The following is a 72,089-nucleotide window of genomic DNA, read 5'->3' on the forward strand; positions in this document are numbered from 1 at the left end:
CAGCGCTGTGATAAATAGTGATAATCATGTTTTATATGAATGTCAATTTAAAAGTTTTATGTACAGTTTTCTCTTTCATTTTGTTTAATTTTTCAAACTTACATTATTTACATGTGTAGATTTTATGTATGGTAAACACATAGCTCGATGAAAAAGAGGAATATATGTACTGAATATATTCAAACGCGCTTACATATTTTTTCAATCAAGGTTTTGACGTACTGTCTCTGATCATAGGAATACATGATGACTAACAAAATAAGGATACCTTGATATCGTGGGTTTGTGTTTTGTTAACGCAATTAACGCCAATTGACAGTCATTTAAAACAGTATGGCAGACAATAATGAAAAGGCGATCAGAACTCATACGCCAAGATGGGTCACTTTTTGTCTGAATCCGTCCGATCCAAATCATTTTTTCTGAAAGAGGCAGTATAAATTTACCATAAAGCTGACACGTTTAAGTCTGAAAAGTCGTATCTTAAAACGTTTAAATTCAAAATTAGTTGTATTTATAATGCCAATGCTTGATTACTGTCTAGTTTATATATAGTTATTGATTGATTAATAGATAAACATCTAAATATAGAAAAACGAATATATACACATGGAAAAAAGTATTGCAACACCAAATTGAACTTGAAATTAAAAAAACACGTTTGATTTTTTTGTGATATAATTTGATAAAATAGAACTACTTAAACATTATTTAAGTATCACCTCAGTTTAATCAATAAATATCGACTCGGTAAGTTTTTATCTGCACATGCAGCTACTGTACCCGTAAACAGCAAAACAGATGTTTGCATCCTTATTGTTTTCAACACTTTAAAATAACCAAGTTTTTAAAGTTATGTGATTGAAACCTTGTAATGGGTCCTCGACAACTCTAAACTGCAGCAATGTGACAGATTATCAGCATGGAAAGCAGGGATGTCGCTGTAACAACTGCACGTATTGTTGGTCATCACCATTCCACTATAAGTCGTTTTGAGAGAGAAAATAAATGGCACTAAACGATGTTAAAGACCTTCCGAGATAAAGAAGACCCCTATACCATTTGCTAGGGAAAATCAAGCATAATAAAGGTTGGTCAGAAGGAAACCCATTGCATACAATACAATCCCAAAAAGAGAGTGGTGGGCATACGTGAGACTTTTAACAAGAACTGTTCAGGATCGACTTATCGCTACTGTTTATCGTGCGATAAGACCATTTCGGAGACCTTTGCTTACGAACAGACACAGTTTTCCGTATCCAATGTAGTGCAGAGCTCGCTAAAGTTAGAAATTAGCATCGTGAAGGAAGATTCATTGTTCCAATGGAATTCGGGTCATCTTCCTTGGACGGATCGTAGCCCAGATTTGAACCATATCGAGCATATATGGGACACTATTGGACGGAAAGTGCGCGAAAGGACACCCCAGTTCAAACACATGAAATAAACAATGCCCTTCATCAGAAATGGTTGCTGCTACCTTAGCAACAATAAAGTCGATTTTTGGCAGGAATTAGAAGACTTTAAGATGCGGTTATCCGTTTGAATGGAGGCTGCGCACAAGGTACTAATTATTTTGCGTATAAAGATCAACCATGATGTGAACAGTCATCTGAAGATTAATTTTGAAATGTCTGACATTCTAAAGTTCGACTATAGTCAAAGTTGTAAAATGCATTTTTTTTTGTACGAAAAACACTTCATTTTGTTATTAAAATTGTGGTTATATAAATCTTTTTTTTTCAAAAATTTTTTGTTCATTTCAATGCAAATGTTATCATAAACTAATAAACTATGTTCTAATAATTTTATACAAATATCTTATTATATATCATCCAAAAAAAGAGGCTGATTTTTAAAGTTTGGAAAAATCAAGGTGTTGCAATATTTTTTCCATGTGTACATTTGTATATATCAATCCAAATCTGTTTATGCGTAGTATCATTACAATTAAGTACTTTGATGACAAGTTTTACTGCGATAATACCTTTGGTTACAAAATACCTCAATGAAAAAGTGTGATAAATGTTAATAAACTAACCTCTGTGTCTTGAAACTGCAACGAAAACTTACAGCGGGAACAAATGTTACTAATATAACATAACAAATGTATTTTCTCATCATCGCGATAACTTAGCTACAAAAATAAAACAAAATAAGGAAATAATTGAAAATTTTATCACTTTTTCCTTGTTTTGGTTTCAGAAAATTATGATATTGTACTCTTAACTTTAATTCCATTCGTTTATTTTGTGGAAATGAAATGTGTATGATGATTTTTTTAAATATTTTCCTGATCATAAACTAATACTTTAATATGTACATATTGTTATTAATTAATGAATTTTAGAATGAAATTTAAGGATAACTCTCAACCACATACTATTGATTCATGATTATTTTTAACAGCGTTACGTGGGCATTTAACGTTAATGTCTTGCATTCAGTAGTGTGTGTTGAATCTCGATCGTCATAATAGGTCCTTTGTAAACAAATCTTCAGGCATGTCAATCCTAGTAAAAATGCACATGTATCATTTATAAGTTATTTCAAATATTGTCCATAAATATGTGCAAAACGTTTGGTGGTGGATTTCACTGGTCAATTTTCAAAGAGTAATATACGGTTAAATCTAGGTTACTGATAATCAAAATGTAGTTTTAGAAATACTGTATTTTCAAACTTCGCCTTTTTTTAATGAATGACTTGTCCTTATAACTATTAATGAATTCATTTATCATGTTTTCTCATAAGTGCTTAATATGTTTTCACTATTTTAAAATGAGAAAAAGTAAAAATCCCAAAAATACTGAACAACGAGGAAAATTCAAAAATGAGAGTCCCTAATCAAATGGCAAAATTAATGATACCAAACTCAAACTATTCCTGACTTGGTACAGACATTTTTAAAATGAATTAAATTGTTGACTGAACCTGGTTTTATAGCGCTTAACATATCACGTGTATGACCGTCACATAAAATTCCATTGCATTTACAACGATGCGTGAGCAAAACAGACATAAAAGGTAAAATAGTCAAAATAACGGTACCACAGTCACATGTCACACAATCTCAATCAGAACATAAACAAACAAATATTAAACAAAGAAGCACAAAGTTCTTTCGTAAAGAAGTTTTCAAATTGTTATACGATGATGACTGATGTACCCATACTTTGACTATTTTATTTAATGTGTCTGTTTTTTAACGCATCAATGTAAATATAACGGAATTTGATGAGATAGTCATTAAAGTGAGAGGGTTAGCGCTTTAGAACCAGGTTTAATCAACCATTTTTTTCTATATTTGAAAATGCCTGTACCAAGTCAGGAATATGACAGTTATTGTCCATTCGTTTGTGATGCGTTTTGTTATTTGATTTTGCCATGTGATTATGGACTTTCCGAATTGATTTTCCTATAAGTTCAATATTTTTGTGATTTTACTTTCTTCATAATCCCAGAGATTTTCTAACATAATTCTGTCGTCTTTACTTGGCTGATTTTGATATGACCATAACTTTTTCGGAATGCATACAAATTACATTCAGAATTATCTCTTTGATTAATTTGCCACTCGTCTATTTTTTATAGTTTAAGGTGGCTCGTGGGTACAAAAATTTTAGCAAAAAATTAAACCTTTATTTTTTCGTTACAAATTTTATTTATTACACTATTAGTTGTTACTTTATGATATGGTACAAAAAACAACCCAAAAACATGATTTGGTTTGGCCCCAGATGACTTTAAAAATTGAAAAAGCTCCAAATTATCTCCCTTTGGTGCAAAAATGCCATTTTTTTGCCTTCAATTTGAAATATCTTTTTTAACTCATCGGTGACCTATATTTTTTATTATTGTTTTCAAATAAGCTGTACATAAACTAAATAATTGTAAAATTTATGCGATTTCTTATATTAGGTTATTTTTTTATTTCGATATGTCCTCTTTTTCTTCTATTAGTTCAACAGAAAAAAAGGACATTACCAAAAATATATGCTTCTTCCAGAGGCAGATTTTAGCTTAAATGAACGGTGACCCTATTTTTTTATTTCATTTTTCTTTTAAGTATATGATAAAGTTTATTTATGAAAAAATATAGCGAAATCCTATATTAGAAAAAAAAAATCATTTATACCCAGGAGCCCCCTTAAGTAAGAAAAAGAGGCGAAAGATACCAAAAGGCCACTGAGATACCCTAAGCAAAATGAAAAAAGACATAAAGACAAACAATAGTACACAAAACATAAATTCAAAATTCAAAATTCAAAACACGAAACACGAACCTCAGAAAGTTTATCTCTTGTGATCTTGGCAAGTAGCAGATCGGTCTCCTCATGTGTTACCCCTGAAAGATATATGTCAATCAGTACATTGAGACATCAAGCCAACGGGAAGAGTTAAATCAAATACGAAGTTGAAGAGAACATTATAAACAACAGCTACGGCTACTGTATGAAATTGGAGATTGGTTGAAACCTTTAGGTTCATTCTAATGTTTATATTCCATAAAAATAATTTTAAACTCAGTCTGCTACATTTTTATTTCGTGGTCTTTTGTAGCTGTCATTTTCAATAGCAATAATGTTTTAGTGGTGTCTGTGATTTCTGTCGCAGACAGAAAAACATAGGGATAGGGATCCGACAGTTGGCATCTTCGTCATTAAACACGTCTTATATATGCCTTATGCAATGAAGTTGCGTCTATCATATGTCCATTGATTGTTCTTGACCACATTTTCATGGTTCATACACTAAAATGTTTCAATTTGTTTGTTGTCAATTAATGTTTATTTCTCTCTTATAATGAGTTATAGGATACCTCTATATAGTATGTACATACCTTACCGGGTTCTCATACCTGTCAGACAGTTTTAATCTGATTTTGACTTCATTTCATTTTTCAGTGAACAATGTAAGGCTTCGTGATTTATTCCATATATAAAATACCCTAACTAATAGGTCTACCTTATGTGGAATGATTGTAAAATGGACATATCCAACTAGCAGGTGTCATCGACCGTTTTCGACCTCATTTTCATGGTTCAGTGGGTAAAGTTAAGTTATTGTGTTTTGATCATTTTTATAAAACTATATCCAATAGGTAAAGTATACTTTGTGTACGGAATTATTTTAAAATTCACATGTCAATCTGGAAGGTTTGATTTGGCCTTGACCTGATATTCATGGTTTTTTAAGATACTATAAGAAATACGCCAAGTACTAGTATAATTAATGCATTGTGGTTGACTGTAAGATGTACATTTCGGTTTAGCAAAATTGTAATGACCTTATATTTAATTTAGCATATTTATCTTAAAGCTAACATGTTAGAAATCAGTTTCCCTTTCCATGTCCATGACCAAAAATCAACAAAGGCAAAAGTAGTATACCGCTGTTCAAAACTCATAAATCCATACACAAAAAACAAAATCGGGGCAACAAACTAAAACTGAGGGAAACGCATTAATCACAATAGGAGAACAACGACACAACACCAAAATGTAACACACACAGAAACAGACCATGCATTAGACAAAATCTTATGAGTATAACAAACACCACATCAACACCAAATAGATGAATTTGGGATAGACAAGTACCGTGACACGTCTTATAGTAATGTGAATTCACACTCAAAAATAAGAGAAAACAAACGACGCAACATAATCACAACGTTAAAATTTAACACACAGAAACGAACTATAATATAACAATGGCCATGTTCCTGACTTGGTACAGGACAGTTAAGAGGGACAAAAAAATGGGTTGAACCTGGTTTTGTGGCATACCAAACCTCCCTCTTACATATCTTATATGGCCATGTGACATATAACATTAAAATGACAACACAACATTACAGGACTACAATATAAATAAATAAGAGATCACCATTGACAAAGAAACACATGAATAATAGTTAAAAAAAAAGGCAACAAGTTCAAAATTTTAATACGTCAGAAGTGTATTTTGTTCACACAAGACTATTGACGCCCAGATACAAAAGTTTGAAAGCCGAAACAAGTACAAAGTTGAACAGCATTGAGGACCAAAAATTCAAAAAAGTTGTGCCAAAAACGGCCAGGGTTTGCTGTTAGGTACCAGAACATCCCTATTATTTAGAATAATTTATACTTTTGCAAACTGTAAATTTTATAAAATGACTATACAAACGATATATGAAAAAACTGAAGTATTATAAAATGAATATACAAAAGGTATATGATAAAACTGAAGTATTATAAAATGACTATACAAAAGATATATGATAAAACTGAAGTATTATAAAATGACTATACAAAAGATATATGAAAAAATTGAAGTATTATAAAATGACTATACAATTGATATATGGTAAAACTGAAGTATTATAAAATGACTATTCAAAAGATGTCCATACCTTAAGTTGTAGAAAATAGTCCATTTCCCCGGGTCTGATGTCAACCGTGGTTCATCAATTGGTTCCATATGCATTTTTCCTATTTTACTACTCAACTTAATAATTCAATGGATTAATATGTTTAATGCATCTATCCTATAGCACTTAAGATAATGGATACAACAGATACTTTAAAGTCTCCCTCATATCTGACTAATACGACTAACATATAGAAATGAAAATGAAAGTCGGTTGACAAAAACTGTGCGACAAAAGAGATGATTCAGGTCCCCAATTGTGAACTTGTAGTAATAATATTTCGGAGATAATAGTTAAAGAAACAAAAAAGAGGATGTCTAACTATTTGACTAAAATATAGATTGGGCTCTTTTAATTTTAAAATTAAATTAAATGTTGAAAAAAAAAAAATTATTTGACCTTTATACCAAAAAATAATATAAAAACTCTATTGAATTGAACAAAACAATTTACAGGAAAAATCATTGACATTGATTCATTATACATGTGTTATACATATCAGGGGCATTACTTAAACAAGTAACTTTTAAAATTACCTATATAAGTAATGTTGAAAACGAGGCTATTCTAAAAATTACTTATATAAGTAACTTTTCTAAATATTATTTTTATAGGTGACCAATTAAACAATTTTACTAGTTTTAACAAATTTTAACAGACATCTAGTTATTTTCCCCATGAAATATAAAATCTAATCCTTCTGAAACACTAATTGCCTTTCTGACGCACTTATCTTTGATATCGAGGCTTCTTGGTCAAGAATTGGTCTCTTGGGACTATAAAAATATCGTATTCCTTCAAAATCTTGAAGGTAGCCAGATACAAATAGATAGAAACTTATGAATTAATTAAGACTTGACGTTATTTATAATTTGTAACCCAAAACAATTACATATGTTCCTAAAATAAGTGTTATTACTAATTCTTTCAAAGATGTACAATAGAACTTATTCAAGTAACTTTTTTGTCATTATTTTTAAAGTAATTCTTTATGTCTATTCTCCTCTCAAATCTTACAAATTTTTAAATTTATGACATAAATGATGTAAAAATTCATGAAAACTACAGTTAGGCCTTGCTTTTATTGAAATGTAAAATAACTCTATTGAGTAATTTTTTATTTAAAAAAAAAAAAAAAAATACCTATATAAATAACGAAAAAAAGTTACTTGTTAAAAGTAACTCCCCTGACTGTTATATATACATAAGTTCTCATCTTATTTTTAAATAGATTATACAGGTCCGTTATCTGTCTTTGCGTAGCAATTGGTTCAGTTTTTTCGAAAGTTTGTATCTACTAGTATTCAACTTTTCCACTGATTTCTACTCTTATAATGGACGGATTCTATGGTAAGCTACTTCCTACACATTTTCGTATGTCCTAGCCATAAGGTTCTTCTCTACATTTCGAAAATGCTGCAGACTGATTTTCTTTTGACTCTTTTGATAATTAGGCATACCACTGTCTTTTCTGCTGTTATCTGGTGCTATTGTAAGATACTCTGATACTTCCATTGGCGATATTTCAGATTGGATCATTGTCTGATACGAATTAAGATAATCTTGTGTTGAATTGTTGATAAATTCATCAGAGGAGGAAGTACTATCAACACAGTTATCTGGAGCTAATGTAAGATACTCTGATACTTCCGGTAGCGAAATTTCAGATTGGACTATTGTCTGATACGGATTTAGGTAATCTTGTGTTGAATCCTGTTGAAATTCATCGGAGGGGGAAGTACAATCTCTACTGATCAAGGAAAGACAATCTACTTCCGAATCGTTTTCGATTATGTGCGTCTGCGCAGTTGATATAATCTGGAAAGGGTTTTCATGGTTATCATTTTTTTTCATTTCACCACTTTCTCTTATATATGAATCGTCAATAACATCAAGATAAACAGGCGACATTTCCATTTGCTGTACATGTTGGCCCTCTAACATGTGTGACTCATCAATGATGTCATATACATCATTATCCATTTCAATATTTTGGCCATTTTGAGGTATTGCATGATCTTGTGATTGATTAATAGTTGTTTTTTTCTGTTTTGTCAATGTCTTGTTTTTGAATAAAACAATGCAAAATCCTATCCCGAAACCCATAACAAACAATGATAATATAAAGTAAACAATCATATCTTTTGACAACAGCCCTGAAATGATAATATAAATCGCAGTTAAATTAAACGACTATCGTTGAGGAATATTTTAAAATATGTAGAAAAGAGAAAAATAGGTCCATTGATATTTTTGATTTTTACTGGCAACCGTTAAACTTTATCTTAGAAAATAACGAACTTATTCGTTCAAATGTATAAATATCGAATAGATCATATTAGAAATAAATGGCTAGAATGCCAAAGTTGCAGAAAAGGGTAAAAAATAGCAACAACTATACTAGTAACCTCGCCTAGTTTGGTTAATATAACGAAACTATTGTCATTCCAGTAGAAAGTTGAACTAGATGTCTGTACCAAGACAGGAATTTGACAGCTGTGTTTCATTGTTCCGTTGGTTGATAACGATTGATTTTGTGAGATTGTATGGATTTTACCTTTTTGAATTTACCTCGTAGTTCGGTAATAATGTTATACCTTTTTGAGCTTTTGCTTTAAAGTATGCTCCTTAATCGGAAACTATCAAACATTGATAAATGCATGATACATTGAAACGATTACTTGTATTCAACCTCTCTTTTACAAGTGTTATTAATATTCGTCGCTAATGGTCCTATTTGCAGAATCTTTCTTTATATGTTTTAGCCTGGTTTAGTAGAGGCATACTAGTAACTCAATGATTGATGAAAATTACCTAAAAAAGTTTGAAATATCACAAGTTCATTGTAAAAAGTGATCTAATCAATAACATATACCTTGTCCACTGTTAATGATATCCTCAACGTTTGAAGTTGTGCCAAGGTTATAACCAGGTGACGTCGTTGCATCTGCAAAATAACAAATTGTATTTAAGGAGCTGTAAATTAATATAGCATTGCAGTATAAATTCAAATGCAATAATGCATGAGCGTAATGCAGCATAAATGATTTACGTATATTTTTCAGGAATATGTAAATTACTAGATTCCAGCGATGACTACTAATTTCATTTCAACAAAAGTACTGTAAAGCTGATGTTCTATTCAAATGGATTTCGTCAGACCTTAGTAAATATTTTAAATACAATCATAAGAAGATGAAATATGATTGTAAATAAAACAATTTCAGGCAGAAACTAAGTTGAAATTAACAAGAAAATAAAACTCTTTGTTAGAGAAGGTAAATAAGGCGAAGTTTGTTCATTTAAGTTGTTATCATCGGTTTCTTTTGGCCTGTAATAAAGGTGCATAATTTTGTATTGTATGTATCGTATAAACGTCTGTTTACTTAAATTATAGTATTAAGCTTCGAGATATTCGTAAACTTTTTAATTAAAGATTGTAGTAGATGCAAATACGATTGGACCTTGTTTGTGCATTAGCATACATTCCACCCAAAAAGAATCTACAGAAGGAAAAAGATTGATCTTTTTAAATCATTTATTTGTATCTCTGCCTCCCGTATTTGTTGGGGGGGATTGAAAAACCTGTCATCGAAAATAGAAATTCCAGTTCACCTTTTATGTTCAAGGTTGCTTGAGTTGAATATTATGACTTGAAAACATAAAAAGCAAAGATATTTGATAAATCATTTTTCTTCAGATTCTTTTTTTGTATAGGCTACATGCTAATCTAATAACATTAATCATTCAAATTACTAAAAAAATTTAAAAATATGGGTCAAGTGAAATACCTTTCTAAAGAGTCATAAGACGGGTGTGTATGTTCGAATAACAAATATCTACTAAAAGAACTTGACTTCATACTTTACGAAAGGATCTTAAAAATGCACATCTTTGAAATGTGTTATCTCGGTTTATTAGTCGTTTACCTCCTCCAATATTAAGTCTGCCGCTCAACAAAATATTTAATAAGATTTTTTTTCAATGTTTTTAAATTTACAAAAAAATCTACCTGGCAACCGTTCAGCCAATAGTTTTCAGTTCACATACATATTGAAAAGTAAATTAAATGTAGCCGAAAAGCTAAGAGATACATTTTTTCTTATAAAATACAACGGGCATAAAAGGCACTTTACAATTGATTCCATATTTACAATCATGGTAAAAATTAGCTGGCTAAATGGGAAAATCATTTTGACGAAAAAGGAACCAGAAGCCAAATGATTTCGATGTAAATAAATACAACAAGTCACTGCACGATATTCAAATATTTCCTCTCTGCAGATTATGTCAGTTATTATTATTTCTATTGATTTTTTATAATGAAATTAAAAGCTCTTCGTGCATACAATGGATGACATTTTTCTTGATTAGGTAGTTATGGAATATATATCTATACATATAGATATTTTACATGTTTTTAATTGACAAATATTATAATATGTTGATGTCCAATGGAACACGTCTTCTATATCCAAATCTAATGATTCATTTTCAGTCTTCCCATGTTGCGATTGTCTAATATTAAAATGTAAAAGAAAATATAAAAAAAAACCAGGAAGCTAAAATCCATCGAAACCTCCTTTCTACGAACGCACGTTAAAGCTAGTAGACACCTCAAAACAGAAATATTATCGACCTTGATATAAACACAACAAATTTTGATAGCTTTAAATGAAAAGTACAAAAAAAACTGTCTTTTCATTCTCAGGTCAGCTTTTACTGCCTTTCTTCCCGGTCGACCTTTTTTCTTTTTTTTTTTTAACTTAAATGATATATTGTTTATTCATAATTCATCAAATATGTACAACTGAAGAAATAAAGAAAAAAACATTTATGAAAATTCATGAATGATAACTATTTATAAGTCAGCAAGGAGAAAACATCAAAACACTAGTATGTATGCATACTGATTGATACATTTGTAACTATAATGAAGCACGTTTTATATATATATATAGTAAGATGTGGTGCGAGTGTCAATGAGACACCTCTCCAACCAAAAAAAAACAATTTATAAAAGTAAACCATTATAGGTCAATGTACGGCCTTCAACACGGAGCTTTGGCGAACAACAAGCTATAAAGGGCCCAAAAATTACTAGTGTAAAACCATTCAAACGGGAAAACATGATTAACCACATAGTTTTGACATAGTTTTGTAATATACAACCAGAAACCATTATACACATTTTGTGGGAATGTGAAGAAATACAAATTTTGTTAGAATATTTTGAAACATGGACTTCATCTACAGCACACATAACATTTAACTATAATTTTAAGACTTTTTTATTTGGTATTTTTTATGTTAGAAACTGTATTGTACAAAATAAGATATTACTCTGTATAAATATTCTTTTTATCCAAGTCGATGTTTGAAAAAAGTTCTATCACTTCTTGGACTCAAAAATAAGTTAAATAATCTGTATTGAACTGAAACAAAACTGTAGATATTTATAAACAAAACCAAAACCAGTTTAAGAGAGAATGGAATAGCTAGCACTATCCGTGTTTATACTGAGAACAATCATACAAATACACCAGACTTTTGGTTTTTTTTTAAATTTGCTTATTTAACCTATAAATATGGCTCTTTACTTTCCATCTTTCCTGAATCAGATACCATACAATGGCAGTAATATAAAGAGCAACCCGCGGATAACCAGTTCGTCTTTTTTTTTCTAAAATTTCAAACTTGTTAATTATTAAATTTTTGATTTTTTTTTTGACAAATTTTTGATTTTTTTCTTTTCTTTTCTCTATCAATTTTCTTTTCTTCTACAAAAGTTTACTTTAGAAATAAAACAAAACATAGACAAATAAGTTTGCAGCTGAAAACTCAAACTGTTCTTAAGAATTAGTTATTGTAAGAAGTATTAAAATTAACTTATTTATAATTATCTGACATTGTAGTATCTGCATTGTTAAGAATAATTTATTTACCTTTGTATATTGACATGATAATGCATTATGTGTTTTGATAAAATAAAATAAATATTAAAAAAAGAACGGTTTGTAATCACTTTTAGAAAGTCATCTACATATACCTTGAACACTATTGTTTGTGCTTTCTCCGTTAGTACTTGCATCGAGGACCTGAGGCATTGTTGTTTTATCTGAAAGAATCAAATTTTATTGGAGAGTTATAAAGAATGGAAATAGTAGTATACCGCTGTTCGAAAGTCACAAATCAATTGAGGGAAAACAAATCCGAGTTACAAACTTAAACCGAGGGTATATACTGACAGGCTGTATTTTACATCCCCTTTCCTCCGCGTCATCATAAGAAACAAAGAATTGCAGCAGATAAGACCCAAGATGTATATATAATCAATGTTGCATTGAGATGTGAGAATAATCCATATTCATTTATACAAAGAAACGTTCAACAATGGTTTAATCGCATGATGGATCATGACATTTTTATTTGTTGTTTACCAGCTTTTACAAAACAATAATTTCAAAATCATAAAGTGTTTTTGTATACTGTGAAAGTACTTTAATTCGCGGGTATCAATTTTCGTGGTTTGAGCAAAATTTACATGCTCGTGGGTTTTTAAAGTCGTGCATTTTAGTTTTCTAAAAAACAAAATGAAAAATAGAAGCCATTAGAAACGAAGGTTACAAATTGTCTGGATTGAAGTAAATTGTAAAGTAAATATTGACCTGAGAAAATCATAGTGATCACAATAATTAACTAGAGATTAAAGACCATCAAAGGTATAAATTAGGCCATGCACATGTCTACTAAAGAAACGAGTTACATATAAAAATGCTATAAAACGTATCTTGCATGTAAAAAAGCATACCCAGCATGAAACTATTATTTCCCATACCTGAGAATATAAAATGAACACTTTATCATAGCATATCAATACCGGAAATCTGACTATCATCAATCACTAATATTTGTTTATGGGAATTAACAGATCAAAAGTTGTACAGTTCAGGTTCATAAAGATTAAATAGGTCTAATCCTATTTGCAGTTGTAGTTCATACTGCGTTTGCCCTGTGATTACTTAATAGTATACTCAGATTTGGCGATATTCAATACATTCTGTAGATCATATCAGTAGTAAAACCTACATGGTGATCTTTCCATGTCTTGATTTCCACAACAGTTGTTAAATTTCGTTTGACACTTAAATTCGTGGAGAAAAATCCTCCATGAAAACCCGGAAAATTGGTTCCCCACGAATAAAAGTACTTTCACAGTATTTCGTAAAAATATTAAACAAAAAAATTTCTTGCAGCTTTGAAACAAACGGATCTTGATATTTCACCCCGAAAATCATACTGAAACTGTATTTCCAGATTAGAAAGGCATAACGATAGAAACTTACTCCTTATAAATAATTTTACTTCAATCATTATCGACGAGTGTGTACTGTCTACACATGTGTATGTTGTCAGGTGATCAGTTCTGTCTGGAATAAACACATAGCTCACAGATTGTTTATCACCAATTGCTTTGACTGATCCGTTTGTTTTAATCATTAAAGCAGTATTGTACTGTGCTGTTTGAGAAGTACAATTCACTTCCATTTCGTCGCCTTCTTGTCCAACTATTGTTGAAAGGTCTGTTTGGTTAGTAAACCATAAATCTGCAATGAGAAGTTGGACTGTCTTAGTACTAACTATAGTGTTGTTTCTAACTTCTAATAACTAAATTTAAGTCGTTCTTACTTCTTTTTACCATGTTTGTAATATTTTCCCTTCTATTTCCCTTATTATGTTGTGTTAAGTTCTACTTATAATGTTTATGTTGTTTGGACATCTACTACGTGTGTAGTTGTCTAATTGTTGTCATTTAACATGTTTTCCCAGCTCTAACATTTTCGTTCTGTTCTGATGTTGTCTTCCCATCTACGTACTATGTATATGCTGTCCTGAATTATAGTACACTGTATATGTTGTCCTTATATTAATTTACTTACCATGGTTATTTTGTCATTATTTCTACTGACTATGTTTTCCACCATCTACTTATTATGTTGATGTTGTCGACACATTTCTCACAATGTAAATGTTGTAGAAATAATTACTTACAATTGTGATGGCGTCCTAACATCAAAATTGCATGTTTCTGTTTATCTTACAGTTTCTTTTTTGCTCTCTAGTAGTGACTTTTACATCATACTTTGCTCTCTTAATATCTATCAACAATGTTTATTTCGCTATTTTGTGCATTTTCCCTTTGATCTTTTCTTGTGATAATTTTTCATATCATGCTACTCGCATAAGATGGAAAATTATCGCTAGAAACCAAGGACTAGTGGAATTGACATGCAATTGACAACGTCGTCATAGGTAAACAGATTAACATTGCTCATTTCAACCGTAACGGCTCACGCGAGAAAATCAATCTCGTTGAAATGATCAACGATAATCTATAAATATATACTTACTGTATTAATGGTTTCCTAACATCGAATCAAATTCAGCTGTACTTACTTTGTTTATGTTTCCTACACTTCACTTTCATTGAGTTTTTTTATTTTGTATATTGCAAGTAAATGTTTGAATTGCTGTTCCGTTATAAATATATCATGTTATTTAGGCCAACAGCGCATGCATACATTATCGTAATGAAAGGTTTTATCTTATATTATGACAAATAAGAACAAATAAGCTACACAAAAGTTTACATTATTCTTAGAAATGAGTGTGACAATTTCATTATTGTCACATTTGACTGCATTGGGGATGATGCATGCACATCAGGGGACGCTTAATCAGCGAAAGCACAATTTCTTTTTATTTTTGCAACTTACTTTATTCTTTAAAAAAACACGTTATGCAAAATACGATATCTTCTCACTACATAATTTCCAATTTCTTCTTTATACAATAACATGTGAACCAGTATCTACTTACCCGTCCTGAGCACATGAGATCATCCCCAATTTTTGATGGGGTTTGTGTTGGTTCGTTTTAGTTTGATATGTTGTGTCTTGTGTTTTCTTATTTGTCTGTTTGTCATTTTTTTTTAGCCATTGCGTTGTCAGTTTATTTTTTATCTATGAGTTTTACTGTTCCTTCGGTATCCTTAGTTCCTCTTTTATATGTTTCTATTAGTTAAACATTCTGTAGTTTTTTTCCTCCACTATGTTTTGTTGGAATGGTTGTCTCCGAAGAAAATGAGTTGGTATTTATTTCTGCCATGTTGATACATGATCAGAGATGGTTACAATAACCGAGTATTTTAATGAGTTTCTCGCTACATTAAAGGCCCATTGGTGGCCTTAGGCTGTTGTCTACTCTATGATCGGATTGTTGTCGCTTTTTCTTTGTCAATTTTATTAAACTGTTAAAAAAAAAGACGTTGTATATATTTTCCAATGAGACAATCTTAACAACTGTTCAAATGATGCAGAAATTAACAACTATATGTCACAACACAGCCTCCGACAGTGCGCAAAGACCATACAGCATATTCAGTATAACAGGTCCCGATTTGCCAAATGTGTTTCAATTTAAACAAGAAAACTAACGGACTAATTAATGTGTTAGAAAAAAAAATAACATAGCAATTAACGACAACCATTGATTAGTTTATAAAAATTAATTCCATTATTTTTTTTATTGCTGTTAAGAACATATTTCAAAATATCAAAAACAGCACAAAGTTAAGTTAAATACAATTATGTTGCGTAGAAATTCAGAACTTAACGAAAACAAAAGTTTAGCATTTTTTTCAAAATAAGATGATTACTTGAGCTGCAGTTTAAATTTACATATGTTTTGCTTATTCTATAATGTAAGTATCTCATAAACTAACAAATGAGAAAAAAAGGATGGGGGTTGAACTAAATACTAGTATTATTACTTTGTTATAGATTAAAATCCTATATGGTAATAGTTGAAACTTCAGCTAAGACAGATACTTACTTGCTACTTTCAGCTTTACCCAAACAAACTCTTTCATAAAATATCTATAAATGCCTTCATCAATCCACCTAACATTGAAAATATGGAGATCTAATTTCTTTGTGAAATTTCGAAATATGAGTTTGTTTCTGGAATATGGGCCTTGTTTAAACGTGCTATAATAAATGAATCCTTCGATACTAAATTTTAGTATTATTGATGATCCCTTAATGGCACAGACATAATCAATTGAATGAGGTGGACATCTCATATCTACAATTAAAAATACAGGTGTTTGTACAATATATTTGTAAGTGCTATAAGCACACAAAGTGTGTTGTTTTGATATAATCAGGCTAAGAAATGCATGCATTTTTGTGCGTGTCCCAAGTCAGGAGCCTCTGGCCTTTGTTAGTCTTGTATTATTTTAATTTTAGTTTCTTGTGTACAATTTGGAAATTAGTATGGCGTTCATTATCACTGAACTAGTATATATTTGTTGAGGGGCCAGCTGAAGGTCGCCTCCGGGTGCGGGAATTTCTCGCTACATTGTAGACCTGTTGGTGACCTTCTGCTGTTGTTTTTTTATTTGGTCGGGTTGTTGTCTCTTTGACACATTCCCCATTTCCATTCTCAATTTTATTAAAATAAATACACGTTGGGCGGTAAAATATGTATCTAACTATGGAGGTAATTTCAGAATGATAGTTAACAGTCAGCTTGATAAAATATTTCCATAATAGCATTTGATAGAATTATTAAAAAATAAAGGATTCAACTTGATATTGCCCTCTGATGTACCAGTTTGATTTCGAGAACAGTTCGTGTGATAATGATAATCGCTAAAGTCAGGTGCTTCTAATCTGTGACATTGTCATCGAAATGCAGGTGTTATTGTCGTAACAAATCAGTGTATCTAACTTTTTATTGTTAACTAACATTTGTTGCGAAAATTCGATAGTATATCGCCAAACCACGACGAAAAACGACTAAGAATTATCAATGTTATGAAAATGTAAAGAAGAATTTTAAGAATACAATTTCTTTTGAATCTGACATTGCTTTAAACAATTATTTTGGCTTCACCTGTCAGAATTTGCCCTTGAAAATAAGTATTATATAGTAAAAACAGGAAAGTGCGAGGTATCTTCGTAACGTTGACCGGTGACGACCGGAGCAAAAACCTGTAACTGACGCTAAAAGAAATTAATCAAGAACAAGTTAAAAATATATATTACTCGTGACTTAAGGTTATAGATATCAATCAACGCACTAAGATTATCACATATACACAAAAAGTTAGCTCACGAAAATGATACGACTAGATAGAATTTTATAGTAGAGCATAGAGAAAGCTGACAGAGAAAAGTTTTTGTGTTTCCACATTTTCTAAGCGTGGAACTCTTTATACAACAGGGTTGAATATTTTGTTAGAACCTAATTTTACTTCCTAATATTTTATATATTTGCAAAGGAACGAAAAAAATCACAAATAATACATTTATTTTGTGTGGAAAATCCTCAATGTTAACACGCTCAATCCATGTATCGTTTTCATCTAAGGATAATTCAGATTATGCATTTACAAATGTTTTTTTTAAATTATAACACAGAATAGTCCGAATATTAACACTTTCACTTTGTACAAATGTACATGCATACTATTATTGTCAGGAATGTAGGTGAATTGTACCTGTATATAAAAGGATTTTATTTTATACATATAATAAACATAGAATTAATTTGTTATAAATGCCAATACATCTTCTCACGCACTTCCATTTTCATAACATGGATAGTTTCAATATTCCTTAAAAATAAAAAAGACGGTTACAATTTGTGAGTAATGATACCACGACATAAATTGTGTATCTATTTTTTTCTTATTGACATTTTTCCTTGATTTTTTTTTATTTAAATGTGTTATGTGATCTTAATTCCATATGTAATCATCCGTTACGAACAAATTCATTCAGCGAGGTCGTTCATTGTGTACATGCAGAATGTTTCTATATTAAGGTAGCACAATACAATCTCCAATCTCCAATCAGACATCTTTAAACTGATGTAATTCCACGCATCCTTCTTTAAATTTTATAAATGAGGTACCAAAAGAAAGAAGAATGATTAATCTTTCAACTTGTGATAATTTCATTATGAAATGATTATTACAAAACTAATTGTTATGTGATTAGTTGCTATATTGTGGTGTCCATACTTGAATGAATTTAGCTTCTTTGTTATTCATAGCATCCCAAAATATTTTATAGATTCTTGCACAACACAGCTTGACCTCCAAAAGAGGGACGAAAGACACCAAAGGGACAGTCAAACTCGTAAATCTAAAACAAACTGACAACGCCATGGCTAAAAATGAAAAAGACAAACAGAAAAACAATAGTACACATGACACAACATAGAAAACTAAAGAATAAACAACACGAACCCCACCAAAAACTAGGGGTGATCTCAGGTGCTCCGGAAGGGTAAGCAGATCCTGCTCCACATGCGGCACCCGTCGTGTTGCTTATGTGATTACAAATCCGGTAAATAGTATAATTCGGTAGGTCAAATTCATGAAAGAGAAGGGGATTGTAGTTACGACGTAAGGAACATATCCGATATCATTTGTGAAACGGTTATTCCATAACGGTCAACCAACTCGTGATGGCGTCCGTAAAATTTACGAAGGGATGATTTCAACTTCACCATTTGGAACTCTTGGTTTAATAGCTTCCTTGTGAGCAGTAACCCTCTATCAAGAAAATCATGATAGGAAATGCAAGCACGGGAATATCGTATCAATTGGGAGATATATACCCCGTATGCAGGTGCTGCTGGAATGTTGCTACTTAGAAATGGAAAGTTCACAATTGGAAAGCTGAAATCATCTCTTTTGTCGTAAAGTTTTGTCTTCAACCGACCCTCATTGTCAATTTCTAGATGTAAGTCAAGATATGAAGCCGACTTAACTGTATCTGTAGTATCCTTTATCTCCAATTCGATGGGATAGATGCGATCCACATAGTCACCAAATTTTGAATTGTTTAGTGAAAGAACGTCATCTATATAGCAGAAAGTAGAGTTAAAGGATATTACTAACTTCTTATCTTTCTTCCTAAGAAGTTCCTGCATGAAGTCAGCCTCAAAATAATAAAGAAACAAGTCAGCAAGTAGAGGGGCACAGTTTGTTCCCATTGGGATGCCGACAGTCTGTTGAAAAACACGTCCTCCGAACGTAACAAATATGTTGTCAATCAAGAAATCAAGCATCTTGATAATATCGGTTTCAGAGAATTTTTTGTTTGAATCAGAATGGTTCTTTACAAAGTATGATTTATCCCTCCCTAAGACAAGATACTTGTATCTACGTTGGCCATTCTTTTTTATGAAGCAAAGTAATACCAACTCTTTTAATTTGTCTTTTAGTTTTTACTGTGTTTCAGATTTTTCCTATTGTATTTAATACTCTCATAAATCTTCAATGAAGTTTGCAACATCAATTCATAAGAGATCACTAAAATCAATTGGGTTTAAAATTTGTTCTATTGATGTTTTTGGAAATCTGAGACATAGCTTTGAAGGTCAAGCTGTGTTGTACAAGAATCTATGAAATATTTTTGGATGCTATGAAGAACAAAGACGCTAAATTCATTCAAGTGTGGACATCACAATATAGTAACTAATTACATAACAATTGATTATGTAATAATTATGTCATAATGAAATTATCACAATATGAAAGATTAATCTTTCTTCTTTCTTTTGGTACCTCATTTATGAAAAATAAAGAAGGATGAAATGAATTACATCAGTTTAAAGTTGTCTGATTGGGAGTGAACAAATCTTAGTATTGTGCTACCTTAAAAAAATATATTCGGGCTTCAACGCTTTGGTGTCGCTTATAAATATCTTCTCAACCATAAATAGATAATGACTTATTTACATCAACAAATACAATAAGGTACGTAAGTAAGTATATGTACATGTATGTATATATTGTGAATTCCTAGTATAAATCACTTTGCAATGTAATGCATTACGTTACAATTACTTAGATAACACCAGCATTATATTACCGTTCAATTTTGGAATAATTAGTTATCAAAGGTACGCCAGACACGCGTTGTTTCGTCTACATAAGACTTATTGGTGACGCTCAGATCAAAATATTTCAAAAGCCAAACAAGTTTAGAGTTGGAGAGCATTGAGGACCCAAACTTCCAAAACTTTGTGCCAAATACGACTAAGATATCATTGTATAATAAAGGTTGACGAGACTTTTCATCGAAAATCGAAAAGATGTGGCGCGAGTGCTAAAGAGACAACAAGACACTTACTGACTCATCAAAGATGATTTGAAAAATACGTAATTTTTAAGCTGATGGTGCTTAAGAATGTTGATTGGATCAATGCGCACCGGAATATCTATTTATCAAACGCAATATTGAAAATTTTGAATATCTAGCAATCCCGCTCCCATAATTGGAATTTTCTAGAGTGAAGGTTGCATATTTGTGACTTGCAAATCTCTTCACTTCTCTTACTGATCAATTATCAACAGTTAAACAACTGTAATCAGTTTCCTGAGGCTGAGATGACAAACGAGGCCGGCTTGGAATTTAAAATTTTGGGTTTGAAATTTCTATTAAGTTCCTAAAGTAGTGACATTTAACTGATGCATATGGCAGAAATCACTACTAGCAATATCCTCTGAAAGTATATCTGCTGTTTTTTGTGTTTTGCTTTGGGTCATTTTGTTCTTAAAATATTCAACGTTATAAAAATAGTAGTTTAAAAGAAACATAATAGGAAACTACACTTTATGGTCATTCACCAGTTGCACAGCTAAAGTTTTGGTCTTTCTTATAACAAATGATATCATTTATTATTTTATTTTGACAGATACTGTCTTTCATTCTCAGGACATGCAGATACATCTATCAACCACATTTATCTGCTCCCTAGGTAATTACTTTTTTTCAATCTACAAATAAGGATAATGAGACAACTATCCAACAATGTTCAAACGAAGCAAATATAAGTAATCATATGCAATTTTCGACATGAAGCAAAACCGCTATCGTACAGTCGGCTTTAAAAGCCCCTTATAGGAGATATAGGAAACAACTTATGAAAACCAAATGCAACAGAAATGAACCGAATACAATCATTAAACTGCAGGCTCCTTACTTGGATAGACACACAATGAATATGGCAAGGTGAAACCTGTACGACGTTGCCAAACATTCACCAGTAGTAGGTACAGAGGTGTGACAGTACACCATGTATGCGATCAAAGTATATAATTCAGTTAACTTCTCACATTGATACAAGGAAGACAAGACATTTATCGTAAACACAGACGTGTAGGGTTTTATACATCCCTTAACACAAACAATACGATAAGTCCTGATCTGAGAGTACGCGTAGTTACTGATAGCTGGTTGAACAGCCAATAACATAATTATGTATCGAAGACTAAAATATTAATCATTACACATCCAATCAATGTATTGTGAAAACGTCACAGTCAGATGTTAAGAAAATTATTAACTGACACCTCAAGCCTCTCAGATACTTTTTTTAACAGGTATGTACGTAATGATATACTTACTATTTATTTTAAGCTTTAGTTCAGGTATCATTTTAGTCTTTTCAAACCAATAAAATCCTGTGTCCCTTTCTGTCGTATTTAATATCTGAAAATCTGAACAACTTGAAACAATGTGGTATTTTTCAACGTTATAAGGATTTGCACATAACAATGGCGGGTTATGACAAAGAGTTCCATCTAGACCAAAGTGTTTAGATGTCATGGTTATTGTGGACCCTTCCATAGTGTAAACGCTGTATTTATCTGTGACTATAGATATTGAAGCTGTGAGTAATATTTGGTCTGAAATGATTTGAAAAAAAATTAACTTTAAACATGATATTAAAAGACATTAGAATTTAAATCATGGAACAAAACTGTTGTCCTTTTTAATAAAAAAATATAGGAAACATTTAAACATACGTGTTACAGTGAATTTGTAGAATCAGTGATATGTAGAATCACTGAAATTGTCAGGGATTATGTAGAATCACTGGTCAGTTTAGGGATTATATATAATTACCAAAATTTTCAGGGATTATGTATAATCACTGGAAAAATGTAAGGGATTATGCATAATACTTGAAATGATGAATTAGGTTTATTTATATAGAAAGTGAATGAAAGTTAAATAATTCATTCTCTAAAATCATATCAAAACATCAATTTGAACATAAATTGTAAATATTTAAAAGTAAAATATATTAAAATGATAACCTTACAATGTAATACATTAAAATTTGAGCACATCATATTAAAATGTTAGGAACAATATACTTAAACATTAAACACAATATATTAAAATGTTTAGCCCAATAGTTTAAATTCAATCAACAATTTTACGGGCTAAATTTGGATGAGATGGACTATTGCACATCTTCCCTGCTTTTCAAATTCGATTCAAATTTTCCTACACGTCTTACAGAAATAACGTTTTAGTACAAACATCTGAGGTACCAAAACTAGAGGCTCTCAAGATCCTTTGTCGCTTATCTGATCAAAACAGATACTGCCAATCATTCGTACTGCCTGTTTTGCTGTACATTCAGTTTATTCAGGTCTCTCAGTTTGAATTTCTTGTTCATTCGATGTTCCATAACATTTTTCACCATTTGTTTTAACTTACTACAAAGAACATGGATGTACTGTCGATTTACACTTAGCACATTTTTGTCATTTGATCGTGGTAAACTATGGTGGACTTAAAACTAAGGAGATTGTATTTCAACTAAAAATTATAATCTACGTGAATCAAATTCTTTGCCTACAATAGGTTAAATAACAAGTCCCAAACCTGATTAAAACAATAGTTTACTAATTAGACGTCAATTATGGAAATATTGTGTATATGACACAAAGTACTTTATTTCTGTATATCTAGTTTTTATTACTTTCGCTATTCACAAAATTTATGTTTTCGTCTTTTATTTAAAGTCATAATAAACGAGTGACCGGTGAAAAATAATGTTTTTCCAATTCTTGAACCAATACAAACATTATATACTAATCTTCTGTGCACGATTTTATATTTTTTTTTTCGCATAAATTTCGTATAATCGTCAATTTGTTTTTCAATCGGTCAGTGTTGTTATGAAAATATGGCAGGTAATTAAAGTTCGTGTTTTGAAGCCGAAGTTTAAGGATTGTCACCTGTTTGTCAACAAACTACAAAAAAGCATGGATATCGAGCACGTGTTTAACATGTACAATCAGATAATAGTTTATTTTAAGGACATCAATGCGTATTGCGATCACCTGATTTTTACGAGATGGGTCACACTGATGTCACGTTGCATACGGAAAATATGTCGGTGAATTGCTTCCTGGAAGGACGCAATTAAAATAAAATAAACTTCTTCTAAATATGAACAAATTAAAGAATTTTCTTCAGAAAAAAGTATATGTACATAAGTTTTATAATGAAAACTATCCATTTAGTTATAAAAAACATATGCATTATTTTTTTCAATTTGAGGTTTCTTATGACGTTAAGATTTATTACTTTTCTAGATCCATGTCCACCAGCCCTTATCCTATGTTAATGTATATCGATGTAAAGAGTGAAACTATATGAAATTTAAGAGATGGCAGGGTCATTTAAACCATTTAAATCTTACTGTTTACGTAAACTTTCAAGGAGTAAGAAAAAAGGAGGAGCTTAGACTCTTGAATGATATTGTAACAAGCCAATATTTGAAATAAATATTTATTTATGTTGTTAAAAAAAAAAAAAGAAAAAAAATATATATTTATTTTTTATCAAACAAAGGATCTTTTAATTACTGATAATCCCGAAAGTCATATCAGGAAATTTGTAGAATAATTATTAAAATGTTCAGTGATTATGGAAAATCACTGATCATTTTCATGGATAATGTAGAATTACTAACGATTTTAGTGATTCTACATATTCTCTGAAAAATCAGGGATTATACAAATTCACTGTAACACATAACTATTGTTATAATAATAGATCAAGCATGTTTCATAGTTTTGGTCAAGCACTATAGTTAACCTACCAAATGATCTACCAATGAAAAGTAAGTTCAAGACAGTGCGGATATGATTTGGTCTGATGAATAAGTCGGCAATTCCTGCAGACTGTATTATGTTTATGGTAGAACGTTGGAATCAACTCATATGTTTTTCAATCAATTATTGTGATAAAATGGCCCAACAACGACATATAATATTGTATTAGATATTTTTTAGATTATGCCGCAAGTTTTGGTTATGATGGAATTACTAAATTTTTAACAATGAGTTTCTGTTTGGAATTGTCGATATTGTTAGTATTACGAATGTGGTTTTATACTAAATAAAAATCTGTTTGTAACAAATATTTTACGCATTTTTAAAAAAAAGAAAGAAAATGAATTTGAAGTCACAGGTTTCAACTGGATTCTTGTTACAACTTAGCAAATTATCGATTGTACACTTTGTTTTTTCGAATACTCAACGTCATGCTCCAGTTGCGAGCTACGCGTTATCACTAGTAAACAAAACACTACTGCGATTCCAGTTCAGTGTTTTATACCAAGCTTACATCTGCTGTGTGATTTTGATTCTGTTAACAAGTTTCTCAATGAATGCTAGTTAAATTAACGTATGTACTTATTTATAAATATCAAATTGGCCATTTACATTTTGTTCATTAACTTACAATGCTGAAATCTTCGCAAGCGTATAAGCGCCACACAACGTCTTTTCTCATATTTTGACTCATGTTTGCCTTATTACGCAAAACTTTTGCGTTAAACGCAAATATTTGTGAAATAACGCAAGTCGTTGCGCTTTAATGCAAACATGTCCGATCTAACGCAAACATCTTAATTTCAAGTATTCACTAAGTGGTGTATACATGTACGTCTGTCATTAATTTCGGTTGTGATTTACAAGTAGATAAGAAAAGAACCATAAATAAGAGGCCAAATCATTATAATAAATATACATAGGAACACGGATAATTGAAGTGCAATAGATTAAGAACGATTTGTACATCAGAAAAGTATATTATTTTACAAGAAAATAGATATGGTATGGGTATATTTTAATTGAAAGGGCAACAATAATGTCATATCAATGAGACAAAATAATGTTTCTGCTTTAAAATGAACTATTAATAAAGATACGTTCTTAAAAATGTTGATGCATAAATCGTTTTTGTAAATATCAGATATGATGAAAATTCTTTGATAGAAAGTGATGGAATTTTCATTTAAATCCAGTGAAGTAATTTGAAGGTATTGGGTAACAATTTGAATGGAGAGAACATAATTTCAATAATAAAATATCTTCATTATATTGAAAAAATGAAGCTTGTTTTAATCTAACTTTCATTACAAAATCCTCAAACGAGAGCTAAATTGGAAGCATATCTATGTTTGGTTATACTTCAGCAAGGTCTATTTTTTTTTATATTCTTCGATATAACTTCAATTTACTTAATTTTGTTTGTACTTATTTGTATATATTTTCGGGGCTCTTAATAGCTTGCTCGGTGTGAGCCAAGGCTTCGTGTTGACGACCGATCTTTGAACTATTATTGTTTACTTTTAGAAATTGTGACTTGGATAGAGAGTTGTCTAATTGACATGCATACAACATCTTCTTATATATATTAGCCTACTCATTTTTAGTCAATGATATGTTCTAGATATTCAAGCATTTTACTTTACAATGAGTACAAAGGGGAACATTTTAACATATGCAGCTTCCTCAATTTATAACTGCTGTTTTCTTTGAATCTTAAATAAAAAATAAGATAAAACAAGTGTTTGCGTTATAACGCAAAGGTTTGCGTGAAAGTGGAAATGTTTGCGTGATTTTGGAAATGTTTGCGTGATTTTGGAAATGTTTGCGTGATTTTGGAATTGTTTGCGTAATAACGCAAAGATTTGCGTTATATTGCAAAAGTTTGTGTTCTTATTCAAAGGTTTGCGTTATATAGCAAACATAGGTAGAAATATTAAAACATAGAGCTGTGTGACGCTCTTACGCTTCCGTAGAAATCGGTCTTCATTTAACTACATTTCAACAAAGCTTTAGCCTACTGTATACTGTACATTCTTAAATCGCACATTTCTTGCCACAGCTTCTGCTTAAACGTTTGAATAAATGAAATCACATCGAGTTTTTTAGTGGGTTTGTGTAGCTTATATGTTACTTTTAAAAGTAGTCGTCTGTGAAAGTGTTTGCGTTTTCGTCGTCACTTGTGTATAGTCATGACGTTCTCAATTATTTCTTATCACGTATGAGTGTTAATGTCCCATTGATATCATTTACCTCTTTTATATTTCTATACTTGTAATTAAGTCTTTGTCAATATCTGAAACAGCATCTTACCTTGCAAAAATAACCAAAGCAGACTGAGTTTAATCAAAACCTACAATGAAATGCATTGCTGTTAAAATAAACAAATATATAAAAATGGACGCCGGACGGTTATGATGAAAAATAATATTGACAATAATGCAATCAACTCGCGTTTACACAAGCTTGATCAGCCTTAACCCCCAATGAGTCTTATATAAAGGGATACAACTAATATATGAAGACCAACTTATGTTTCATCTACATGATTATCAACATTTACAATGTCCGTTCTATCATTCAGAAATCTGCTTTTATTTATATGTATTCCCTATATGTGAACAGCATGATCTGCTTACTCTTTAAGAGAAACTGAGATCATTCTCAATTTTCAACGAAGTGGGATCTCAGTACTTAGTTTTTATATTCTTATATGTGTCCGATTGTTTGACTGCTTGTCTTTTTTTTTTATTTTCTTGAGCAGTTGCTTTGTCACTTAATTTTCCTTTTTCTACTTACGAGCAGTTTGAGTGTTCTATTCGTATTTTTGTGTGAATTATTCTGTTTCTATATAGACTTTACGGGTTAAAGCTTGACATATTGCAAAGACACATGCTTGCCATTTAAGACAAACTATTTTCCTATTGATATCTGTTTGGTTGGATTTCTTTTCTCATGAAATAATTGCCATTTATTTGAACTTCTTAAGACACAGTAGCCAATAATGCTTGAAATTGCTGAATTTAGCATAGAGAGCAAAGGGGCTATGAATTAATGGTTTTATACCGTGATTAACTCAGGTTTTGTTGGGTTTCGTGTCGCTAAGTTTTTAGTTTTCTATGTTGTTTGTCTTTTCGTCGGTTTTCTTTTTTCACTATGGCTCTGTCGGTTTTTTTTCTCGACCTTTCAGTTAAATTGGTCGTTTGGTGTCTTTTGTGTCTCTTTTAAAATTTTACTCCTCGTTGCAAAAGCACAGACACGTACTGTATATGGATGAATTTGTGTACAGTTTAAATAGGTAATACCAACAATTTTCTGTGGAAGCAAGTTTATAAGAGTTACGCTAGGTTCACACTGCCGATCATATCAACTCGATCAAGCCCGATCAAGATAAACGACGTGATCGGGAGACTGGCCTGATTCAATCGACAAGGATGTTCGGGATAGTCTACCTTACTAGTCATCGATCTGACTTTCTACCCGAGAGTTTTTGACATGTCAAAAACAATCGAGTAAAAACCGAAAAGCAAGCCACTCGAGAAGAGATCGAGAATTCGTCGAGTAGCGTTCGAATTGATCGTGAAAGGATCGTGTAGAGATCGCCTTCGGTCGGAATACAAAAAATACCGATCAGTACTTGATCATTTCAACCTTTGCGCGACTAAAGTTCGATCATTTCCAGATTAACTCGACCAGATCACTACGACTTTCATATTTAGTTATCCTAGCCCAACTCGACCAATATCCGATCCCTTCGCAAACACATTCGACCACTCTTCGATCTCTTCTCGCCCATACACGAGAACACATGACTGCTACACGATTCTCTAAAAGTGTGTGCAGATCTGATTAACTCTCATAACTCTGTCTCCGCAAAAATATATTGGAAACATCATATTTAACTGTACAAAAATTCCTATATACAGTACGTGTCTTTACTTTTACAAGTAGAGGTAACATTTTAAAAGAGAGGCAAAAGACACCAAAGGAACAATCCAACTCAAAGGTCGAAAACAAAGCGACTCCGCCATAGCAAAAAAAGAAAACCGACGAGAAGACAAACAGCAGGCCACATAACATATAGAATTAAAAACGTAACAACACACAACCCAACAAAAACCCGGGATGAAGTCAGGTGTTCCGTAAGGGAAGAGTATCCTGCAATTTTGGCACCGGCTGATTTTTTAAATACAAAAGTAATTGAGCAATACCATTCTTTATTAGACTGCTGACGACTAAGTAATCTTTCGATGGTGGTTTTTAAGAGCATCGATCAAGATTATATTTACCTGTTTTATGGGATATTTTCTGTTTTGTCTGTCCGTATATTTTCTTTTGTCCAGAAATGTTTGTACCAGTATATAAAAAAAGATGTAGCACAATTGCCAACGAGACTGTTCTTTACAGAACACCAAATGACACAGAAATGATTAATAACAACTATAGGTCACATTACTGTTTCATTCGAACTTTTTTACGTAATTTCACACAAAAAGGAGACGAAAGACAATTTGTGTTTATTTGGAGCGAATTTCGTTCTTTCACTAACGATACAAATAGTTCAGCGTGCACATGTTTTGATCATTTGTTTCTAACATACTTTTGCAAAGTTTGCATAAACCCATTTCCCCGCATAATAAGTACAAATAACAACAAACTGTGCATGCGTTTTTGACAGTTCAAACAGGGTCAGCAAACTCCGATTAAACGATGCATTTGTTTCTACTAATGTAACGTTAAACAAACTATAACAAAAGGCACTCAACGTTTACTAAATTTGGGTTAGAAATTGCACTCTTGATCTCTTGATAGATATATGTAAAGTTGTAAACAGTTTCAGAAAAGGTATCACTCCAGGGGATTGAAATTCTACTTTGGGTAAAATTTTGGGGTAGTAAGTGACATCTTTTCCCTCTTTTTGCAATATGTTTAAGCAAATACATGCAGGTTGTTGCCATACAGAAAAAAAGAAAATAAGTATATTTAACAATTCAACTACTAGATATCAAATCTATGAAAAATACTGATTACATACTTATGCACATATATTACACAAACAGTATGCTTTATTTGTAAGAAAGCAAGGAAAAGGGGATGGTAAAGTTTATATATATTGCTATCTAACATACATGGAAGGACTAATCCAGTGACAAATCTCATTTGTGGTGTCATTTCCAAAAAAAAGAGCAATACAACTATCATAACATATCAGTGTCCACTACGAGGAAGTTTTTATAAGCATTGGGTTCCTCTCTGTTAAGTTAGTGCAAATCTCTCATACTGCCCAAATGTGGTCGGCATGTCAGCCGCTGCCTCACCTAGATTTCTCGGCGCCCGTTGCTGTCTTCACCTGCTTGTTCTTTTTCTTTTCATTCTCCAAAATCGTGAATGGATCGGAATTATCGAATAAGTATTCATTTTGTTGTCGGGATGGAGTCCTGATGGGGTCGTGAATTGTCGAGCAAAGGTGGTGTACAGTCGGATGGCGGTCGGGAAGAAGTCGTAAACAGGCTCGATCAAAATTTTGGTTGAGCTGGGTCGTGGAAATTTGGACAATCGGGTTAATCGAGTTGATCTGATCGGCAGTGTGAACATATCTTTAAACAGATCTGCACACACATTTAGAGAATCCTGTAGCACTCATGTGTACTCGTGTATGGCCGAGTAAAGATCGAAGAATGGTCGAATGTGGTCGCGAAGAGCTCGGGTATTGGTCGGGTTGGTCTGGTTTGGTCTGTTAAATATATGTAATTCGACCAAACTCGATCTCTACACAATTTGGCTTCTCGATCCTTACTCAAATATTTGTAACATGTCAAAAACTCCCAGGTAGAAAGTCAGATCAATGACGCCCAAAGTAGTTCGCCCCGATCTGTCTTGATCGAGTTGCTCTGATCAGCATTGTTAACCTAGCTTTACAAATGCAGAATTTACAGAATTTAATGTTTTGTGAAATTATACGGGTTTTCCGGTACAAGCTTAAACAAAAATATACCGTCATTTTAACAGAAGAAAACCAACAGACTGAGTACGATATAGATTTGTGTAAAATGGTAGCATGTTTTTAAATAGAGTGTAAAATATAAAGAACTAATAAATAAGACAAGAACAAAAATCAGCCTAACATTCCTAATGCCATTGTTTATGTATAATGGGTCGTTTTCCTTGTTTATTCTATTCTGACAACATGATAGGTCACAATCGTTTCATATGTCCTTTATTTTAAATGCGGGTTTTTGTTTCGTGGTCGTTCATATTAATAGGAAATCAAATTATACACTTGACAAACAACTTCAGGACCACTTTAATTTAAAATAATAAAAGGACAATTATACCTGAAATATGTACTGACCACTTCAGTTTGAAATAATGTATGGACCACTTCAATTCAAAATAATGTTTTTTTCAAAATATTCACCATTACAAAAATAAAGATGAAATGGATGTAAGCAATTACAGGCAACCTTACGGTCTTCAACAATGACGCAAAATTATAGTGTTTATACGGCTATAGAAGACACCTAAATAAAAACTATGAAACAAATTAATTGAGAAATCAAACGGTCAAATCTTTAAAAAGAATATTGACCAAAAAAAATATATATGACAGACTTCAACAAACGACAACAACTGAACTACATGCTCCTGACTTTGGACTTGAACCGAATGAACGTGGATGAGTTAAACAAGTTTGAAGACACCAGCGAATCCCCAAACAGTTAACTTTTTTGAAATTTTGTGTTCAAAATCCATTTTTTAAACACTTCATAACTTTTTTTCAAGAAAAAATTGATGCAAGCTATACTTTATAGTAGTTTTAATACGGGTAGGCATTATATTCGTGATTATTTTACCCGAGCGATAGTGAGGGCTAAACTAACACGAATATAATGCCTCCCATCATAAAACTACAATAAAGTATTGCTTGCATCAATTATTTCGATTCTGATTAGGACAATTAAGGTAATTGCTATGTCCGATCTGTATAAGTTAAGGTCGTTTGTGTAGGCCCTTCCATGAACCTTTCTTTTTGTTTCTTAACAAGCAAATATCTGCCAATGTGTTTTTTTTTCAGATGGAGGAGTTTTGAACAGCCAGCATGAACGGTTGTTAAATATGTCAATTTCGAACTGCAACACATTACAGTCATAATAAATGAATTAGTATTAACATTTGCATCATTTAAAAGTTTTGAAGTGTTTTAATTTAATGAAATATTTTAAATTCATGCCAATTTGATAAAATTCTTTCTTCTGCAGTACTATTGTCAATATACGCATTTGCAAACAAATTTTATTGGATTTAGAGCATGGGTTTATTCACAAAGCGAAAGAAACAATTTTCATTAGAATGTAAAATTACGCATGGCTACAATGATTTGCCGATGAACCATTATAAAGGTCATAATAATATTCGAATCAAGGGAAAAACACTTGAAAACAATAATAATTGAAAATAGTTCCTGTTAACATCATGAACATTAGCATAAAAAAGGATTTGATTCGTTAACATTTTTCGTTAACTTCCTTCGTATTTAAGTTTAGGGGAAACATAAAAAGGAAATGTAAACTCTTTGATCATGATTTTTTAATATATTGTTTATATTCACAAATATGAAAAGTATCTCCTTAGTTCAAATTAGACATACGAGATTAACTTTCAATAGCTTTTATTAAAAAAATATTCAAATTGAAACCAAATCAACGAGGTATTTTTTCTTGTCATTGTACAGCATAAACTTTAAAGTATTTACAGAATAACTATTCAAAGAATTTAAATAGAGAAATATATGTAACAAGTGCCCGAACAACACATTAATTCACGAATGAGCGTATTATGAATATTTTTCGATATTTGAATTCTTTAATTAGTTATTCTTTTTATATCATTGGTTAAGGGATTCTTTTTTACAGAAATGAAGGTAAAACATGTAAGGACCTATATCTTTTTTCTACGCATTCACAATTTGTTTTAATTCGCCGTTATCGACGACTGAACAACGCCTATTGTTGTATGAAGTCAGAGAGTGAAATAACCACATTTATTTGACATGTGTAATTGTAGGTTTTAATTTAACTGGGAAATCAATGTAATTCATTGCAACAGATGTAGTAAGTGGTTTTATGTTGGGTAACAGACAAATGTCCTCCATTTTATTGTTTTCAAAATCATGTTCAAACTCTAAAGGTTTGATAAATATAAAGAGGATTTTCCACATATTCATACAGCAAAAATATTTCCAGTCACTATACATTATTACATTTGAATACTGTTCGACACAGTTTAGAATTTGTTTGTTTGGTCATTTCACCATGTAAATTTCGGTATTGAAATGATATTAATAAACATCACTATTTGTCAGAATTACTTATATAAACAATATTTAAGAATATATCTATATATATTGTTTGCTTATATACATGTATACAAAACGATGTTCCTGTGGACAACATATTTACTATATGTTCCGAGTCTGGAACTTCGTCTTTTTTTGCCATACCTTTTTCGTCAATTCTTAAGTCTCGTGTATCAAGGGCATGCGGTTCATTCATCATTTCTATTAAATATATTACCCAACAAATACTTTATGTTTTCTGTTGTTCTCCTTATATGTTTTCCTTGAGGGGAGATAGCTCAGATAACTTGTATGGCGGAATGTTTGGAGAATATACCGATTTATCTTGAATTCAGAAAACGAGACACTCCAATTTATCATTTCATTTTTTGAAGCACTTTATAGGAAAGATAACTAGAAAATGTATGCATAAACAATTTACTAAATCATTAAGCTAGACCGAAATAATAATATGCTTCTAAAAAGTTCTGTAGCGCTTTAATGACCATTTGTACCAATTTTACATGTTTATATTACCGTTGTATCAGGTCATTGAAAACAAATATAGGGAGTAAAAAACACCATGCAGCCATGATGGTCAAAAACAGGAAAATATGTGACAGAAACCGATTATTGACTCTATATTATTTTAATTACATGGTGTGTTAGTGACGTAATACTATATGTATGGGGTCAGTAAATTCAGTATGTGGTGAAAGCGAAGCTCGAATCCCCGTATGGAATTGTCTGACGCCATATATATCGTATAAGGTCACAAGCACAACGTGTAACGAATTTATCTTACCGACTATCTTCACATGTGGTACTTTGATTAGCAGCCTATCAAAGTGATTAAGTCTTCAATTCTTAGAATTAAAATCTGACTTCCATTTGTCATTACAGAAAACAAATGTTCATCATAACAGCTTTTTCACTTTAAAATTGTTTTATGAATTTATTTCAATCGTTCATTAAATGTATCAATTTCTTCGTCAAATGAAACCTCCCAGATTAAATGTATCAATTTCTTCGTCTGGTGAAACCTCCCAGATTTATCTATTTTTTTTATAAATCTATAGTACATGTAGTAGGTGAAGAGTATTTAAATGCAGTGGACCAAGTAGATTTTCCTGCACCAAGTAATGCAGTGCACCAATTACTGTAAATTCAGAAATTATTGCGAGGTTTTTATTATTGCGAATAATGCGACAGAGTTGTAAACGCAATAATTAAAACTCGCATTTTGTAATATTTTAACTGAATAAAGCATGACTTTTCGCAAAATCGTAAAAATTAAAATCGCATTTAATTTGAAATTGACAAAATTTCAATAATTAATCCACGCAATAATTTCTGAATTTACAGTAAGTAGATTTTCCTGCACCAAGTAGATTTACTGCACCGAGTACGCTGAATATTTGAAGGCAGTGTACCAAGTAGATCTTCTTGCATCGAGCAAATATTTTATTAAATTTGGTTGGTGCAAGTAATTGCACTTTGCCGCATTGCTTATTATATAATTAACGTGTTTTGATTCATGGACCACTGTATTTGATGTATTGTTAAAAGAAATAATACAATTTATAAACTTACATTATAATTTTTATTATTACTTCCTTCGCCGGAGGCCCACAAAGGTAACTACGGATGTATATCCTGACAAGAAAACCCCGGAGCGTTACAATATAATCAGTCAGGGGCATTACTTAAACAAGTAACAATTAAAATTACCTATACAAGTAATGTTGAAAACGAGGCTTATTTAAATATCACTTATATAAGTTATTTTTCTGAATATCATTTTTATAGGTGGCCAATAATACTGATTTTACTAGTTTTAAATAATTTTCACAGTCATCTAGTTATTTTTCCCTTGATATTTAAAAGCTTATTCTTCCGAAACACTAATTAACTTTCCGACGCACTTATCTTTCATACCGACGCTTCTGGGTCAAAGATTGGTCTCTTGGGACTATTAAATTTTCATTTTCCTCTAAAATCTTCAAGGTAGACTCATATAAATAGATAGATACTTGTGAATTAATTAAGACTTGATGTTATTTATAATTTGTAACCCAAATCTCTTACATATGTGCCTTAGTTAATTGTAATCGCTATTTTTTTTCAAAAATGTATAAAATAACTTATTCAAGTAATATTTTTGTCATTATTTTTAAAGTAACCCTTTATCTCTATACTCCTCTCAAATCTGATAAATTATTTATTTTATGATATAAAATAGTGTTTAAAATCATGAAAACTACATTTAGTCAATGTTTCTATCGAAAATTAAAATAACTCTATTAAGTAATTTTATTATTTTTAAAAACAAAAATTACTTATATAAGTAATTAAAAAAAATAACTTGTTTAAGTAACGCCCCTGACTGATAATACTGTCGTACTTAATAGAAGTAATAGTATGCATAAATTCTTAAAATGCTTAAAAAGCACAATAAGATACCACATTTGTATTTTGTTTGTTTTTTTCCAAAAGAAGAGGAGGTGCACCATACCCAGAGTGATTAGTTTCGTTTTGTACACATATAGCTTCATTAATTATAGTTTTTCGTTTAAATTTATCAAAGGTGTGTCAGAAATGCACATATGAATAGAATATTTTGGGTTATAAATTTCAAGATCATCTGTGAGTCAATCAGGATATTTTATGAAAATAAGACAATTTTTTACTAAAAATATCTTTTGGAAAATAATTTAAAAAAAACAGTCGACTTTACTTTGATATCATGAATGAATTGTTGTCTTTCAAAAATTTTCAATTACATATTATGTTTTTTGGAGGTTAACAGATTATAAAATTTAGGATTGTTTTGAATTTTTCCTTTTAGAATTTTGACACATTTTTAAATGATTGCTCTGGAAACAAACTATTGAGTAAAGGACAAGGTACGATGAGTACCTTTTTGCCCCCTTATTTTCTCATTTTAAGTATTTTTTTATGATGGCTACTTATCACGTTAAAATATTCCCTCAGTTTTGAAGTTTGTCTGGATATACTTCAACACCATAAATTGCAGAAAATGGTTGAGTTGAGGAGGTTAAAAGGCATCAAAAACGCCAAGAAGGGGAAATTACGACTTTTGGCTTTTAGGCAGCAAAACCAGTTCTCATGACTTTGGAATAAAAAATTCCTGAGTCACGTTGGCGCAGACACCTTAAAAAAAAATCAGTTTTACTGAACACCTGCAAAGTGATAATAATCATAATATTTAAATAATAACAGAAAGTTACCGCCCCTCCCCCCTCAACTCACCCAAGTTGTTCATCCAAACAAACTTCAAACCACGGGGAATACTTTAACTTAATAAGTAGCTTTTTTCTTAACAGAAATTTGGAAAAAAAGAGAACAAGGGGGGACTAGTCTTATCGTACCTTGTCCTTTAACATCTTTGAACAGTATGGGGTTTTGATTGTCAACACTTTAAAAGTACTTTTTGTTTGTGTTTATAACTTCACTCCAATGGTTCTTTAAAATTTCTTATTTTACAATTTTTAAAGATTACTTTTGAACGTATTTAGGCAAATTTTGAAAGGACGGTTTCCATGGCAAACAAGGTTCAAAAGAAATAAAAATCATAATATGAAACTTATTTTCATACTATACATTCTTTATAAACAAAATACAAAAAAACATTTAAAGAGGGGTCATGAATCGTCCTCCAACAGGACCTTGCATGATTCTTACAAAGACAAGTACTTTTAAAGGTCAAAAATCGTCATTAATAGGTTAATGAATCCTGACAAAGTTAATGCTAACGGACAGAAGGAATATCTCAACATTATGAAAATAACGGTCTGATTTTCTTGCACTTTTCGCTCTATGTTAGAAAATGTCTGCTACGATTGTTGTCTGTCAATATCAGCGGTAACATTTATCAAGCTAAATAACTCATAGATGGGTGTGGCCAAATTTGAGTATTTTTGGCTCAATAGTTTAAACGAAGAAAATTTTTGTAAGTAAAACAGATGACAACAACAACGGATGTCAAGTGATTATAAAAACAGGAGCCAGTTGAGCTTAAACTGTAGGTAGAGTTGTTGAGGCATTCAGGATTCGAAATTATAAGCGTAGATTTCAGTTTTGTTTCTTTTGGCCTGTGGTCCTTCTTAATAATTTGACTTAATTTTCTTTAAAAATTATCGGTTTGTTTCACACGCTTAACTTTTTTCGGCTAATTATATCCCAACCTGTAGAAAGTTGGAAATTTACTAAGTTTAAATTAGGATTACAAAAAAGAAACTACCACAAAGCCAAATTAATAGTGTATATAGGAAATCTAAAGCACTGGAATGTCGATCACATAATATGTAGATTTACACATCATAATCCAGCAATGTACCAATTTCTATGTAAATGTACCTATGATAAAGCATGTAGGTGAAGAAGTGAAGACAAGGCATATTCTGATTAGAGTTTACTCTCCAAAATGTCATTTTTAATGCAAAAACAAGAATTTGTATATAGTGGGGCGGCTTAGTACCGAAATTTAACAAAATTGTGATACAAGCAAGGGATTTGGCATAGACGTTTATTGGGAAGTACTTTATCATATTAGAGGGGTAGCCGATTTTTTTTTCACGGCGACCATCTTGAATTCAAAATTGACATCATTTTGCTCAATCTTTGAGATTGAAAAAACTGTCCTACCCATTTTCAACGTTATATTTTTCATGCAACTATTTGAAAAACAATAAAATGATATGAAAATATGTCAAACTTAAAAAATAAATCACCACTTCCGGTTTGGTAAAAAAAGTTCATACACTCGAGTGAAATAATAGTGTTATAGATCTATGATAAAATGTCTGTTTGATATATCGGTAATTATGTTAGACATGCTGATTGATTGATCAGTGTAATAATCTACGATATTTTCCGATGTATTCCGTTTTAACAGCTACACGAACACAATGTTGTACAAGTCAAGCCAGCTTTGCCAACAGTTGTTTATCCTAAAGAGCAGTTGCACAATCCACTAGTCGTTGGTTTGGTTTCATTGTCATTGCCTCTCTTAAGACAGATAGTGGTGACTCTTAATCACAAATGAAACATTTATGCAAATGTTCAACTGGATTTTGTTGTTGATCTTTAGAACGAGCAGTACACCTAAAAGTTTAGGAGATGTACAATCACTAGAACTTTCAGATGGTATCGGTGATATATTGCTTTTCTGGGGCTCTCTCAAGATAAGTATTTTTGAACTTTATCCTACACAAATTATGGTACTTTGAATTTTCTTTTTTCATTGTGATTTAAATACCCTCTCCGTGGTTTAAATGCCGAATATCAAGAGGGATAGGGAGGGCATTTAATTCATGAAAAAGAGGGGTTTTTTTTGCCTAACATTGTATATCATTTGTCTGACGATTTTAGAAGGTCTGTTGTGACCTGACACCAACAACTTTTTGTCAATCAGTTTCCCAACTATCTGCGGAAGAAGCTGATAAGCCAGTTCTTTTCGCCATTTCAAAACCTAAGTAACTATTATATAAACAAAAGTAATCAAGAATGAACTTATAGAACGATCACGCAAATCTTATCTGAGCAATAAATAAATGCATCAGAAAAAGAGAAACGAGTGAAAGTAATCAACTATTAGAGAAGTGCACGAAGAGTGTGTGTCTGTTACTTGAATACATTTACCTAACATAGAGATACTTCACAGGTAAAATGTTTGAAATTGTATAAAAAAAATGATTACTTTTTAAATTATGTTATTTGATGTATTAACAACATTATTAGTATAATATTGTGTTATTAATAGGGATAGAATTCCTTCAAATCAATATCCGATTAGAATTGCAAATAAAACTTAAAATATGAACGGTGGATAGACAAGTACCGAGCCACGTCTTATAACAACGAGAACTCACTCTAAAAAAGATTAACTAGAATAAAATTGAGCCCTCTATTGGCATATAACCCATCAAACCTAATGTAGCAAACGAAGATTAGTTGAGGTTTAGTGGAATATAACGACTGACATTATTCGGGGTATAAATCAGTCATATTCGGAATATTCAAAACATCAGGAGTGGGTTATCGACCGATATTTGACCGAAAGTGATACTTGATCTTATATAACAATGATTTACTCCATTTTGTAACATTTTGGATACAATACAAGGTCATAATTATGATGTTTTTTCCTGTGAAGACGTCATTTCGAAAATCCAAGATGGCCGCCATGATCAGATGATTTTTTTCGTGGCTACCCCCTAATATGATTACATACACCTAAAGGCATGTTCCTACACAGTTTCATGCTTTTGTCACCATTTGCTGATTTTTGTGGTAAGCTGCTTAACTATAGTGTCTGCATATCTAAGTAGATTCTAAGTGCACATTTCCGTTGACATTTGCATTGGATTGTGTCTAAAAATGGCTTTAATCTATATTTTAGAATAAACCAAGGTAAGTTTTTCATAATTTTGAAATATTTTTTTGGAAAATGTTACGCTGGTGATGAAGGGAGAGATAGGGTTATTTTGCTTCATAAGAATTACTATGTGTTCATTCTACTGTGAAGAGGAGTTCAAGCAAGTGTATGCTATGTTGGTCACACAAAAGCTCAAGCATGGCTTTATTACTATCAGAAATAAAAAATAAAAAAATAGCAGTGTGTATTTGTGAGGTGAACGCATATCATATACACATACATTCTTTTCTTTGTTATTATTTCATAGGGATGGGATTGAAGCTTAGATTATTTCTTTTAATGTTTATTATGTACATTGGACAAATCCCAGAGTTTACCACCACCTCAGAAGTCAGTACTCCAGTAAACATTATACAAACTTTTCTAAAACGAAAATTACAAAAAGACTAAGGCTGCAATTCCATCAGGCAAAGATAGATGACATTAACTATTTGCATTAGTTAACTGTTTGCAAAAGTATGAATTATGAAGTATTCGAAATACTTCATCATACATTTAGTAAGGATTTTCTTATCCAAGGCATAGATTACCTTAGCAGTATTTGGCATTACGTTTTAATTATAATCTTGGTACCTTTGATAACAATTCAGGTCTTTTTGGTCAAATAGCATGAAATTGCAAACTGTGAGTTTCCTATTTTATCAGACATTCTAATATGCAATTGAAATGTTATTATAATTTAATGTTTTCCCAATACTCATTTCTAAAGACCGTTTCTTAAAATGACCCATTTAGTACGGTGACAGAATAGGAAAAAGTCGATTATTAAAATAGTTTATTTTCACCTCATGGAATACGGCTTAAAATTGGCACAGTCCTAGACAAATGATTTTACTTGAATTTAAGATTGGTCGTCAAAAATTCGTATGGTGCACTTTTTTTTTATTTAAGCTTTTAGTCAGCAAATGTAACTTCAAATGCAGATCATTAGTGGCACGCGGTTTTGCTTTTTATTCAAAAGCTGCCCTCAAATATCTTTCTTTTTTGCTTTATCCAGACATCAGATATAATGTTCTATGCATTTAGCGAAAAAGATAATCATAAAAGCCTTTTGGTGACAAATTATGAAGGTAAAAACTACTGTTAACGGGGACATTTTGCATTTTACCTGACTTCAACATCATACAATAAAGCGCTGGTGAATAAATTATATCGTATTTACTATAAAGTAATAAACTTCATTTTTTCTCTGTATGTACACATTTTTTATGAGTAAAGATTGTTTAAAACGATATTTTTAAAACTTCCAAAAACCTCTGCTATTCAATCATTTACTAAATAAAATTGCGGATAGTTGTAGTTCGTCCGTGATTGGGCTGAATACATAGTTTTCCTGTAATATTTTGAACTTGATATTACTTGTTTCTGTTGATGTTTTTTTGTTTCGTTGAATTATTTGGGTGTCCATTATTCTCTTTTAATGTTGTGTTGACATGATTTTATCTATATAAGAGGCAAAATAAGTGTTTCAGCTGGGTTTTTTTTAAGAAATAGCGATCCGACAAAATCGTCGTTGAAAGATCCATTGAAAAATGGCTTTAATATTCAAAGTAAGCAAACATTCAGTCTAATTCCTTACGTATTGTTATTTTCTTAAATCAGGAGTAGAATAATTGATTTATTGTACCACTTACAGTAAATCGATGTATTTTGGGTGATATGATGCAATTTACCGGACAATGCGTCGGTGATTGTGACTAGTTTATTCAAAGGTGGATATCTATGGTTCATTCTCTTCGTTTGAAAATTGTTTATAATAATAGTGGATACAAATGATGCATTAATCTACATAACATAATACTATTAACACACAGTTCGCATTGCAATTTGAAATGCAGAACCTGTTTTCAAAAACCTTAAGAAAAGCATTTTGCTTAGTTCTTCGATTTTAAATTCAGATATCCTTTGCCTATACATCTGTCAGTCAGTACTTACATTTCCCCAGTCGACTTGTGATAAGGGATACTACAGAAACTAGAATGTTTGCTTCATATCTTATCCTGTTCTTTGATATTGAGACAGATTGACGATGACAAACAAAATCTATGACAAACAAAATTTTACAAAACTCTACATAGACCACCAAAGATCAACACAAAACATACTAAAAACTAGGGGTTATCTCATGTTCCCCCGGAAGGTTTAGCAGATACCGTTTCAATTGTGACAAGTGTCGTAAGTGGATTTTTTTTGGTGACATTTACTTTTAAATTATAGGAGGTACTGGCGACTGAAATAGACACAACAATATCTTTTTATATCACCGTTTCACAAGTAGGGTTACGTTTAAGCTCTGTCGAGACCCGACTCGCTAGCATAATCTTTTACAGTTTAAGATTTTTAGATATAAGTAACAGATCAGATCTGAAAATTTCCCTAGCTTTTGTTTAAAAACATAAACAACGGTAAACTACTGTTGCCTCTAATTAATGTTTCTTTGATACATACAGATAAAATAGCAGCCGGTGTAAGTCAAGAAATCGAAGTCCTGTCTATCAAAGGTTGTGATCTGTGTACGGTACTGTTGTTTGTCTATGGGTGTTTCCTTTTTAGGCCATGGCGTTTTCAGTTTATTTTCGACTTATGACTTTAATGTCCCTCTGGTATATTTCGTCTCCCTTTCATATGCTTGCGTCTATTGTAATAAAACTACAACCAAGACAAGGAATTTCATTATTTAAACAGAACATTCAAGTCTAGACCGTCTTAATTACTCTAATGCTAATTAGTCATACAGCCACTACAAACCTTTACTGGGAATCAAACTGTATTCTGAATCACAAGAACATTCACAAAAAAATGCGATAAAAATGCTTACCCTAGTTCGATTCAGATATCAAATTTATAGACCCGACTGTAGGGCACAACGACCTCGACAATGATGTGATCATGACTAGTGTATACTATCAATCACAGATGGGTATTTTCTTGACATTGGTAAAGAGATATTTTGAGTTGCAAGCTGCAGGACAAAATGTTTTTTTATGCCCAACGATAGTAGAGGGATATTATGTTTTCTGATCTTTGCGTTTGTCTGTTCATTCATTGCGTCCGTCTGTCCCGCTTCATGTTAAAGTCTTTGGTCAAGGTAGTTTTTGATGAAGCTGACGTTCAATCAACCAACTTGTTCAGAACTGTTTGCGGCTGGCTTGAACGTCTTGTTTGTATGTCTTGTAGTTTCAGTTTGGTGACTGTGTTAGAGACCCAACCATCTTCTCTAGATTTGAAGTCTTCTGTTACAATTTTTTTTCGCTTTATTCTTTCAAGCTTGTTGATGATAGTAGATGTGAATGGGTCTCATACTGTTGACCATGACCTATTATTGACCTGACCAGTGAAATATTTTAGGTTTCCGTGCATTCTGATGGGCAATATCTCAAATTTCTTATCAGGAATCTTAGTGTTGAGTTGGCTTTCTTGGCTACGTTGGAAATATGAAAGGACATTGAAGTTATTTTACAGTGTGCACAATTTTTTTTTATGTTATTTTGAATAGACAGATAAAGTATTACAGTCATTTCTTATGAATTTAATTCTAAATTTCAATTTAAACCGGAGTAAACTATGAAAAAACGTTGATGACGTTACGGGCACATGACAAAATTATATCTATGAGCTGATATACACAACAAATTCAGCCAATCAGAACACGCGTTACATCAAAAATTAAATTATTAAGGAATAATAGGTGTCCACCTATTTCTCCTGTCATACATTTAGTCATATATTTGCGGTCCAGAACACTGCCATAATTTTAGTATGAATTTTCCAGCTCCGTCTTAAATTCCATGTCTTTAGTCGAATATTAAGAAGAAATTTCCTACCAAGTGACAGTTATACATTGTGAAGTGGCAAGGAAGCCCATTCCAGTGACACATCTGTAAAAAAACTTAAAATAGGAAGTGACACACCCTCCCAGGTTTGGTGACCGGTACAATAACAATTCATCTTTATTCGAGGTCATCTCTATATAAAACGGAGTCCCTGGTAGACATGCCATATTAAACAAACAATATATTTTATGTCTATTTGTTTTCTATTATATGTAATGTAAGTGCTGTATATAATAGATTTAAATTAGGTACTTATAGGAATATGTTCCATATAGAGGTGCTCCTACTTACAGAAGAAGAAACCGAACGCTATTTGTCGTCATATTGATCGTTAGCATAATACAACCACAACCTGTTTAACACGTTGAAGTTACAAGTTACAAATCAATATAGAAATTGACCATTTACCGATCAAGAATTTTAAAATCACACAGTTACGAGCTACACATTGACAATTTACGAAATAGGAGTTTTCAAATTATAAAATTAATATACAAATTACAAATTGACAATTTACGCATTAAGAATTTTGAAATTACAAAGATACGAGTTACAAATTGACAATTTACGAATTAGGAATTTTGACACCGTTGGCTTTCCATAATTTAGTGTCCAGTGGGAATTTGAATGCTTATTCAGGACAAGAACATGAATTTACACTCTGATTTTTTCACAACCCACATGCTAAGCGGGATTTCTAACTTGTACACAAAGTAACAAAGTCCGCATGAAAACAACTCATCCTACCTGGACACAATATTCCCATTCTAAGCCAACTAATTATTCATGTTATTGCTCTTACTCCCATTTAATGCCTACTTACTAAGTCAATAATATAGTAAAAAATTCTAAATCTTATGAACCGAAACGCCTCATGATATCGTTACGTGCAAGCACTGATTGCAGGAGGTCGTTGGTCTAAAACCGTTTCATGTTTTTTTTTTAGAATTTTATTATGCATACATTGTAACATGTACACCATATGCGATATATTTTTTACCATGATTGTATTAAAGTGCTTAAAATGCTGAAAAAGTCTAAACTAATATTTATAACTTGGAAATAAACTTGATTCACTTGTAAGTACTAGTATGTCTCGCTCTAAATTTTATGAAGACTTTTAAATTCAAAATGAATTGAACAAACTAATCAAAAATCGTATGTCGATGGCATTTTGGAAATATTACTAAATTAGTTGGTATAAGCTGTTGACGCTATATTTTGATGACAGATTCTTAACTTTAACTTCTTCTTTCTACGACAACACCGCCTTGAATTGTGCAGACGCCTTATCCCCTTCCCTTACTATAGCTGCATGTATATAGAAGGGGATACGGCGCGTCTCTGCAATGTTAGGTGGTATTGTCGTAAAGTATGATTTAAAACGTTCAGGTTCCAGACTGGGCCGGGAGGAAAGAATCAAATCTATTAATTCATTGTTTGGTTGATTTATATTCACTTTAAATATGTATACATGTACATATAAAAAAGAAGATGTGGTATGATTGCCAATGAGTCAACTATCCCCAAAAGACCAAAATGACACAAACATTAACAATTATAGGTCACCGTACGGCTTTCAACAATGAGCAAAGCCCATACCGCATATAGTCAGCTGTTAGTACTCTGTTAGTACTCTGTTTGTAGACAGTAGAATTTGAGTAAGCAAATAAACCAAACAAATGAATGACTTTACTCGTTATTGTCATTATACAATATCAATATAATAATAAATGAGAAAACAATAAGGAAATAATCTTTGATTTTATCACAAATCTTAACGGAAATAATGAATGTATTGTTTCAGGAAAATCAGGAAATGAGTCAAGGTTATATAAGCATTTTGTTTGTTTCAATTATTAATTCTGTAGATAAAATATGTACACTATCAAGTTATGATTCTTTGAAATGTTGTGTCACATGTGTAAATGTTGTTTTTAGACAGCAAAATTTAGAAAGTCCATAAGTATTACAGTTCATATTTAGATGCAACATATGAATAAAAAAGGTATCGCTTAATGTAAGCTAGAAAAAAATGAAATATATTTTTGAGATTATTGGTGGGCAAGTTGAGGAGTTGTTGTTTTATTGTTTCAGTGTACAGCATCCATAGACCAAGGAACAAACAAGTAAAAGAATTTAAGATGAGGATGCAGGATTTAAAGAACGGGTTGCAGAGGGCCACAAACTTAACAACATTTGAAGTGGAACAATTATAATTTCTAAATTATACATCAATGTAGCATTTAAAAGGGGTGCCTCCCTCTCCCCTAAAATCTGCCTATGAAACTAAAGGTAACCACAAAGCCTTTAGAGAAAAAATGACATGACTTAAATAAAAAAAGAAAAGCGAAAGCAAAAGCAAATAGACCAAACATGCATGCCATCTTTTAAAATCTGTAAACTAATTATGCGATGCACAAGAATTGATCTATCAGCCTGAAAATATAGGTCCGCTTACAAATTACTTTCCTAAAAATAAATTTAATCGTTTTCATTATGAACGATAAGCGTATAACGACAAGATAAATGTGTAATTTTAACCAATTACTCATTCAATCATAAGTAAAAAGAATACCTTAACTTCTAAAATAACGGAAAATCTGCTGATTTTATATCGTATTATAACTTTCATCATATGCTATGCTATTTGAAATATGAAGACTTTTGATTTATTGGTGCGTTACCATTATATTCTGCATTTTTAAAGGCAAATTCAAAATAACTTGAATGAATAACAAGTATTCTATATGTACTTCCTTATAAAACAAGTGATGTCGTCCTGTGTCTTAATTAATTGGATTGCTGTGTTAATAACCAGCTACTTAATCGTATAGACCACAAGGGGTTATTTGGGTTCAGGAATATTGCCATCCTTTGGTCTTCTTTCCAACTACAGTATAACATTATAAACAGTTGGCCGTCCATTTAGCTTTGCGGGATAATATATTTGCAGCCAATTCTTGCCCGAATGGAGATGTTAAATCCGAGGCATTGTGTAGAGAAAGTGACAGGCTTGGTTATATATGCAGGTTTGTAGGTGGACTACTGTTGGATCAAATAAGCATCTCTATGGAATACAATCTCATTTTGTTGTGGCATTTTGAATGTCCCTTTCAAAAATCAGGCCTACCCCCTATTACAGGACTTACCTATTGAATTTAATGGTGATTTGATCTTGTCCTGAAAGACATTTCGTCCTCATTATATTGACAAGTGAACAAGATAAAGTTGTCGTGGTGTATTCCATACATCAGATACTATAAACAATTAAAGGTCTAGTATATGTGGTGTATTGAATGAGTGTGAGGTGTCCATGTCCGATTGGCAAATATCATCGCTTCTTACCTTCATTTTCATGGTTCAGTGGGTAAAGTTAAAAGATTTTGTGTTTTGATCTATTTTATAAAACTATTTGCAATAGATAAACTACAATAGGTGCAAGGAGATTTTTTACGATGAACAGGTCAATTTCGAAGGTTTCATTCGGCCTTGACCTAATATGCATGTTTCATAGCTCAGTGTTAAGTTTTAGTGTTTGGGTCTGTTTAAAACATATTTGGTGTATAAAATGATTGTAAGGTGTATATGTCTGTGTGGCATGTATCATTAGACATTGTTTTCTTGGTTCAACGTTCATAGGTAAATATTAGATTTTAACCGTTAAGTTTGTTCCTAAGATATTACAAGCAATACATCAACTATATTTAATAAATTGAGATTGATTGTAAGGTGAACATGTCTGTCTGGCAAACATGTTCAAAATCAGTATTTCCTTCCATTGTCCACATGCATCTTTGACCAAGAAATCAAACCATTGGTTATTTGTCACTAAGAGTCCCGTAACTCATACTCATCGTAATTCGTCAGTTAGTTCCATATGCATTTTTTTTAATTTTTTTTACTTTCACTTAAGACGAGGAAAATCGGTAAAAAAATACTTTACAACAAAAGATATATTTCAGCTTCCCAAATGTGAACTTGTAGTAACAATATTTCAGCAGCGCCTCAATACACGGTGAAAAGTTAAGTTTTGTAAAAAAAAAAATTGGGGGATGCCCAATTGTTGCACAAAATTAGATTTGGCTTGTCCTGATTTTCATTAAATTTGACGAAATATTTATTTTGAACTGTTAACAAAGTATACAATATACATATCGATTTGACAATTTACAGGAAAACATTTAGTAAAATTGAGTCATTATCTACACAAAGTTTTCATCATTTTTTTCAATAAATTATATTATCTTTTGAGAATATATTTACATTTGCTTCGTCTTTTCAAAAAGGTTTGATACATGTTTTCAAGTGTTTGAGTGACTAAGATTCTCGTTCTTTTATATTGGACGGTCACTAGGGTACGATACTTCCAACACATTTTCGTATATCTTGGTCATATCGTTCTTCTCTACATTTTGAAGATGCTGCAGACTATTTTTCGTTTCACTTTTTTGGTGATAAGGCATATCACTATCTATTCTTCTGTTATCTGGTGCTAGTGTAAGATACTCCGATACTTCTGCTGGCGAAATTTCAGACTGGACCATAGACTGATAAGGATTTAGGTAAACTTGTGTTGAATCTTGGTGATATTCGTCGCAAGAGGAAGTACTATCACCACGCATTATGGAACGACAATTTACTTTCAAAATTTTATTTAGGTTGATCGCCATCACAGTTGTGAGTAACATGGAAGGGTTCTCGTGGTTTTCAAAACGTATGCTTTCACTACTACATCCTATATTTGAACCCTCAATTTCATTAACATAAACAGGCGGCATTCCAAGTTGTTGTTCTTGTTGATCAACTAGCATGTCTGTCTCGTTAATTATTTCATATAAACGGTGCTCAAAGTCCATATTATTACAATTTTGAGGTATTGTAGGATTTTGTGATTGATTAATAGTTTCTTTTCTCTGTTTTGTTATGCCATATATTTGAAGGAATCACAGCAAAACACTATACCGAAAACAATTACAAAAACTGAGGATGTAATATAAACAATAATTTCTCTTGCCAACAGCCCTGCAATGAAACTATTTAATACGGTTAATTCTGTATGACTATCGTTTAAGACTAACAAAAATCAGATACTAAGTATGTTAAGGGGAAAATATATATCTAAAACTTTTAATGTGTTTGTTGCAAAAGTTCGTAGGATATACATTTAAAAAAAGATATAAACATCAAATTGATCAAATAAAAGGATCAGAATAAAAAAAAAATGCAGAATCATGTATATGTATTGAACTGTGGGATATGCTCACATAGAATAGAACAATAACCATCTGTCATACATGTACATGTTCAAAATGGTTTTGCTACCTATAGACCCTGATTTAGCACATCATTATTTTAGAAACCGCATGTTCAAAGCGAGAAATATGATAGTTGTTTTTCAATCGATCAGTTGATTGTTAATGTTTGATTTAGTGGGATTTTTTTAATGGATTTCCCCTTTTTGAATTTACCTTGGAGTTTAAATTGTTTTTTACTGGAGTCGCTTTAAAGTTACCTCTCAAAACGGAAACAATCAAAACTTGATAACAAGATATATAAGACACGAATGTGTCCATAGTACACGGATGCCCTAATTGAACTATATTTATAATCCTGGTATTTTTGATAACTATTTCTGTGTTCAGTGGATCGTGGTATTGGGGTCAGAACTCTCATTTGGTATTAAACTTAAAAAGATCATATCATAAGACACCTGTATATTTAGTTTCAAATTGATTGGACTTGAACTTCATAAAAAACTACCTCGATCAAAACCTTGAACCTGAAGCGGGACAAACAGACGAACGGACGCACAGACCAGAAAACTTAAAAAGTGGGGTATACAAATGCACGATTAATTGTATAGGTAAAAAAACTAATACAAATATAGACAAAATGTCTTTTTCCAAAATCATTTCCAATTTATCATACGAGAAAACCATGAAAAATTTAAAAAAAATTATAAAAGGGGTTGTGGAGTTTTCAGCTGATTTTGGGTTCCTAGTAAAGTATTTAAAAGTACATCTAATAGTTCTATGTATAAAAATTGACAATTTATCTCAAAGTATGTGAATACAGGGCAATTCTACCAAATTTGCTGAAAAATGTTGTTGAAAATGGACATTTTTTGTGTTTTTTTATTGAATAGTTCAAAGTATTATATGACAAAAAAAAACAATTTATTCCTTAAAATTCAGACTTTCTACTAAAATAAACTGTAATTTTATCTTATTTCAACCTTTATTTTTGTTTTTATTTTTATTGACATAAATGTGTTTTTCTAAAATTTGAACGCAGCCTGTACTGAAAAAGTCAATATAACCTCAAAAGTCACTCAAATTGAAACACTATTTTGTTAAACGTTATGGTTCACTACAAACTACTATTCATTAACGGGATTTTCGTTGCAAATTGATATAAGCTTATTTGAATAAAAGATGAAAAACTGAAAAAATATACCTAAAATAATCTCCCTTTGTAAAACTCTTCACAATAAAAGGTAGATTTAATGTTAATAACAGGAGGAGGGAAATCAACAAATGAGCAGAAGGATAGAAAATAATGGTATTTTTTATGAATATGGTGTATCCAAAAACTTATTTTCATTGAAAGAGTGTAACAAAGACATAGTTCCCACTGCCATTGGGATAAGTCTGATCCTGATCAGATAGTCTAGACATGACTCATGAGGCTAGACTATCGATATCATGTCTAGGTTTCAGACACACATAACATAATTTTAAATGCATATGCTGCAAACATGGACAGGAGTTGGATTGCAGTGGACAACAAGACAAAATGAGTTGCTGTCATCCTTTCATGATCGCGACCCTTGCAAATCTAGCAACGAACATTCGAAGGCAAAACTTTCAGTTTCATTTGGTTCTGGTAAGTTTGTTATTTATTTCTTTTGGTTAGAAAAAGCAATTTGACACCATAAAAAGACCTAATGTAGAAACATCACATCAACTCATAAACATAGGAAGAAGAGCATTGACCATTTGTCTTTGGGAGAAAAAAGGGGGGGAATATTTACATGAAGCAAACACTGATTTAATTTTCATTGACATACATTTATAATGATTTAGAATTCTTCTGGAACTAAAAGATTGATGTGTTTGCCTTCTTAATTTTAATAGAAGAACTTTTTTCTTTCTCTCAAGAAATTTAAATTATCATGATAAAATATATATTTGATTACAAAGTTCGCCCTGAGTTTGTTTTCCAAATTGTCAATAAGAGTCCGTTGACTCAGGTTTTTCTCCTAATTCAAAATTAATGGTTGCTTCAAATCCCTGTTTTTAAATATAATACATTGAACTAGAAAACATTCAGTATATAGATATAGGAAGATGTGGTATGAGTGCCTATTCATCCAAATAACAATTTATAAAAGTAAACCATTATCTGTCGATGTACGTTCTTCAACACAGAGCATTGGCTCACATGGAACAACAAGCTATAAAAATGATAAAGGACCCCAAAATTACTAGTGTAAAACCCTTTGAACAGGAAAACCAATGGTCTAAAAAGGAATAACAAGAAACACATACAAATTAATGTACATAAACATAACGAAAACTACTGTACATTTAGGCCAACTAAAAAGTATTTCCGAAGTGAAGTTCATGTATCACAGTTATAAACATGGAAAGAGAACTTGTACATGTATTTACTTCTATCAGTTATCAGAATAGAATATGCTTACAAATGTATTTCAAATTAAAGGGCGCAGAACGGGCAACAATAATGTATTCCAAATTAAAGGGCACAGAACGGGCAACATGAGATTATAACATTACAGATTAATCAGAAAAAACAAATTCAAAATGACAATACTGAAGAAATGAATTACTTGATGATGTGATTGATATCGTAGCATTTATGACATTTACACAAATTAATTATCATATCTACAAAACTTTTTTTTCAACGATCCAATGCATTATTTTATAAAGCCAATTCAATGTACAATGTACATGTAGATGTAACTCACTGTACTGATCATGCAAATGCACTAATATACAATATTTTATTTCTTATCAACAAGTTAATGTTGAAGATATGATAGGAAATCATATAGGTAAATATATGATATAATTGATAAAAAAATGAATCAAACAACTCATAACAAGAGACTACTAAATAGACAGCAAATAAGACCTGTGTCGTGGCATTATTTGAGAAATATAATCATATATAGAAATTGGAAATTGAACAGTTACATTTATTATTGTAAAAAGTTAACAAGATAAATGTTCAGAAATTAGATTAACCCTTCAATTTTAAAGGTTGAATCTGGTAAACAAAAAGTAAAAATAACACAGAACACTCAAATTCTTGTTTTATGATCAATTAAGGGCCATATCAGTACAATTTACACAACAAAATTTTCATTACTCATCATATTGAAATTGTTTTCTGTATAAGAATTAAACCTAGAAAAAAATATATGTGTTCTTGTCAGCTTGACAGATCATCATTTACAGTATACATGCATATATTGTAAACCTGAAGACTACATTTTTTTTTCATTTTTGAAAAAGCACTTAATTTAAACATTATTACAGCTATTTTCCTACTGCATGTAGAGTAAAACTTTGGAAGGTTTGCTTGCCCCGTTGTAAAAATATTAATTCAAGCTTTGTTATTAATGTTGTTATCTTCTTGTAGAGTTCTTTTACATTTGATTAGACGTTAATATGCCAATTGCAATTGTACAATATACAAACAAACCATGCAAGCTAACCAAAGTCTTAGATTTACATGCCTTAGGAATTTAGCTGTAGAATTAATTATATATTTGTTTTCAATGCTTATTGTTTTACCAATTTCAAATGTTTTGGCTTGTTTTTAAATGATTCATATTTATTTAGCTATAGGGTCAAAAGCGTCCAAAGTTAAACTTTAAGTATGTTTTACTTGTGTCTGATCCTTTTTTTCTTTGAGCAAATAAAATATGTTTAAATCTAAACAAAGTTAAACTTGATTTGATAAAACAATTGAACAATTGGTGTTCTTTGATATTATGCAAAATTAAACAGTGCATTATAGTCATTTTTTTTCTAATTTCGGGCTAATTTCTTAAAAGCTTTAAATTGAACCACATCAAGGTATAAGGGATACAGAACAAAACTTAGTTTGATTTTTTTGTCGAGCCTGCACCTTTTGTTGCAGAAAGCTTGACATAGGGATAGTGATCCGGCGGCGGCGGCGTTACCTAACTTCTTAAAAGTTTTATATTTAGAAGGTAGAAGACCTGGATGCTTCATATACTTTGTATATAGATGCCTCATGTTATGAACTTTCTGTCGGTCACATGTCCAATGTCCTTGACCTCATTTTCTTGGTTCAGAGGCCACTTGAAAAAAAAAGTTAAGAATTTTTGTAATGCTTAATTCTCTCTTATTATAAGTAATTGGATAACTATATTTGGTATGTGAGTACCTTTTCACTTGACCTCGACCTCATTTCATGGTCAGTGAACAAGGTTAAGTTTTGGTGGTCAAGTCCATATCTCAGATACTATAAGCAATAGGGCTAGTATATTCGGTGTATGGAAGAACTGTAAGGTGTACATGTCCAACTGGCAGCTGTCCTCTGACCTTGACCTCATTTTCATGATTCAGTGGTTATAGTTAAGTTTTTGTGTTTTGGTCTGTTTTTCTTATACTATATGCAATAAGTCTACTATATTTGTTGTATGGAATAATTGTAAGGTGTACATATCTAGCTGACAGGTGTCATCTGACCTTGACCTCATTTTCATGATGCAGTGGTAAAAGTTAAGTTTTTGAGTTATGGTCTATTTTTCTAATACTTTATGCTCACTGAGGGGTCCGTAGGTGTCCTGTAGCAAGGCAAAATATCTGTCCCTATCCAAAATACCCTCATTTTCCAGTGGCAGTCCAAATTTCCCCAATCTTTATCCCATATGGCCTCTAATATGACAAGACCTACCTTGTATTTATTGTGATGTGAACTTGTTCTCGTCCTGAATATGCATGAAATATTTGCCACCGGACGTTAAGCAACCAACAATCAATCAATCTAATACTTTATGCATTAGTCAACTATATTAGGTGTATGGAAATATTTTATGAACTATATGTCTGTTATGCAGGTTTTATTTGACCTCATTTTCATGGTCCATTGCTAAGTATTAAGTGTTTTGGTCTGTTTTTTTTTAATTTATAAGCAATGTACGTCAACTGTATTTGTTGTATTGAAGAAATGTTAGCTGTACATGTCTGCCTGGCATGGTTCCTCTGACCTTGAACTCATTTTCATGGTTTTCGTTTTCTTTGGTTAATGTTGAGTTTAAGTGACAGTTGTAATAAAGCTTTATATTTAGGTCTATCAACATAATAGAAATGATTAGTAAAGAAGGCGAGACATTTCAGCGTGTGCACTCTTGTTTAAAAGTACTTTTTGGGTTAAAAGCTTTTTATAAATATGTTTAGATTTTTAATATTTGTTTTCAAATTGAAAAAAAGATCAAAGGGGCATAAAAACCTTTGTTAGTTTATTAAAATATTATTAAAGGTGTTTTTTCCTATTCTTAATGTTATCATGAATTTAGCGTGTTTAGATTTATAATTTGGGCTCAGTTTTCAAGTTGATTCAAATTGGGGTCTAAACTTAAACTTTGTTTAAATTCATTAAATATGGAATATATGGGGTTCTTTGTTATGACAAATCTAATCATGTCTTTTAGAATTTAGAATTTTGATATTGGCACAAGTCCAATTTCAAAATCATAAGTTCTTTTACCACAATCAAATTTTGAACTGTATCATGTGGATCAAGTTTGAATGTAGTGTCTATACTAGCCCCCCCCCCCCCCCCCCCCCAAAAAAAAAACAAAAAAAAACAAAACAAAACAACACCAACCTCATTAAGGTGGAATCTCTGCGTTGTAATAGAATGTACTTGAGCTGTTTAAATCTCCTTGTTGAAGGTTGTACAGGGGACTAACATTCATTTCATTTGATCTTTTGTGGATATTTGTCTCATTTGTAATCAATGCTCATCTCCCTATTCTTGTGTTGTCATAATGTCATTAATTAAATACGAGATGAAATCTGCAAATTTACCTTCATTAAAATTAAGTTTGCTGCAGCTTGGAATAAATAAAAAAATCAAATTTAGGTCCATGTTTAGCTAGTATACTTTATTTGTTATTCTATGTACTGGAGTGTCAGAGTTGTGATAATCGAAACACATTTACACTAAGACCTAGTTAATAATTAATTTCTTTTTAGGAAATTTCAATCATTTAATGGATAACAATTGTTTTCTTATTATTTTTTACAGACATTTGGTGATCCAAAAATAACTGGAGTTCATGAAACAAGACTGATTGATGGGACACATTTTCGTTGATAAACATGTTTATGATGAAGAAAAACTTAGATAGTATTACGGATACTTGAATAAGACTCTGATCTGTCTTTGATTTTTCCTGTTGGTGTTAAAAAATTGCAAGCTCAAATAAAAATAAATTGAATTGGAACTCATGGATATGCTTTGAAAAAAAGAAATAAACAGCAATGTGAATCTCGCCGAAGTCTTACAAACAACCAAGTCAACACACAGTTGCAACACAAATGAGAAGAGAGAGACATTTGCAAGGACTTAGAGTGTTCTCACTGTCTCACCATCAGAATGGCTTTTTCATCAGCAAAGAAGAAGTCTAAAAATTACTTCTGCATTAAAAGGTCATCAATATTGAAGACAATCAAGAAGATTACCGTTGTACTTGGCCATTTGATAAACATTATTATTATAATATTTTCATTTGTCAGAAATTATTACTTAGATTGACTAACTAGTTTTATTGATTGAATTATTAGCAAATTACCTTTCGTAGTTCATGTAGTTACATGTATGTACATTTTTATCAGATAGTATGGAAACAATTTAATACGTCCCTAAATGCCATACCTAATGCAACAATTGTCTTGTGCTGCTAAGTCAGTTTGAATTAACTTTTATGTATGTTTATAGTTATCTTATTCTTGCATTTAAGCATCATTTTGTTTTATTGTATCATCTACATTCAATTTGATTGTTAAATATAATACTAATGCTATAAATAAAATAACATTTATGATCATTTAAACAGATTGAAATATTTATAAATATATCAATGCTAAACCAGGCTCAAGCTAGCAGCCACTCGCTAGCAGCCACTACGCTAGCAGCCAGTTTTCAGATATGTCTATAAACCCAAAAGTTGCATAAGATTCAAACGTACTTTAAATGTTTAATCACAAAATAATCTGTTTTTATATATGAGTGAGCAGCCGAAGACACTATTTAATGGTTTTTTTTCAAATTAACAATACATGTAATTTCCTGTTCATTACTTTATTCGCTTTTCAAATACCAAAACAGCGTACTGCGCGCAATTTTAAATAGTGTATGAAGAATAGTAAATAACTATACACTTATTTAAATGCTGGCAACATTGTTGCTACATGACATCGACTTTTCCATAAGAAATCAATTTTGTGATTTTGTAAGAAATAGCTTTCCATAGTCTCGGCATCCTGTCAAGTAGTTTCCAAAAAAAGTATCAATAGTTTTGCATTACAAGAATAGAAAATTGCACTCGTGCTTTGCTATTTTTTTGTCAAACAAATTTGTTTTGACAAAATATTCTACTTCTGAACAAGCGGAATGCGCTCACATTTGATTAAACGAAAGGTTTATTTGTTGTACTTAATGTATGGTGTGCACGGGAAATATAAATAAGCAATTTATAGAAATAATCTACCTTTGGACCCATGGTGAAATGTTCCAACCTGGACCTTTTGACTCATTGGACCTTAGACCCTTACCTATCATTTGCACCTAGTGGGTAAAAAAGTATTGCCGTAGGGAATTTTTTACCGACTTTTGAAAATTTTTGGGTAGGCATGTTTGACCCTTAAGACCTTACTTCGGACCTATGGTGAAGACAAACTATGAGTTGTCCCACCTGGACCTTTTGGCCCATTGGACCCTTGTCAATTACCTACCATTTCCACCTAGTGGCTAATAAAGTATTGCCGTAGGAAATTGTTCAAACCCTTTTAAAAATTGAGGTAAGGCATTTATTTAAATTCTAACTTTGGACCCATGGTGAGGACAAACCATGAGTTGTCCAACCTGGACCTTTTGACCCATTGGACCTTAGACCCTTACCTATCATTTGCATCTAGTTGGTAAAAAATTATTGCCGTAGGGAATTTTTTACCGACTTTTGAAAATTTGGGGTAGGCATGTTTGACCCTTAAGACCTAAGTTCGGACCTATAATGAAGACACACTATGAGTTGTCCCACCTGCACCTTTTGGCCCATTGGACCCTAGTCCATTACCTACCATTTCCACCTAGTGGCTAAAAAAGTATTGCCGTAGGAAATTGTTCAAAACCTTTTAAAAATTGAGGTAAGGCATTTTTTTAAATTCTAACTTTGGACCCATGGTGAGGACAAACCATGAGTTGTCCCACCTGGACCTTTTGACCCATTGGACCTTAGACCCTTACCTATCATTTGCACCTAGTTGGTAAAAAATTATTGCCGTAGGGAATTTTTTACCGACTTTTGAAAATTTGGGGTAGGCATGTTTGACCCTTAAGACCTAAGTTTGGACCTATGGTGAAGACAAACTATGAGTCGTCCCACCTGGACCTTTTGGCCCATTGGACCCTAGTCCATTACCTACCATTTCCATCTAGTGGCTAAAAAAGTATTGCCGTAGGAAATTGTTCAAACCCTTTTAAAAATTGAGGTAAGGCATTTTTTTAAATTCAAACTTTGGACCCATGGTGAGGACAAACCATGAGTTGTCCAACCTGGACCTTTTGACCCGTTGGACCTTAGACCCTTACCTATCATTTGCACCTAGTGGGTAAAAAATTATTGCCGTAGGGAATTTTTTACCGACTTTTGAAAATTTGGGGTAGGCATGTTTGACCCTTAAGACCTAAGTTCGGACCTATGGTGAAGACAAACTATGAGTCGTCCCACCTGGACCTTTTGGCACATTGGACCTAGCCCATTACCTACCATTTCAACGTAGTGGCTAAAAAAGTATTGCCGTAGGAAATTTTTCACACTCTTTTAAAAATTGGGGTACGGCATTTTTTAAAATTCTAACTTTGGACCCATGGTGAGGACAAACCATGAGTTGTCCGACCTGGACCTTTTGACCTATTGACCCATTGGACCTTAGACCCTTACCTATCATTTGCACCTAGTGGGTAAAAAATTATTGCCGTAGGGAATTTTTGACCGACTTTTGAAAATTTTGGGGTAGGCATGTTTGACCCTTAAGACCTAAGTTCGGACCTATGGTGAAGACAAACTATGAGTTGTCCCACCTGGACCTTTTGGCTCATTGGACCCTAGTTTATTATACCTACCATTTCCACCTAGTGGCTAAAAAAGTATTGCCGTAGGAAATTTTTCACACCCTTTTAAAAATTGAGGTAAGGCAATTTTTTAAATTCTAACTTTGGACCCATGGTGAGGACAAACCATGAGTTTTCCGACCTGGACCTTTTGACCCATTGGACCTTAGACCCTTACCTATCATTTGCACCTAGTGGGTAAAAAAGTCTTGCCGTAGGGAATTTTTGACCGACCTATTGAAAATTTTGGGGTAGGCATGTTTGACCCTTAAGACCTAAGTTCGGTCCTATGGTGAAGACAAACTATGAGTTGTCCCACCTGGACCTTTTGGACCATTGGACCCCAGTCCATTACCTACCATTTCCACCTAGTGGCTAAAAAAGTATTGCCGTAGGAAAATTTTCACACCCTTTTAAAAATTGAGGTAAGGCAATTTTTTAAATTCTAACTTTGGACCCATGGTGAGGACAAACCATGAGTTGTCCGACCTGGACCTTTTGACCCATTGGACCTTAGACCCTTACCTATCATTTGCACCTAGTGGGTAAAAAAGTCTTGCCGTAGGGAATTTTTGACCGACCGATTGAAAATTTTGGGGTAGGCATGTTTGACCCTTAAGACCTAACTTCGGACCTATGGTGAAGACAAACTATGAGTTGTCCCACCTGGACCTTTTGGACCATTGAACCCCAGTCCATTACCTACCATTTCCACCTAGTGGCTAAAAAAGTATTGCCGTAGGAAAATTTTCACACCCTTTTAAAAATTGAGTTAAGGCAATTTTTTAAATTCTAACTTTGGACCCATGGTGAGGACAAACCATGAGTTGTCCCACCTGGACCTTTTGACCCATTGACCCATTGGACCTTAGACCCTTACCTATCATTTGCACCTAGTGGGTAAAAAAGTATTGCCGTAGGGAATTTTTGACCGACTTTTGAAAATTTTGGGGTAGGCATGTTTGACCCTTAAGACCTAAGTTCGGACCTATGGTGAAGACAAACTATGAGTTGTCCCACCTGGACCTTTTGGCTCATTGGACCCTAGTTTATTATACCTACCATTTCCACCTAGTGGCTAAAAAAGTATTGCCGTAGGAAATTTTTCACACCCTTTTAAAAATTGAGGTAAGGCAATTTTTTAAATTCTAACTTTGGACCCATGGTGAGGACAAACCATGAGTTGTCCGACCTGGACCTTTTGACCCATTGGACCTTAGACCCTTACCTATCATTTGCACCTAGTGGGTAAAAAAGTCTTGACGTAGGGAATTTTTGACCGACCTATTGAAAATTTTGGGGTAGGCATGTTTGACCCTTAAGACCTAAGTTCGGACCTATGGTGGAGACAAACTATGAGTTGTCCCACCTGGACCTTTTGGCACATTGGACCCTAGCCCATTACCTATCATTTCCAACTAGTGGCTAAAAAAGTATTGCCGTAGGAAATTTTTCACACCCTTTTAAAAATTGAGGTAAGGCAATTTTTTATATTCTAACTTTGGACCCATGGTGAGGACAAACCATGAGTTGTCCGACCTGGACCTTTTGACCCATTGGACCTTAGACCCTTACCTATCATTTGCACCTAGTGGCTAAAAAAGTATTGCCGTAGGAAAATTTTCACACCCTTTTAAAAATTGAGTTAAGGCAATTTTTTAAATTCTAACTTTGGACCCATGGTGAGGACAAACCATGAGTTGTCCCACCAGGACCTTTTGACCCATTGACCCATTGGACCTTAGACCCTTACCTATCATTTGCACCTAGTGGGTAAAAAAGTATTGCCGTAGGGAATTTTTGACCGACTTTTGAAAATTTTGGGGTAGGCATGTTTGACCCTTAAGACCTAAGTTCGGACCTATGGTGAAGACAAACTATGAGTTGTCCCACCTGGACCTTTTGGACCATTGGACCCTAGTCCATTACCTACCATTTCCACCTAGTGGCTAAAAAAGTATTGCCGTAGGAAATTTTTCAAACCCTTTTAAAAATAAAGCTATTTTTTAAATTCAAACTTTGGACCCATGGTGAGGACAAACCATGAGTTGTCCCACCTGGACCTTTTGACCCATTGGACCTTAGACCCTTACCTATCATTTGCACCTAGTTGGTAAAAAATTATTGCCGTAGGGAATTTTTTACCGACTTTTGAAAATTTGGGGTAGGCATGTTTGACCCTTAAGACCTAAGTTCGGACCTATGGTGAAGACAAACTATGAGTCGTCCCACCTGGACCTTTTGGCCCATTGGACCCTAGTCCATTACCTACCATTTCCACCTAGTGGCTAAAAAAGTATTGCCGTAGGAAATTATTCAAACCCTTTTAAAAATTGAGGTAAGGCATTTTTTTAAATTCAAACTTTGGACCCATGGTGAGGACAAACCATGAGTTGTCCAACCTGGACCTTTTGACCCATTGGACCTTAGACCCTTACCTATCATTTGCACCTAGTGGGTAAAAAAGTATTGCCGTAGGGAATTTTTTACCGACTTTTGAAAATTTGGGGTAGGCATGTTTGACCCTTAAGACCTAAGTTCGGACCTATGGTGAAGACAAACTATGAGTCGTCCCACCTGGACCTTTTGGCACATTGGACCTAGCCCATTACCTACCATTTCAACGTAGTGGCTAAAAAAGTATTGCCGTAGGAAATTTTTCACACTCTTTTAAAAATTGGGGTACGGCATTTTTTTAAATTCTAACTTTGGACCCATGGTGAGGACAAACCATGAGTTGTCCCACCTGGAACTTTTGACCCATTGACCTATTGGACCTTAGACCCTTACCTATCATTTGCACCTAGTGGGTAAAAAATTATTGCCGTAGGGAATTTTTAACCGACTTTTGAAAATTTTGGGGTAGGCATGTTTGACCCTTAAGACCTAAGTTCGGACCTATGGTGAAGACAAACTATGAGTTGTCCCACCTGGACCTTTTGGCTCATTGGACGCTAGTTTATTATACCTACCATTTCCACCTAGTGGCTAAAAAAGTATTGCCGTAGGAAATTTTTCACACCCTTTTAAAAATTGAGGTAAGGCAATTTTTTAAATTCTAACTTTGGACCCATGGTGAGGACAAACCATGAGTTGTCCGACCTGGACCTTTTGACCCATTGGACCTTAGACCCTTACCTATCATTTGCACCTAGTGGGTAAAAAAGTCTTGCCGTAGGGAATTTTTGACCGACCTATTGAAAATTTTGGGGTAGGCATGTTTGACCCTTAAGACCTAAGTTCGGTCCTATGGTGAAGACAAACTATGAGTTGTCCCACCTGGACCTTTTGGACCATTGGACCCCAGTCCATTACCTACCATTTCCACCTAGTGGCTAAAAATGTATTGCCGTAGGAAAATTTTCACACCCTTTTAAAAATTGAGGTAAGGCAATTTTTTAAATTCTAACTTTGGACCCATGGTGAGGACAAACCATGAGTTGTCCGACCTGGACCTTTTGACCCATTGGACCTTAGACCCTCACCTATCATTTGCACCTAGTGGGTAAAAAAGTCTTGCCGTAGGGAATTTTTGACCGACCTATTAAAAATTTTGGGGTAGGCATGTTTGACCCTTAAGACCTAACTTCGGACCTATGGTGAAGACAAACTATGAGTTGTCCCACCTGGACCTTTTGGACCATTGAACCCCAGTCAATTACCTACCATTTCCACCTAGTGGCTAAAAAAGTATTGCCGTAGGAAAATTTTCACACCCTTTTAAAAATTGAGTTAAGGCAATTTTTTAAATTCTAACTTTGGACCCATGGTGAGGACAAACCATGAGTTGTCCCACCTGGACCTTTTGATCCATTGACCCATTGGACCTTAGACCCTTACCTATCATTTGCACCTAGTGGGTAAAAAAGTATTGCCGTAGGGAATTTTTGACCGACTTTTGAAAATTTTGGGGTAGGCATGTTTGACCCTTAAGACCTAAGTTCGGACCTATGGTGAAGACAAACTATGAGTTGTCCCACCTGGACCTTTTGGCTCATTGGACCCTAGTTTATTATACCTACCATTTCCACCTAGTGGCTAAAAAAGTATTGCCGTAGGAAATTTTTCACACCCTTTTAAAAATTGAGGTAAGGCAATTTTTTAAATTCTAACTTTGGACCCATGGTGAGGACAAACCATGAGTTGTCCGACCTGGACCTTTTGACCCATTGGACCTTAGATCCTTACCTATCATTTGCACCTAGTGGGTAAAAAAGTCTTGACGTTGGGAATTTTTGACCGACCTATTGAAAATTTTGGGGTAGGCATGTTTGACCCTTAAGACCTAAGTTCGGACCTATGGTGGAGACAAACTATGAGTTGTCCCACCTGGACCTTTTGGCACATTGGACCCTAGCCCATTACCTATCATTTCCAACTAGTGGCTAAAAAAGTATTGCCGTAGGAAATTTTTCACACCCTTTTAAAAATTGAGGTAAGGCAATTTTTTAAATTCTAACTTTGGACCCATGGTGAGGACAAACCATGAGTTGTCCCACCTGGACCTTTTGACCCATTGACCCATTGGACCTTAGACCCTTACCTATCATTTGCACCTAGTGGGTAAAAAAGTATTGCCGTAGGGAATTTTTGACCGACTTTTGAAAATTTTGGGGTAGGCATGTTTGACCCTTAAGACCTAAGTTCGGACCTATGGTGAAGACAAACTATGAGTTGTCCCACCTGGACCTTTTGGACCATTGGACCCTAGTCCATTACCTACCATTTCCACCTAGTGGCTAAAAAAGTATTGCCGTAGGAAATTTTTCAAACCCTTTTAAAAATAAAGCTATTTTTTAAATTCAAACTTTGGACCCATGGTGAGGACAAACCATGAGTTGTCCCACCTGGACCTTTTGACCCATTGGACCTTAGACCCTTACCTATCATTTGCACCTAGTTGGTAAAAAATTATTGCCGTAGGGAATTTTTTACCGACTTTTGAAAATTTGGGGTAGGCATGTTTGACCCTTAAGACCTAAGTTCGGACCTATGGTGAAGACAAACTATGAGTCGTCCCACCTGGACCATTTGGCCCATTGGACCCTAGTCCATTACCTACCATTTCCACCTAGTGGCTAAAAAAGTATTGCCGTAGGAAATTATTCAAACCCTTTTAAAAATTGAGGTAAGGCATTTTTTTAAATTCAAACTTTGGACCCATGGTGAGGACAAACCATGAGTTGTCCAACCTGGACCTTTTGACCCATTGGACCTTAGACCCTTACCTATCATTTGCACCTAGTGGGTAAAAAAGAATTGCCGTAGGGAATTTTTTACCGACTTTTGAAAATTTGGGGTAGGCATGTTTGACCCTTAAGACCTAAGTTCGGACCTATGGTGAAGACAAACTATGAGTCGTCCCACCTGGACCTTTTGGCACATTGGACCTAGCCCATTACCTACCATTTCAACGTAGTGGCTAAAAAAGTATTGCCGTAGGAAATTTTTCACACTCTTTTAAAAATTGGGGTACGGCATTTTTTTAAATTCTAACTTTGGACCCATGGTGAGGACAAACCATGAGTTGTCCCACCTGGACCTTTTGACTCATTGACCCATTGGACCTTAGACCCTTACCTATCATTTGCACCTAGTGGGTAAAAAATTATTGCCGTAGGGAATTTTTGACCGACTTTTGAAAATTTTGGGGTAGGCATGTTTGACCCTTAAGACCTAAGTTCGGACCTATGGTGAAGACAAACTATGAGTTGTCCCACCTGGACCTTTTGGCTCATTGGACCCTAGTTTATTATACCTACCATTTCCACCTAGTGGCTAAAAAAGTATTGCCGTAGGAAATTTTTCACACCCTTTTAAAAATTGATGTAAGGCAATTTTTTAAATTCTAACTTTGGACCCATGGTGAGGACAAACCATGAGTTGTCCGACCTGGACCTTTTGACCCATTGGACCTTAGACCCTTACCTATCATTTGCACCTAGTGGGTAAAAAAGTCTTGCCGTAGGGAATTTTTGACCGACCTATTAAAAATTTTGGGGTAGGCATGTTTAACCCTTAAGACCTAAGTTCGGTCCTATGGTGAAGACAAACTATGAGTTGTCCCACCTGGACCTTTTGGACCATTGGACCCCAGTCCATTACCTACCATTTCCAACTAGTGGCTAAAAAATTATTGCCGTAGGAAAATTTTCACACCCTTTTAAAAATTGAGGTAAGGCAATTTTTTAAATTCTAACTTTGGACCCATGGTGAGGACAAACCATGAGTTGTCCGACCTGGACCTTTTGACCCATTGGACCTTAGACCCTTACCTATCATTTGCACCTAGTGGGTAAAAAAGTCTTGCCGTAGGGAATTTTTGACCGACCTATTGAAAATTTTGGGGTAGGCATGTTTGACCCTTAAGACCTAACTTCGGACCTATGGTGAAAACAAACTATGAGTTGTCCCACCTGGACCTTTTGGACCATTGGACCCTAGTTCATTACCTACCATTTCCACCTAGTGGCTAAAAAAGTATTGCCGTAGGAAATTTTTCAAACCCTTTTAAAAATTGAGGTAAGGCAGTTTTTTAAATTCTAACTTTGGACCATGGTGAGGACAAACCATGAGTTGTCCCACCTGGACCTTTTGACCCATTGGACCTTAGACCATTACCTATCATTTGCACCTAGTCGGTAAAAAAGCATTGCCGTAGGGAATTTTTGACCGACTTTTGAAAATTTGGGGTAGGCATGTTTGACCCTTAAGACCTAAGATCGGACCTATGGTGGAGACAAACTATGAGTTGTCCCACCTGGACCTTTTGGCACATTGGACCCTAGCCCATTTCCACCTAGTGGCTAAAAAAGTATTGCCGTAGGAAATTTTTCACACCCTTTTAAAAATTGAGGTAAGGCATTTTTTTAAATTCTAACTTTGGACCCATGGTGAGGACAAACCATGAGTTGTCCCACCTGGACCTTTTGACCCATTGGATCTTAGACCCTTACCTATCATTTGCACCTAGTAGGTAAAAAGTATTGCCGTAGGGAATTTTTGACCGACCTATTGAAAATTTTGGGGTAGGCATGTTTGACCCTTAAGACCTAAGTTCGGACCTATGGTGAAGACAAACTATGAGTTGTCCCACCTGGACCTTTTGGCCCATTGGACCCTAGTCCATTACCTACCATTTCCAACTAGTGGCTAAAAAAGTATTGCCGTAGGAAGTTTTTCAAACCCTTTTTAAAATTGAGGTAAGGCAATTTTTTAAATTCTAACTTTGGACCCATGGTGAGGACAAACCATGAGTTGTCCCACCTGGACCTTTTGACCCATTGGACCTTAGACCCTTATCTATCATTTGCACCTAGTTGGTAAAAAAGTATTGCCGTAGGGAATTTTTCACCGACCTATTGAAAATTTGGGGTAGGCATGTTTGACCCTTAAGACCTAAGTTCGAACCTATGGTGAAGACACACTATGAGTTGTCCCACCTGGACCTTTTAGGACATTGGACCCTAGTCCATTACCTACCATTTCCTCCTAGTGGCTAAAAGTATTACCGTAGGAAATTTTTCAAACCCTTTTAAAAATTGAGGTAAGGTAATTTTTTTAAATTCTATTTTTGGACCCATGGTGTGGACAAACCATGAGTTGTCCCACCTGGACCTTTTTACCCATTGGACCTTAGACCCTTACCTATCATTTGCACCTAGTTGGTAACAAAGTATTGCCGTAGGGAATGTTTGATCGACCTATTGAAAATTTTGGGGTAGGCATGTTTGACCCTTAAGACCTAAGTTCGGACCTGTGATGAAGACAAACTATGAGTTGTCCCACCTGGACCTTTTGGCACATTGGACCCTAACCCATTACCTACCATTTCCACCTAGTGGCTAAAAAAGTATTGCCGTAGGGAATTTTTTACACTCTTTTAAAAATTGGGGTACAGCATTTTTTTTAAATCTAACTTTGGATCCATGCATGGTGAGGACAAACCATGAGTTGTCCCACCTAAGCCTTTTGACCCATTGTCCTTTAGACCATTACCTATTATTTATTATCATTTTGCCAATTTGACCTTGAATTATTACTTACCAATGTGCCTTTGTGAAAGAAAAGAGAAAAAGCCACATACCAAACACAAGGTATGTCTGATCAGAGAAAGAAGGTAGAAATCTTTAGTCGCCGGTACCCAGAATCTCAATCATTCATTTATTTATAGGAGCATACCGAGGATGGGTATCTTTAAAGGTGCTGGTAGCACCTACTATCAGACTGGCTTTGTCGTTGCTGACCACGTGCACGCCTCAAGTAAAGTCCATCACCATTGGTGTATCGGGCGTTTTTAGGGTTTGAGGTAGAGATCGCTACCACTGGGATTCACTGTACAAATAAACTCATGATAGATACCAGAATTAAAATATCTAAAAATTTCAAACGCATCCACCAAGTTTCAGGTAAAATCATGATCCCAATACCTTGTAGACGGGTACACGGTCACCACCCAAAGCAATCAAGTCTCCAATACCCAAGCAGATAAAATGGTTTTAGATACTAGTACCATGTGAAATACCCGCATTGCCAACCCTGCGAAATTGGAAGGTATCCATCTACTTTTTGCATGTTTTCTTTATCTGAGTTGTACTCAGCTCCAGATTAATAACACCAGTAACTTTTTGAAGAAGTTTGATAATCTTTTGAACCTGCCGAGAGGTGAGCCACATCTTGTGTTCGCATTACAGGTTTGCATGGGACAAACAAATGGAGACTTGACAACCTTTCTTGGCACTCCAGTGTAGTTTATTTACTTGACCTTTCAAACCATTATCGTGATAAGTTATTTATTTATTCCCTCAGAAGATGAAAATGGATAGTGTGTTTTCCCCGCGGAGTTTGATGTGGTCACCATCCTGATCGGTGAGATAAGTGCACATGCGATTGATGGTTTTCAGGGTCACTGGTAAGTACACCAGTTTTTTGGGGGTGTTTTTCATACCAGGATCGACACCGGGAAAGAAACCGCGGATGGTGGATTACTGCTATCCATTAACATAGCTCCCATAGATTATACCGCTATTCGCCAGCTGGATGCTGATGATGTTGATGATATTAACAATGTGTTCCCCTTCTGTATAGCCCTATCGTAGGTGTAAATTTGCCGTTCTAGTCCCAAGACGGTGTTGCGGCTATTTGTTAAGTTGAAATCTACTTCGTAGTGCCTGGCGAGAGTTATTGTTGTTCTTAGGGTTTCTCGATTTGCATCGATAATGATTTTGGCTTTGTGTTTGTTGAGCCGCAGCTATCGCTGTATTTCATCGTTGCTGCCATATGAACCTGTGTAAATGTTGGGGATGGAGTATACGTAGTTGGTCTCATGATTTACCAATGACATCTCATAATCCTTTCCAATTTTTAGTGGATTGAAGCGAGTATGAATTTGGCTATGGTTCCCGGATACTATGAACGAGAACTCCTGCTTTAGATCGGTTTTACTTACGAATTGCTGCAAAATAAGGTTGTTCATTTATTTTCAGGCTTCAAACACGACGTTCATCTTGTGTCCGTCAGATTCGAAGTAAAGAACTCTGTCGGAGATTCCAAGTGCAAATGCTTCGGTGTTGGCGTAAACATTGTGATCGAATTTGGCCCGTATCTGCATGTCCACCGTGGATTCTTTCAGCCGCTTGGACTGATGACTTGCATAGATGACAAACACCGGCTCTAAGCCTGTGAAATCAGAGGTATCGGTGTTGACGCCGCTGTAACTGAGGAGGGTGACCATGTTGTAGAGTTTCTTTCTGATGTCTGCAGCCACCTTGAACACTCTGGCTACCCTACTTTGGGTGAAACCGGCATTAAATACGACGGCTGGGTAGCGTTCAGCGTTGACAGTAATATGGATGTTCCGCAATCGACAGTGATCGCACACGGCGGCGTCATGGGTCTTATTCACACTTTTGTCGGTTTGGATGGAAACGATTGTATATCTTGTCTTTTAAGTACCACTTGTGACAGATAGGCGCCAGTTGAATTGTGTATTTTGAGAATGGCGATAGCATCACACTGCCTCATGCGAAATCCACAGTCAATTTTACTTTTACTTTGTATGGTTTTGTACAACAGCATCTTGTTTTCGTCTGATGGGGTGACGTGAAGAACGAACCAAGAGATCTGACTCATAATATTTTTTGCCACATCGTTGACTGCGGCGGCTCAGTGCATGGCATCGGCGTCTGAATCACGCGCACTAGTGACAATGCATGCTTTAATACGTATACCATCTTGTCGTAGTCGTCTGAAGAGCCGAAAATATGTCTCAGGGGTATGCATGGTGAATGAAAAAGCTCCTTTGTTGGCAGGTTTGGGGATAATTTTACCATGACGTGCTGCGAATAGATATAGGAAGGTGTGGTGTGAGTGCCAATGAGACAACTCTCCATCCAAGTAATACTTTAAAAAGTAAACCATTAAAGGTTAAAGTACGGCCTTCAACACGGAGCCTTGGCTCACACCGAACAAGCTATAAAGGGCACCACAATTACTAGTGTAAAACCATTCAAACGGTCCACCAACGGTCTAATCTATATAAACAAAACGAGAAACGAGAAACACGTATATATTACATAAACAAACGACAACTACTCTGTTATCGGTCTCAGCTTCGGTAAATGAATCCTTGTACCACAGCTGTTTGAGACCTTGATATTTGGAGAAATAGTCGTGATAAATCAAAATTTCTAACATGGTAGTGGCAACGCCTGGGTTATTGATATGTTCGATTAGCTGGCTTCAGAGAAGAGATACATGATTCCATTGTGAAAGAGAGACACTAGATCTGCATCAGCATATGCACTACTGTCGTTCTTTTGCAGTTGCCCCTCTACCAAAAGATAACTTTCAGCGGGATGAAGTTATAAGTCTTGGGTTTCGATATTGATTAGGATATCACCTTGATTATTCAGGTTGGCACCAGGATTCGTGAACCTGATAAATCCCTGGAGACTTTCATCGAAAGTCAATCCTTCGGTGATTGTAAGGATGTCATACATAATGTATGTATTTTTAGCGTTGACGAAGTGGTAGATGGTTTATACCACTTTACCAACCACATGGTAAACGGTTTAGGAGGCCACTTTTTCAACACCTTTCAATGCTACCGTGTCAAACAGTCCTCTATCACCGTAGTCGTACTTTTGTGCGTAACCTTTTTTTATTTGAAACATTTATTTATAGGATACTACGATGAAGCGCCTTTTATTCCTCAATGCTGATATGTCTACCCTTTTTCATAGCATCAATAATCGACACCATTTCGTTGCGCACACCATTATTTACTGCTCGGTAGGCTGCAGCACGTTCCAAATGATCGAGAAGCTGCTTGAAGTTGGCAGGAAGAAACACGGCTGGCAGCCCACTGCCAAACTAATCCCTCTGGTAGATGTGGGATACGATGTCCTTCGCGGTTTTCAGGAGGGTGGAATTGCCTTGATACATGACACCGGAATTTTTCAGGATCTCTGCAGTCGTCAAGGTCGTCATCGTCGAACGAATCTGTTTTCTTTTTCACCATGAGTTCACAGCGGCCAAGGGTTCCTTTGTACCTCACACCATTCACGAAAATATCATCGCCGTCAAAAGAAACTGATAAACTTTGGATGAAGAAACCATCGTTTTCAGAATCCAAGGTTGTGGTCGGCAGAAGGAGTCATACTGAGCTGCAAATACTGCTGTGCTCAAGGTCCGAGGACGGTGTATTTAGGTGGTGCAATGGGTAGAGGGTCGGCAAACTCGGGCGTTGGAGAAGGGAGGGCTGGCACAACTGGAGGTAAATCTTCAATTGTTTTTGTGATTTTTTTAAACTGCTTTCCGCTGAGCCTCAACCTCAGGCCTAAACACTTTGGAAAGGTCCAATCCTGTCAAGGAGGTGCTGCATGTTACAGGATTGAATGCTCCGCTTAGTTATATGCAACTCCTTTGAAAGTGCCTCCCGCTGCTTTGGGAATGGAATTTTGATGAACGTCATTTATTCATAGCGTTGGAACAAACTCCCCTAGGCGTTGGTGTGAACGGATTCGAACGCCTTCAAAGGTTTGAAAGAACGCATTCTAACGCACCTAAGCGTTGGTGTGAACGCCTTTGAATGCCTCGAACGCCCCAATAGTGTTGGTTCGAATACCAAATCGACCAGGTCGATCGATTATGCGATGGTTCAAGCGTGGGTCGAATGCCCAGATTCCTGTGTCTGAGACATACGTCTTTACGCGGTTTGCATCGGTGATTGCACTGATGACCGCAACTAGTCTTGGCGGGCATTTGGGTTGTTGTGGGCGTTGGAAACTTCCATTATGTTTATAGCCAATTCAACAGACTTTCATCCATATCGGGACATAAATAATGAAACACAATCCAACAACACTTGTAACACAGTCGTCATACCTTGCCCGGGGCCGACTCAAATTAACATTTGCTGGGCCATTCGTATTTCTGTGGCTGGGGATCGAACTCTGGATCCAGTTCCTTTTCAATATCTGACAATGAATACTCTAGGAACTCTGTATCCTTGTACTTCGATGGGTTATCTTTGTAACAATTCATTATTGATACTATAAAACTCTTCAAATTGCATCGATATTTTCCATTTGCCTTGGTGCTTTTAATATCGATGCTTACACATCCATAGGTTTTTGACCAGCAATGTTTACACTGAATGCCAAACTATTCCTTGGTGAGATTGTTGCAATGATCTCGTCGGATTTTTTCGAAATTCTTAGCATCATGCTAGAAGAAGCATAGGACATTGGCATTCTCCAGGATAGCCTATATAGCTAGGGGCCGTTGAAGTAGTTCTGTCACAATTGAAAACAATCAATGTTGTGGCGACCACTCACGTAGTAGTCTTCATTTTCTAAGCATCAAGTCGTCGAACAAAATGAGGTTTGGTCGAGTTTCCGGGATTAGTTCATCGCTCCTTTGCTCGAAGAAAAGTTTCGATATCACTCCGGTGTCGTGGTGGTGGTAAGGAGTTGACCACATCGATCAACGAGTAGGTAGACTTGCCTTTGCACTGTACGAGGTTTAGGATATCTTCCTTAGTGAAGCCTGTATCAGCGCTTGCTGCAACAGCCGGTAGATGAGCTGGTGAAGCGATTTCCAGAAAGCGTACAATTGATCGTACTCGAGTCATCAATCGCACAGGATTATGTTGTTCAACAGCGTTGTCTTACCACTGTCCGACTTCCAAATGATAAACTTTTTGATTGCGGAAAATAAATTCGACTGGGGCATTATCGATGTCTTCTCCAAAAATGTCTGACTGATACCACTCAAAACCAAGAAGGGGTTGACGGTGCGGAATGCCTTCCACCCGGTATTCAAATTGCGTTCAACTCTTTGGTTAAAGCTGCGGATGAATAGACTAGTTCATATGACTTGGAAAACACTGCTGTGTTATAATATAGTTGCGCAGGTCCTCCTCAGATATGAGATTCGATTCGTGCCGTTTCCTGTCCGTCGTGTGATAAGACTTCACCTTCAATTCGATGGTATTGATTTTCTCTAGAACCACCATGCTTAGATCCACATAGTTCTTTGCATATACCATCCTTTGGTCACTAGTTCTTGTGCCGCAAGGTAGACACTTTCCCACTTTTTAGCGATACCAACAAGGTGTTTTTTGATGTCCTCGAGAGCTATTTCACGATCGCTTCTAGCGCAGCCTCTAGCTAATTGTTGTCTTTTATACCATCTTTCAACTGCTTGGTCACCCACCGTTTTGTCACAGCATCCGAGCTGTCCTTTGGATATCATAGGCTAGTAATGCGATTGTCGTTCATATCGAAATGCTGCACGATTCACCAGACGGATATGCGCTGTCTTGCATGAGATTCAAACTTATCCATTTATTTATAGAGCGAAAAAATTGCATTTTCCACGATTTTCCCATTGTCAGCATCTTCAACACGGACAGAAAGAAGTGACGACACACCACATCCCCTCGCGTCTGAAGTTCATCAGTTTTGAAAAGGAATTCAGGCTACAAATAGTCTACCATCTCGTCGGGCTTGGCAATCTATAAGAGTCAAAGTAATACTTTGTCGGTCTGCGCTTTTACCAACACGACAAGTGCGTTGCACGATCCTTCCAGCTGTCGTGGTAAAGGTTCCACATTTGGTGTGTCAGACCTTTGGTAGTAATGTATCAGACATGACCGCACCCCAACAGTATTGAATTTTTGTGGTGGTTACAGCCTGTTTGAGCTGAGTGTTTGAAAGGGTTTTTTAGGGGTGAACAAAATTATGCACCCATATGCCGCTCATTTATTTACGGTTGACGATTTTGTAGTGGCCACGGGCAAGGGTGCTAATTCCATCATGCATGATATGACGCTTGTCATCGTTGGCTTATAGGGCTCTCTTGTGACACTCAAGTGTATATATTTGATGCCTATGACTTTTGATTGTGTATTCATAGTCCGGTAGCTCACTGTGTGCTTATCAAGGCATCTTTTGTAGTTTTCAAAGGTAATTTTTGACGATGCACTTCTTCACCCATTAAACCCTCTTCGATTCGCGCATGCCAACATTGAGTGCGTATATCTTTGACCGCAATCCAAGACTCAGTCATGAGGACTCCGGCTCATTCATCCTAGAACTTTCCAAGAATTTTCCTGTTTTGATACCGGAAGTGTG

The sequence above is a fragment of the Mytilus trossulus genome, chromosome 5 (assembly GCF_036588685.1).
Source record: "Mytilus trossulus isolate FHL-02 chromosome 5, PNRI_Mtr1.1.1.hap1, whole genome shotgun sequence".
In the NCBI taxonomy this organism is placed as follows: Eukaryota; Metazoa; Mollusca; class Bivalvia; order Mytilida; family Mytilidae; genus Mytilus; species Mytilus trossulus.